General features: G+C 58.3%; 1 protein-coding gene and 1 non-coding gene across 5 annotated transcripts; one reads left to right on the plus strand and one right to left on the minus strand.

The window, feature by feature from the left end:
* Positions 1-19,279: 19,279 nt before the first annotated feature.
* Positions 19,280-50,445, minus strand: TPCN2 (two pore segment channel 2). 4 transcript variants are annotated; one of them, XM_055580583.1, is made up of 25 exons: positions 50,288-50,445; positions 45,903-45,967; positions 45,082-45,158; positions 44,531-44,708; positions 43,191-43,307; positions 39,505-39,611; positions 38,671-38,743; positions 36,539-36,638; positions 35,563-35,628; positions 35,190-35,254; positions 34,561-34,661; positions 33,914-33,995; positions 33,659-33,745; positions 29,435-29,554; positions 29,289-29,348; positions 28,083-28,211; positions 27,277-27,326; positions 25,999-26,098; positions 23,891-23,962; positions 22,684-22,757; positions 22,116-22,197; positions 21,948-22,030; positions 21,525-21,606; positions 21,113-21,207; positions 19,280-20,069 (listed from the first exon to the last, which is right to left on the minus strand). In XM_055580583.1, exons 1-25 carry the CDS (start codon positions 50,397-50,399, stop codon positions 19,991-19,993), a joined length of 2,256 nt encoding a protein of 751 aa, XP_055436558.1. In that variant the 5' UTR covers positions 50,400-50,445; the 3' UTR covers positions 19,280-19,990. The 4 variants fall into 4 exon arrangements, 2 of the variants coding, with proteins under 2 accessions (XP_055436558.1, XP_055436559.1); XR_008714495.1 differs by lacking the exon at positions 19,280-20,069 and adding an exon at positions 46,720-46,800 and having other exon boundaries at positions 21,153-21,207; positions 21,904-22,030; XR_008714496.1 differs by lacking the exons at positions 19,280-20,069; positions 21,113-21,207; positions 21,525-21,606; positions 27,277-27,326 and adding an exon at positions 46,720-46,800 and having other exon boundaries at positions 21,977-22,030.
* An 11,010-nt stretch (positions 50,446-61,455) lies between these two features.
* On the plus strand, positions 61,456-61,528 carry TRNAG-CCC (transfer RNA glycine (anticodon CCC)). The gene has a single exon. It is a non-coding gene; the product is annotated as a tRNA-Gly (tRNA).
* Positions 61,529-70,112: the final 8,584 nt, after the last annotated feature.

The following is a 70,112-nucleotide window of genomic DNA, read 5'->3' on the forward strand; positions in this document are numbered from 1 at the left end:
ACTGATCTCAGCTTCCCCAACTCCAGAGGTCCGAGACAGAGGCTCCCGAAGCCCGTTCCTGCTTCAAGTCCTCCAGTTCCAAGGACATGTGGGGCTTGCCTTGCCTAGACACCCACTCGCTCGAGACGTTGCCCACCGGCTCATGGAACAGAAAGCTCATGCTCTGGGCGTGAGCCTCCAGGCGTCCCGGGGGCCCTGCCGCCCTCCTCCCCCTGAACCCACCGTTTCAACCGTCCATAGCGTCCTGGTCCTGCTGCTGCAGGCTGTGATCCTTGAAAGCCCCGTCACCACGGGCCCCTGTCCCCCCTGCCTGTCTGAGGCCGGGCTCCCCGTGGCCAGACGCTGTCTCTGTTGCCTTCTGGATCGTCCATGGGCAAGGGCTGGCCGGGGAGCTGGCCTCTGAGCAGCCCAAGGCTGGACAGTGGTGAGAAGGAGGCCTGAGTCCCCGGGCGGAGGTGGGGCGGGAGGCCGGAGCAGGCTGCGAGAATCGCCTGGAGGCGGCTTCCCACAGAAGCCTCCCCGAGTGGCTGGGCCAGCGGGCCCCGGGGGATCGGCCAGTTCGGTTTGGCTTCGTGGATCCGGATGGACTGGAAATGCGCAGCTCCGCACAGGGTGTTCCAAGCCGGGCCTGGAAACGCTTCAAAGGCCCGGGAGCAGGGTCAGGCAGCCGGGTCACACGGGAGCGGTCACTCCCGCCGTCCGCCAGCCAGCGGTCCCCAGGCCCTGCCCTCAGAATGGGGGCCTCCGAATGCCAGCCAGGCACAGGCCCCTCTCCATGTCGGATATTAATCAAATGCATCCTGATCATGATCAATGGAGGCGGCTTGGCAGCGTGGGCCTGGCCGGGCTCCAGGCCCACCTCCAGCCACAGGAAAGCCGAGCATGGCAGAAGTGATCTTTGGCAAGGCCACCACATTGTCCTGGGCTGTGGGAAAGCGCTCCCTGCTCAAATGCTTCCTTAAAGCCAGCCACAAGGAAATGTTCGCGATGGCCTTGGCGACGACTATTCTCTGGGCCAAATGCGACGCAAGTAAATTAAGGCCCTGTCCACAGCTCGGATGCCCAGAGCTCACAAGTTACCAGGTGGAGCCTCGCGGCCCCCAGAGCAGGTGGCCAGGCGTTCTTCGGTCTTTTTTACTTGAGCGTGTTTCCAAATTGCCACCTCTCGAGGAAACCTGGCCCCCTCCCACCCCAAGGGCCCTGAAGCCCCTGAGGGCTCCCCAGCTGGCAGGGCTGGGCAGGGGCTGCGGGCGGTGGCGGGGTTGTAGGGGTGGGGGGGTCTTGGGGTCGCCACACAGGAATGTGGAGCCTGACGCACGTCTGAACTCGCCAGATGGTCCTGCATCCAGGGACCCAAGGCGGGGAGCCAAGGAGGAGCCCTGGGGCGGGGCCCGCCCTCCCAGCCGCCCGCACAAAGCCATTTGTCAAAGGTGTTTCCCAAATGTTTCTGGAAGGGGCTGCCCTCCGAGAGGCTGGCTTGGGCCTGAGCCAGGCGGGGCCGTTGGGGGCTCTTGGCAAGAGCGCCAGCCTTCTTGAGATCAAAAGCCCCCCTCTCGTTCGTTCCGTTCCTCTAGGCCAGGTGAGCACGCTGCAAGGCACCAGGGGCCGGGTGAGGCCAGGGATGTCTGACTCAGATGACCACACGGGGGTCCCACGAAACCCCCCGTCACGCAAGACCCACGGAGGGGGTCCCTACAAACAAGAGCTCCCCTGGAACTGCTCCACTGGGATCATTAGCTGTTGACAGAGAGCCCCAGAGTGAGGCGCTGGAACATCAGCGAGAAGGGAGGCTCTGCCAGCTGACGAGGCATAGACACCAGAAGGAAAGAGTCATGTGAATGCGAAGGGGTCCCGGGAACCCGACACAACGTGAGCTCCACTCCATGGAGCCCCGTTTCTGAACAAGGAGGCTGGGTGCAGCCAGATGCCTGCGTCTCGTCATGCAGTGGGGGCAGCCTGGCAGTGCCAGGGCCCACGTTCGCCTTCTGCTGGTTACTCCGAGGGTGTGGGCACCACACGGCCCAGCGTTCCTGCAGCCCAATGTCCAAGGAAAGACTCTGCGATGTCGTTGATGCCAGAAACCCTGCCTTTCCCCCTCCCCTCATCTCCCGAGCCACCCGTCCAGGACAGCCCATCTCCAGAAGTGCTGAGCATTACCATAGTCGCCCAGGTTCAAGCTGTTGGCACTCACCACTCATAATGCCCACAAAACCCATGTTGGACCAAGACGTTCAGGAGTCCCGGGGGACAAGCGCCAGGCACCAGCAACGGGGCTCCTCCTGCTGGTCTCTGCTCTGTTGTCCCTGCAGGCTGACCAAGAGGGTACAGCTGTTATCCCATCTCGCAGGTAAGATGGGCTTTGCGCGGCCACCAACAGCAGGACTGGGCCCCTCAGCCATTCCTGAGGACACCATTCCTGATCTGACATGATTTCTTCTCTGTCTTCTCTGTTTCCTTCAGAGGGTCAAGCCCGACGTCGATGGAGGAGGGACCAGCAGACCCGCTATACAGACAAAGACACTAAGGCCAAGGGAGCTCAATAACGCACCAACCTAATGGCAGGGCCGGCGCTGGAACCCACATCAGGCACCGAACTCCAGCCCTGATTCCAGCAGCCCCCCTAGGCTGTGACGTCTCGTGACCAACACGCGGCCACCAGATCATCCGCGTCCCCCCGACTCTCAGAATATGACTGTATCTGAAAACAAGGATAAGATGGGGTCCCTGGGTCGGGTGAGTCCTGAAGCTGACGACTAGCATCCTTATAAGAAAAGAGGACACGGACAGACAGACGGCCATGTGAAGATGAAGCAGAGTTTAGCAGGATGCAGCTACGAGCCAAGGATTGTGGGGGGAGTTCGGGGCGGAAGCTGGAAGAGGCAGGAAGGACCCTCCCCTTGAACATCCAGAGGGAGTGTGGCCTTGATCTAGGACTTCGGGCTCCAGGCTGCAGGGGGATAAACCTCTGTCGTTTACAGCCACCCTCTTGTGGCTCTGTTACAGCTTCCCCCACCGCAGGAAGTTAGTGCAGCACGCCAGCGTCCCATGTTCCAGGCAGAGGAACCAGGCAGGTCAGATCCCACCCTACACATGACCCTTGACGGGGGACGTGGGTGGGGTTTGTTCTGGAAAAAGAGGAGCAGGTGTCAGAACTCTGCACTGAAGAGCATGGGTCCCAGTTCCCCCCTTTGGGGTGGGGGGTGTGACCACCCAGCCCAGGCAGGATCGGGGTCAGGCGGGGTCAGCAGGGGGAAGGGTCCTGGTCATCGGCCAGGGCTGTATGTCTGGTGCTCAGGTCTGGGGTCTCCTCATCCTCTTAACTGAGAGGCTTGCTGTCCCCTGGGCCGTCTCACCTGGTTGGTGGAGGGACTCAAGTCTGGCTATTCTGAGCCCAGAGGTGCCAGGCTACACAGGCGGTCCAGAGATCCTTGGGGAGGGAGCTGACCGTCTCTGGCTCAACTCTTGTTCCTGCCCCTGGAGCGAGAGAGGGGGCTCTGTAGGACGGAGGCCTGGCTCAGCGGTGCCCAGAAGGCACCCAGGATGCGGCCAGGGACCCCTGCTCCTCCCACCAGAGGCCCGAAGGGGCCCTTTGCCAGCCTGCGCCAGCCTCCCGCCCTCCTCGGGGTCCAGCCTGGAGCACCCCCATCCCCGGCTGCAGTCCCCTGACGGGCCGGGGCAGAGCTCCAGTCCTGCGTAGCTTCACGGCCCGTGGTCCCAAGGTCTCTGCCCTTTGGTCATGTGGCAGAACTATGTGCCAGGTGGAAAGAAAGACCATCCAGGCCCAAGCGCCCCCAAACACATTCCTCGCATCTCAAAACACTGCCGAAGGCCTCTGATGAGTGAGTCTGCCCCCAGAGCGGGACACCCTGCCCTCTGAAACCTTCCTCGAGGCCCCAGCGTTGGCCAGTCCCCTACCCGCTGCCAGCCCCTCGGGCCTGGAAGGGAACAGGCCCGTTTTCCCCAAGCCCATTGCCCCACGACACCCTCACACGCTTCTGATAGTGACAATGTCCGCCTCATCCTGAGCCAAAATCAGCCTCACTGGGGTGACCTTTAACCCTGGACAATCCCCGAAGTAAGTGGCCAACACTTTGCTTTCTGGAAGCAGCTGGCCAGGCATGCACAGGAGGTGGGGGTGTTAAGGCTGGGGGTAGGGAGGGGTAGGTCTGGAATGTTCTCAGCCCCTGTTTCTTCCTCTATAAGACAGAAATGAGAACACATAAGCACATGAGGGCAAAAAGACACCCCCAGCAAGCGCCGGTCTGTGCTGCTGCCGGCCCAACCTCCAGGGGTTTATTTCACAGTTTCTCCACAGACATGAGCTAGGACCCTGTAACTGGCCCCCTTGTGCATGTCCCTGGAGCCAGAACCTCGCCCGCACTTGGGGGGCTGGCCCTGCACGAAGAACAGGCGGGATGGTCCCCTCGCTTCCTTGTGGCCAGTTGTCCTGGCTGCATCCCGGATGCCTTCTGGGCACCTCTGAGCCAGGCCCCCGCCCCACAGAGCCCCCTCCCCCGCTCCAGCGTCAGGAACAAGAGTTGAGCCAGAGACGCTCAGCTCTCCCCGACCGAAGTTTCTGGCCCGCCTGTGGCCCGGCACCTCCGGGCCCAGAGTAGTCAGACTGGAATCCCTCTTCCAACCGGGTGTGACCGGACCCAGGGAACAGCCAGCCTCTCCAGTAAGAAGATGAGCAGACCCCAGGCCCAAGCACCGGGCACGCAGCTCTGGTGCACAGCCAGGGACCCTTCCCCTCCCGGCGCCCCCCGACCCTGCCTGGGCTGGGTGGCCACCCCACCCACACAACAGAGGGGCACCAGGACGAACAGCCAGTGCAAAGAGGGAGCTTCATCCTCTCATCTCACCTCACCGCCCACCCCCCACCCCAGCTCAGGAGCTGGACTGGGCAGCCCCGGGCGTGGGGCGCAGGGTCAGGCGTCCATCCATCCATTCTCTGTCCATTCTGTCGACAAAGGCTTACTTATGGAGTACCCACTCTGCGCCGAGCAGTGTTCTGGGGACTCGGCTGTGGATACAATAACGTCCTTGCCCTCACAAAGTTTACATTCCAGTAAGGAAGACAAGCAATAGACAGACACCCCCAAAGATATGCCAGAGGGAGAGAAATGCCACAGAGAGAGTCAGAGTCGGGGAGGGGTGGGGAGCGACGGTGTGTGCAAAGGCCCCAAGACACACTCAAGGCTCCGTGGGGAGGGGTCACACCCAAGGCCAGGGATCACGGGGGAGGCCCAGGTTCCTGGGGAAATAGGGCCGTGTGAATCGAGCATCCTTAGAAGCGCGAGGTCTTCCCAGCCATGACGGAGGGACCCGCGCTGTCCCTGCCCCCAGCACCCAGACTCTCGCTGCAGGCGACGGAGGTGCCCCCACCAGGGAAATGGGGTTCCAGGTGCCTCCACAGGGGCTGGCAGGTGGGGCCGGCACCAGGGTCACTCCAGACCTACCCAGAGGAGTCCCTGCAGCCAGAGCGGCCTGGGCCATGTCCCAGCCCTCCGAGGATGGTCACACGTCTCCCCACTTTTAGGCCAAGTTCCCCTGCTGTGCACCCAGAGCTGGCCCCGACACATCCCTGCCACCTTGCTGGTCCTCAGACAAGTTAAAATAGTGACATGTGAGCCCTAATGGAGGCAGTGTCCGCCCCAGCAAGTTCCCAGCACAGCCCTTGGGGCCAGGAATGCTGCGAGAGGAGACCCTTTGTAGGGAAGGGACGGGGGAGGTCCAGAGCAGAGAACCTGCTTTGGGCTGAGCCCGGCCTGGGGCTGGAGTTGGGCTGGGGTTGGCAGGGGTGGTCCAGGCCTGGCCTCCAGGGACCCCTGTTGCTGGGGCTCTGCTTCCCTCTGCTGGCCAGCTCTGGTACTGCGTGTGTACGGGTACAGCCGCCTCTCCAGGTGTATCCTACCTGGCCCTCTACCTGGCCCTGCCCCAAACACCCAGGGCCTCACCTGTATGCAAATCACCGGTGGAGCCCTCAGCTCCCTGCAAGCGGGGGCAGCAGGAGGAATCTGCATTTCCTGGCACCTGAACTAGCTCAGCCTTCTGGTGGATGGATAAGGTGCCCACTCCTGGTCCACCTCACATACCAGGCAGCTGAGACCAGAGGAGGGAAGGGGCCTGGGCACAGAGTGGGCTCCTGCAGGGCTGGAGTCAAGCCCCAGCCTGTGTGACCTCCAGTCCAGACTGTCTCCTGGGCTTTACTGTGGATCGGCAGACCTCCCCCTCAATCAGTGGGCCCCCTGGGAGGCCCCCCAGCCCCCCGCGGCTTCAGGGACCACACCGGGATGGCTGGCCACCCACAGGGGGCTGGAATGCTCACCCACGCCGTGCAACAGCGTGCCTGACCCGTGGATCCGTGCCTTTGGGCCCAGGGCAGGCTGTTCAGGCTGCTCCCAGTACCTGGAAGCCCCGAAGGTCATCCACCCTGTGCATCCTCTCCCCGCTGGCATCTGCACCCAGGCTCCCCCCAGGCCACCACTTAGAGCAGGGGTCCCAACCCCTGGATCTAATACCTTATGATCTGAGGGCTGTGTGTGTGTGTGTGTGTGTTCCTTGCTCAGTTGCGGCCGAGTCTTTGTGGCCCCATGGACTGTAGCCCACCAGGCTCCTCTGTCCATGGAATTCCCCAGGCAAGAATAATGGAGTGGGGTGCCATTTGGAGCTAAGGTACTCATAATAGAAATAAAATGGACCAAAATGCAATGCGCTTGAATCATCCCCAAACCATCCCCATGCCCTAAGTCTGCAGAAAATCTGTCTTCCACAAAACTGGTCCCTGGTGCCAAAAAGGTTGGGATGGCTAACTTAGGAGTGTCTCAGACCCAGGCTGCTTGGGCCTAGAGGCGTCCCAGGGGTGGCTTTGGGTCACCTCACTACGGGCAGCGGGGAATAGGGCAGAACATCATCTGGTACTTTTTGTCCCTTGAGCCCTGGTCCCTCTGGACCAGTCTGGGCTGCCTGGAGCTTGTGATCGGAGGTCTCCACGAGCTTTGCAAAATCCAGAACCTGCAGCCACTGTGCTGGGGCTGCGTGAGCGTTCACAGGCGGTCGTGACAAGGTGCCACGGATGGACTGTTGGCTCGAAACAACAGACTGATTCCCTTCCCGTCTGGAGAGCAGAGTCCAGAATCAAGGTGAGGGCAGGGCCACGCTCCCCCCAAAGGCTCTAGGGGAGGGTCCTTCCCTCCTGCTCCAGCTTCAGGGGGCTCCAGGCATCCCTGGGCTCAGCGGCAGCACCCCTCAGCCTCCTCTGGGTGTCTCTCATTCTCTCCTGTTGTCAGACACCCCACGCTGTTCAGGGTGCACCTTGAATCCAGGGTGACCTCACCTAAAGATCCTTAGCATACTCCCTCCTGCCAAGACCCCATCTCCACACAAGCTCACCTTCACGGGCCCCAGGGGTCAGGAGTTGGACTCAGATTTTAGGGGGTCATCACTGACTCCCCTACAGTGGTGCCGGGGAAGGGAGCACCCCCAGTGGTTCTCAGAGCCAGCAGCAAGAGAAGCTCCCAGAAACTGGTGAGAAATGCAAGTTCCCAGACTGGTCTCCCCGGGACTGATGAATCAGAAACTCGGGTGGGGCCCAGCGAGCCATGCTCCGTAAGCCCTCCAGCATCCTAAGATGTGCTCAAGCTGGGGACCACCTGAAAGACCCCAGAAAGTTCCCATTCTGCCTCACAGACCTATACACACAAGAGTCTTGCCGGAGGGTCCAGTGGCTAAGACTCCGAGCTCCCAACGCAGGGGGCCCACGTTTGATCCCAGGTCAGGGAACTAGGTGCTACACGTCGCAACTAAAAGTTCACAAGCCACAATTAAAGATCCTGCGTGCAGAAACAAAGATGGAAGATCCCACAAGACGCAACCAAGACCCGGCTCAGTCAAATAAAATAAATAAATCTTTTTTAAAAAAAAGTCTCGCAGGAGTTGCACTGGGTGTCACCCAGGACCACACCCTGAGACGTGCTGAAGGCTGTGTGTGCAGCACGTGGGATCGTAATTCACCAACCAGGGATCTGGTTAGCGCGCCTCGCATTGGAGAGTGGAGTCTTACCCACCGGGCCAGCGGGGAAGTCCCCGTGGTGTTTGGGTTATGGGTTCAGCAGGTGCCCAAGGGCCCTGGCACCACGAGAGCTACAGACCGGAACCCTCCATCAAACCTAGAGCTTTCTGGTTCATTTTCAAGCAGTTTGCACCTCCATTTCCAAAACCGGGGCAGAATTAGCGGGGAAGGGTAGGCGTTCAGCCCTTTCTGTGAACAGCCCAAGGGCAGCCTCACCAGCCCAAGAATTTCCAGGTTTGCATCTCTGCAGACACACCGGCAGGGGACGCCACAAATGACGTTTCCGCCTGCACCCGAGAGCTGGGGCATCCCACGGTCTCAGCCCTTTGGACACAGAAAGGATTGACAAAGGAGTCGGATAAACCAGCTCCCCGGTTCTTACGCTCCCTTGTCCACCTGAGACTAGAAAGTGCCCAGAGCGGGAACAGTAGGGTTCACACCCCTCCCCCATCTGCCAACACCACTTCCTGTCCTGGGGCTCGGGGTCACTGGAGGGCTGTACCCCACGACCGGGGACCGTGCACTGAGGCCAAGGCAGCCTGGAGGCACCCCCAGCCTCCAGTCGGGGAGTGGGGGGGCAGGAACACCTGAGGCTTTCCGGGGCCGGGTGTGGGTGATGGGGGAAGGCATGGGGATCCTAGGGTGAAACTGCCTGAAGATCTGTCCAAAGGGACCCCTGGGAGGACAAGTGTCTCCGGCAGCGAGCGTCATATCAGAGGACAAGCAGGGCGCCTATCACAGGAGGAAGCACCCTCTCCATGATGCCATGGGGCAGGAGAAAGGAGGCCACACCATCCCATGCCACCCTGCCCTCGCTCACAAGGTCCTCTATGCACCCCCGCCTTGAATGGTGCGACACCCAGGAGGACTTCGGAACCTGACCCTCAGAACCATAGTCTTACCTTCCATCCCTTCTAAATGGGGGGCCCGTGACATCTTGGAGAGGCTCAATTGTCTGTGGGCCTGGGTGGGCCCCTCAACCCCGTCCGTGTCCAGGACTGGACCCTGTCTTTCTCCTAAGCGAGAAAAAGAGCTCATGAAAGCTCACGGGGGTGGGGGGGGGGGCGGATGAAACCTCCAAAGAGGGGAGCCCCTGGCCTCGGTGACCCAGCCCAGGAGCCTGGGGGTAGAGGAGAGGCTCCAAAGCATCCAAGTACAAGTGACGCCCCGGTAAGACCAGGTGCCCAGCACTGGGGCAGGGGGACTCCAGAGGAAAGGTTCAGCCCTTCCGGGTGGGGCACACCTGAGCCCCTCCCTGCCTCAGCCGCCCCCGAGCTCAGGGTGACAGGGTGCTTACCAAGTGGCCCATCGACAGCTGAGGACACAAGAGAAGTCAGGGATCCACTGAGACCCACAGTCTCTACGCTTGAGCCAAGGGCTGGAAACCCGGAGCCAACAACCCAGGAACCTGTGGCCGCAGCCATGATGACAGAGGACTGAGGGGACCTGGACTCCGGGCCAGCCCTGGGCCCACCCTCTGCCTTGCCACCGCTGGGTGGGCATGGGTTGCACCTCAGTTTCCCTACCTGCAAGGGACAGTGAGCCTGCCTCCAAGGAGCTCAGAGATGGAGCCGTGCCTGCAGAGTAAGTCCTGCACCAGAGTTGGCACAAGGGCTTTCTCCAGCCACCCGCCCACCTCTCTTCCCAGCGAAGGAACCAGGGCCCCAGGAAGCCCAGCCCAGCATCAAGGTCACGGCAGGCGGCTGGCAGGGGTGCACACCCAGGCCAAGACTCCGGCTGCCCCAGGCTCCTCTGAATGGCGGCCAAGACGGGAGAAAGCCACAAGCAACCCAGCCTGTGCCCCGGACCTCCCCTTGTCACCTGCGTGCCACCTCCCGCCTCCTACGGTGACACGCGGAGCCCGCCTCGGCCGTGCCGACCCTCCCGGTCCTGCAGATGGCATCTGACGCTGCAGCGTCGGCTCTCTGAACCCTCCCCGTGATGTGTGGGCTTCCCAGGTGGCTCGGACCGTAAAGACCCCACCTGCCCATGCAGGTAGACACAAGAGACACGCATTCCATCCCTGGGTCGGGAAGATCCCCTGGAGGAGGGCCTAGCAACCCATTCCAGTATTCTTGCTGGGAAAACCCCACGGACAGAGGAGCTGGGGGGCTGCAGTCCACAGGGCTGAACAGAGTCGGACACGACTGAAGCGACTTAGCAGGCACGCTGACGGATGGGGGGATGGAGACGGAGACAAGCCCAGGAGAAGAGGCAATGCCTTCACCCGCTGTGTGACCAGGAGCAAGTGACTCAGCCTCTCTGGGCCTCAGGCCCCACCCCCGCCAGGGGGGCCACAGCCAAGGCCGCCTGAGGATTAAACAGGCCAGCAGTCAAGCGCTCAGAAGAGCGCCTGCAGTGAGCAAGCCCCAGACGGTGGCTCTCCCTGTTCCTAATGATCGCTGCTACTGATTCTCGGGAGGGTCCCTTGAGGGACATGCGAGGCTTACACCTGGTGTGTGCACTGCTTCTCAGACCTGATGGGAGGCAACGGCACATCGTCACCCCTCAGGCCCCACCCCGAGCCCTGAAACTCATGGATGGCCAGACCAAGGCTGGGGAGGCTGCTGCGGGTAGGGGCTCACTTCCCAGGAGATGGGTCTGGTCTGAGGCTGGGAGTCAGTGGGTACCCAGCAGCTCCCCAACCCAGCCCAGCCCCGCCCAGCACGCCACTCCCGCACCCCCGGGCTGGTGAGGGACCCGGCTCAGCGGCAAGAAGCCCACTGCCTCCTCCAGCAGAAACCTTTTCCCTTTTCCCACGGGCTGCCAGGAGGCTCAGAGCTGGCCTGAGCATCAGCTGCACACCAAGACCACAGGCCCTGAGGGCAGGGGAGAGAGTGGAAGCACCCCACTGTGGGCAGGGGGAGCCCTAGGGGGCAGCGAGGGGATCCCAGGACTGCGGAGCTGGGGTGTAAGGCTGGAGCCCAGCTCTCTCCGCTTTGCGCCCAGGGGCCCTTGGTGGGGGTGCTGCCCACCCACCCCCACCCCACCCCACAAGACTGGGCGGGGCCCTCAGAGTCCAGCCAGCTGCCCATGGCCAGTCGTGCGGTCTGCACACGGGCCTGAGCCAAGAACGGGCAGCCTGGACCCTCCTGACCAGGACACGCATCCAGTTGAGCTGGAATCTCCCTGAACCCTCTGCCCAGAGAGGACGGATTGGGCAATTCTGACCACCCAGGAAGAGCTTCTCTCTGTAACGGCCCCCTCCCAAAAGGTTGCTTTTTAAAAATTCACGAGACCTCCCTGAGATGCTGGGAAATATTGAGGGCAGGAGGAGAAGAGAGTGACAGAGGATGAGATGGTCGGGTGGCATCACCGACTCAACCGACATGGGTTTGAGCAGACTCCAGGAAATAGCTAAGGACCAGGAAGCCTGGCATGCTGCAGTCCACGGGGTGGCCAAGAGTCAGACACGACTTAGCAACCGAACAGCAACCAGTAGTTAAGAATCTGCCTTGCAATGCAGGGGACGTGAGTTCGATCCCCGGTCAGGGAATGAAGGTCCCACATGTCTCAGAGTAACTAAGACCACACGCTACAACTAGCGAGTCCATGCTTTCCAACAAAAGATCCCACAAGACGCAACAAAGATCCTGCGTGCCTCAACTAAGACCAGACGCAGCCAAATAAATAAATAACTTTTTAATTTAAAAAGTAGAAATTGATCAACAGCAGCTCTGGGTGCTTGTTGCTAAAAGAAAGAGAACTGGAGATGGGGAGGAACGTTCTCTGTGTGTGGTCTCCGAACCAGCAGCGGCATCACCCAGCAACTGTCAGCGTGCAGGCTCCCAGGCCCCCAGACGGCATGTGGGTGGGGCCCAGGACTGGTGCTAATCAGGCCCCCTCCAGGGGATGCTGAGGCCCCAGGAGGTCAGAGCCGGTGGCCGAGACCCCTGCCCGATGCCCAGCCCTCAGCAGGTACCAGGCTTCAGAAGCGGGTGCCGCTCGGCGTGGCTGCAGGTATCCGAGGCTCCTGTCTCCCCACGCGTCTTCGTGCCCGCTAACCGCGATGGAAAAGCAGAGCTGGAGGGCGGGTCTGGCAAGTCTGGCTCACCTGGCGACAGGTGTTGCGGGGGCCCAGGCGCGGATTAGGCAACTGCTGTGGGATCCAGGGCAGCAGCCGGGGCCCGCAGGTGTGGGCCGGCTGCCGGGGTGGCTCCGATTCTCTTTCCCAGGAGAATGACTCAGCCACATGCTGGGGGGCGGCGGGGAGGAGCTGGGTGATGTGGCCTCTACCAGCCACTTTGATGTGGGGAGTGTCATGTGCCCCACGCCCCCTTCTTTGGTTTTTAAGAGCCGCGAAGTTGCCTGCCTTCCCATTTTTTTGTTTTAAGCAAGGAATTGGTCTAACGTTTTGATAAGAACCACCAATTATCAGAGAGGCAGGAAACCAAACCCTGGCCATTTTGGTGAAAGACAAGATTCAGAGCAGACCACATGAAAGACCCAAACCTGCCTGCCGGGGCTCGGCTCTGAGGTTCCAGCGACAGGTCGGGCCTGCGCTCAGACCCCATCCAGCTGCCGGGGCTGGGGCGCGGCCTGTGGGCGGGGCCCGGGAGAGGACCTCGGTGGCCGCTGTTGCTCCCACGAGGACCCTGGGCCTGCAGGGCTGGAGAACACTCACTGCTGCTGCCCAGGACCCCGGGGGCACACAGATGGCCCAGCTGGCCCCCACGCCCTCGCCGCCTCCCTCTGCCCTCATCCGGGGGGCATGCCTGTCCCTCACTCACAGCCAAGGTGGCTGCTGCTCCCGCCCTCACTCCTGTGGCGCTGGGTGCTCCCCTGCTGGCCACACAATTTCCCCACATAAGTAACTGACCTTCTCCTGATCCCACTTCAGTGCAGGTCAGTCGCTCAGTCGTAATCGACTCTTTGCGACCCCCTGGACTGCAGCACACCAGGCCTCCCTGTTCATCACCAACTCCCAGAGCTTGCTCAAACTCATGTCCATCGAGTCAGTGATGCCATCCAACCATCTCATCCTCTATCGTCTCCTTCTCCTCCTGCCCCCAATCCCTCCCAGCATCAGGGTCTTTTCCAATGAGTCAACTCTTCACATGAGGTGGCCAAAGTATTGGAGTTTCAGCTTTAGCATCAGTCCTTCCGATGAAGACCCAGGACTGATCTCCTTTAGGATAGACTGGTTGGATCTCCTTGCAGTCCAACGGACTCTCAAGAGTCTTCTCCAACACCACAGTTCAAAAGCATCAGTTCTTTGGCATTCAGCTTTCTTTATAGAAAAAAAGAAAGCTGACCACACTGCCCTCCAATGTCTCCCCCTTCTCTGCTCCCCTGGGCAGCCAAGCTCCTGGGGGGAGCCTCCCACACCCTACATCTTTCATGCCCCTCTTCTTTCCATCTTTCTTCATTATATTTTAATATGACATGTGGCACATATATAAAAGAATTCTTGGGGCTTCCCTGGTTGGCCAGGGGTTAAGAATTCACCTTGCTATGCAGGGGATGTGGTTGGATCCCTGGTCAATGAACTATTAATCAGATCCCACATGCCGCAGAACTACTAAGACCACGAGCTACGATAACAAGATCCTGCATGCAGCAATTAAGACACAACACGGCCAAATAGATAAAAAAAATTATTAAAGAATATTTGTAAATGTGTGTCCATTATAAAGGGCTTCTCAGGTGTCTCAATGGTAAGAATCCACCTGCCAATGTAGAAGATGCAAGAGATGTGGATTTGATCTGTGGTCTGGGAAGATCCCCTGGAGAAGGGAATGGCCATCCACTCCAGTGTTCTTGCCTGGAGAATTCCATGGACAGAGGAGCCTGGCGGGATGCACTTAAGTTCAATTACATGCCCATGTCATCCAGATGGGCCTTCTCACCTTGCCCCTGTCTCTCCAGAGCCAACCTCCAGGGGCCTCACATTTCACTTTTAAGTCATCCTAATGCCCACGTGTACATGCCCACACTATAGTGTTTAACTGTGGTTTTGAATTTTATAAATAAAACGATGCCATGTGGAGTCTTCTCAACACTGTGCTTCTAAGACTTGGTCATGAGGTTGTTTGTGGCTGGAGTTCACTGGGTTCAGTGCTGTGTAAGATTCTATGGCATGTGCACATTCTGCTGGAGGCATCTATGTTGTGTACAGCCCTCTGCTGGACTCCCTTTGCCCTTTTGGACATTTTACCACCAGTCTCTTGTGGACAGGCTATTTGAGTGTGTTCCTAGCAAGATAATGTTGTTGTTGCTGTTGTTGTGTTAAGTCGTTCAATCATGTCCAACTCTTTGCGACCCCCTGGACTGTAGCCCACCAAGCTCCTCTGTCCATGGGATTCTCCAGGCAAGAATACTGGAGTGGGTGGCCATGGCCTTCTCCAGGGGATCTTCCTGACTCAGGGATCAAACCCAGGTCTACAGCATTGTAGGCAGATTCTATACTGTCTGAGCCACCAGGGAAGCAGGAGAATAACGTCCGTCATATTCCACTAAAACAAATAAAGCGAAATGGTTTTCGAAAGAGATGGCATCCATTTAAATTTCCTCTGAGTATATGTAAAAGTTCTAATCAATCAATCATTTCAGAGAAGGCAATGGCACCCCACTCCAGTACTCCTGCCTGGAAAATCCCATGGACAGAGGAGCCTGGTGGGCTGCCGTCTATGGGGTCGCACAGAGTCGGACACGACTGAAGTGACTTAGCAATCATTCAACTGGCTGGACTTGTTAGATTTTGACCTTGTAGTGACCGTGAAATGATGGTGCTGTGGTCTCGCTCTGCGCCTCAGTAATTGTTCGTGACATCACATTCCTGCCACGCTTGGGAGTTTGTTTTCCTGTGAAAAGCCAGTTCAAGCCCTTTTTTTTAAAATTAACTTGTTTGTATTTTCCTTGCTAACTTGTAGGGGCTCTTCACATGGTCTAGATACAAGTCCTTGTTCAGTTATATCTGTTACAAATACCTTCTTCTGGTTGTGCCCTGCCTACTTTATGGTATCTTTTAAAGAAAGATGCTCTTGATATGAATGTGTTCATTTAATCAATATTTCCTTTTCTGTATTGTCTTCTAAATGTTTAAAAGTTTACCCTTTATACCTAATGCCTTAATCCAGGTGGGATGTACTTTTTAAGTGTGAGACCAGGACATAATCTCACTCTTTTTCCACAGGGACTGGAATTTCCAGCGTTTCCTGGGTAACCTATCCTGTCCCCGTGATTTTCTGCTGTGCACTGAGTTTCTCTGAGTGTGCAAGGCTGTTTGTGGTTCTGCACTCCATCCCATCTGTCCATCTGTCCGTCTGTCCCGCACCAGCATCACACTGCCCTGGCTACCTTATCTGTGTATACTGAAGTGCATGCATGCTAAGTAGCTTCAGTCATGTCCAGCTCTTTGCGACCCCATGGACTGCAGCCCACCAGGCTCCTCTGTCCACGGGATTCTCCAGGCAAGAATACTGGAGGGGGATGCCATTTCCTCCTCCAGGGGATCTTCTCAACCCAGGGATCAATCCCAGGTCTCTTTTGTTTCCTGCATGGGCAGGCGAGTTCTTTACCACTAGCGCCACCCGGGAAGCCCCAGGAGTAACATACAGAAGGGACTTAGGTGTTCTTGCATGTAAGTTTCATGTCATTTTTCAATCAGTTCTTCCCTCAATTAGATTCACAGCAAAAGAAAACCAGCACATTCCCTGTTCAAGCCTACAATCGTGGATTTTAAAGAAATGGCATAGTTTTCCTATACAGGCCTTGAGCATCTCTTGTTCAATTTAAGGACCTTGAAGATTTCACTCTGATTCAAGTAGCACTTTTTATGGCATCTTTTAAAATAAACGTAGGACAGTTTGTTGCCAGTGTTTAGGAAAGCAGTGGACTTCAGTGTGTTAATCTTATGACAAACCATCGTGCTGAATTCTTACCACGTTTGATAATTTTAGATTTTCTAGGTACACAATCACCTTATTTGTGAATAAAGTTGCATTTCTTGTAGTTCTGTTTATTTATTTCTTTAACCATCTGGAAAGCTCTTTCCTGCAGATTTCTGATCCGGGTGTCCACAGAGCACTAGGTGGGGTAAGGAGGACATCTCTGTGGGGGCAGGGTGGCGGTGGTGATGGAGACTGGTTATTTACAGGGAAACTGATCGAGTGAGTGCACAGATTAAGGGAAATGGGAATCATTCCGAGAAAAATGCTTAATAGCTGTGGAAGGGGAGAAAGCGGGGATACTGGTTGAAATCAGAGGGATTGGTGTAGTTTAGTGGTCAGTACAACAGAGAGATGGTTAGATAGAAATAGATTAGAGAAACAGACAGATACAGAGAGACAGACAGGCAGACAGACAGATGAGTGCATCGATTCCCTAGCTCTGTCCCCTGAGGGAGTCTGGGTGCAGCAACACCTCAACAGCAGTGAGCACACCTCAGAACCACACCTTGGTTCCTAAAGCTTTTCTCACTTAAAGGAACAGGGGTCTTTAGAGAAATGGCTCGTACCAAGGCTGGGAGACAGAAGGTACAAAATAGGCCTGAAATACCTTTTCATGTCAGAAAGCAAAGAAATGTTCAAAGGATAGTAGCTACATAGCTAACGGACACAAAAGCTAGGGTGAAGGCCTCTCCCCCGGCCAAAATGATGATTTGAGCTTGAAATAAAATCCAGTGACAGACTATAACCCACTGAATAAAAGAAACCACGATCCACACAGATGGAAGCAGGGCAGGAGAAGAAAGCTGAGTGAGAAACAGGATATTCACACGGGGTTAAAGCTCCTCCCCACTCATTCATCACAAACGGAGAACAAGTTACTTTATACGAAGCAGCCTAGCATCCACCACCCCAAGTAGGAAGACTGGCCATCAGCTGTGGAAAACAAACACTGCACACGACCTGCCAGAAAGCACTCCTGCGATGTTCCTGCAAAGACCGCAGAACCTGCAGCGCGTAAGGAAACCTCACAAAAACCCAGTTTGGGAGCCATGCTATTATCACCAGCTGCTGTTCAAAACTTTTGAGGTTGGGACTTCCCCGGTGGTCCAGTGAATAAGACCCTGCGCTCCCAATGCAGGCGGCCCGGGTTTGATCCCTGGTCAGGAACCCAAGATGCCACATGCCACAACTAAGACCGGCACAGCCAAATAAATATTTTAAAGTGTTGACGCCGTCTGTCCTGGGAGATCGTAGACATGGCCTCAGCACCTCCAGCGGGAAGCTGGGGTCACAGGAAGTTCTTCAGCGAGATGCCCAGGTGTGAACCTGCTCCTGCCAACCCCAGCCCTCCCCTGCAGATCAGGAAACCAGCTCACAGCTGAGGCTCCAGGCAGCTGGTGGTACGAAGCTGGGTGGGGCGAGAAGTGAGACACCCCGCCCCCAGCACATGGGGGCTGCACACGCCAGCTGGACAAGACTCCGGCCCCAGATCAGCCTTCACTTCAGCCCTAGCTCTTTCAGACGAAGGTTCTGAGGCTGACACCATTTGACGTAGGGAAACGATATTGCACAGGTGCCCCAGCCAGTAGTCACCAGGCACCAGCACAGTGGGACCAGCGCCAGCTTTAATCACTCCCTCCCTGAGCAGAGCCAGCCTCTCTGAAGGGCTGTCCCCGAGCCCAGCGTGGGTTGTCTGGAGTTATCTACTGAGTGACAGCCTAACTACAGGGGGCTTCTTTGCACACAGGCCATGGAATGGGGAGGTGGTGGACCCTCAGGGCTGGGACCAGCCTCAGGACAGGGCAGCGGGCACACTGCCCACTAGAATCAGGCCTGGGTGGACAGGCTTACAACCCGGTGAGGCCGGGCTCCCAGCCTTGTGCCATGAGAGGGCCAAAGAGGAAGCAGGTCTCCAGGGGTCTGGGGAAAACAATGAGCTATCCCCTGGGGATCACGTGTGTGTGCATGTCAAGTGAGTTTAGTCATGTCTGACTCTAGCCTGACTCTAGCCTGCCAGACCTCTGTCCGTGGGATTCTCCAGGCAAGAATACTGGAGTGGGTTGCCATTCCCTCCTCCAGGGGATCTTCCCAGCCCAGGAATCCAACCCGGCATTGGCAGGTGGATTCTTTACCGCTGTGCCACCTGGTTAAGCCAGGGATCACAGCGTCAAGCTGACAGGCAACAGAACCTGAATCCACCACTAGATGGCGCTCACACCTTGAGGTGGGGCGGAAACACCAGCAAACAGGGCCGCCAACCAAGCTGGGTATGACTTCTAAACCACTGTTCCGCAAAGGTCTCCCCACCCCAAAACCAGCCTTCCAGGAAGGCAGACTGCACGAGGAGCAAGCCTGGGAGAGACCTCACTACCCCCAAAGGTCCCCCAAACCTGAGGAGCATCACGTGAATATCCAAAATTTCAGATAAACTCTGGGGCCAGGAGCCACAATGCAGTTGAATACACAGAACACTACCAGGGGTTAGAACACCTCAAGCACTGGGGTTTGTGGACATTTTAGAAGTTCCTTTTTTTTAGCTGAACTTTCCTCTCATCCCGTTTCCCAAACAAGCTGGGGAGACTGGGATCACTTCCTGCAGTGGGGTCAGCATCCATGCCCTGGTTTCCTCTCTGGGCTCATGGCAGACATCACTAATAAATCCTAGCACTCCTTCCCACGAAGATTCCAATCCTTCTCAACAGACCTTCTGGGGGCTACCACCCACCAACCACTCGAGGTGGCCCTTGAAATAAAAATCCCATTTATCAATCTGGATCTACGATGGACCAAGTGGCAACGTGGCCTGCCACACACTGCTCACTTTCCCTTCCTCCCCACCCCAGTCCCCGGTCACACACAAAGTAGGGCCATCCCTGACTTATATGTGTCTTTATGCAAATTAGAGAGAGGGTCCCTCTTATGGGGCAGACAGCCAATGCCAGGACACACCTCTGCAGCTGGGTACTCTTGTGCAGCGCATAACCTGTACAGCCATACCTGGAGTAGCAGAGGCCCTGGCAATAGTTTTCTTAAGCTTGGATTGCAGAGGCATCCGCTTCAGAGTATCTCAAACACACTGCCCACCTTTCTGCTCTGAGATTTGTTTTAGAAATCTTTGATTTTGATAACTGACCATTTGGGCCACTTTTTTTCTTCCTTCACTTTAAATTCCTGCTCTTATGTTTTAAATCCACCAACCAAGAGTGAGTCCTCTGAAACCCTCAATTGCAATAAAAGCAGAACCCCAGGCCCAAGGTCTCTCTACCTGTGACCTCACTGTATGGGCCCAGGTGCAGTAGATAATTTCCAGGTCTTGTAGGTAATAAATCTTTATTTTTTTCAAAGTTTCCTGACAGCTGTTGCTGCAAGGCTTCTTGCAAACACAGTAAGAACCGCGAGGGCTGGTCTGGCCACAGCACTGGTTTCCGACTGGCTGAGCCCTGGGAGCCCCGCTCCACAGAAGCAGTCCTGTTCCAGTAGGCAACAACCTCGCGCTTCCTGAGGCCTACTGATAAAGATGACTGGCGTTCTCACCCAGGAAGAAACACACTCAATCACACTCACACGAACCATAAAATAATAAAACAACAGTCCAGTTTCTAGTTTAAAACCAGGATCCCAAGCTTAATGCCCCGGAAAGCTGCCAGTCGGCCAGTGTGGGCCTTGTGCGGGCCCCTGGTCCCTGAAGGCCACCAGCAGCGAAGGCACCACGGAAACAGCAGGGCGCGAGGCAAAGGCCGCTGCGTCTCCTCTCACACATCAGTGGTCCCTGTGGAGTCACCCACTGTATTTAGAAAAGGAAGTCCCTCGGAAGCAGCTTATAAAGAAAAGTGGCATGAACAGCGCCGGAGGGGCTGCAGAGTGGTCCTGCTCAGCTGCGAATCAGGGCCTGCGCCTGTCCAGCCTCGGTCCACACAGCGGGTCTGCCCAAGGGGAAGGCCCCTCCTCTGGGTCGCGGCTACCTCCTCCCCGGCCTGAGAGCCTCCCGAGGCCGCCTGGCCGCCGCAACCGGGAAGGTGTCCGGACGTCACCTGCACAGCTGCAGGTGCGGGTGGCGGCTCAGCTTCTCCACCAGCTCCTCCTCCGTGGGCTCCTCCAGGACGTCCCTGCGGAACGGGGGAGACAATGGACCGGGCGCCCTGGGCGCCTGTAGGGAAGTAGGTGCGCAGGGATGATGGAGAGGCCTCGTCAGGGCTTCTCGGGACCAGGAGCTGCGCGGAACCACCCACAGGGGGCTTGGGTCCACCTCTAGGATGTTTACGGGGAGTCCCTCAAAGGCCTGGAGAAGCCCACTCTGTGCGGTTGGGACACACACAGACGTTCAGGGAGGGTGGTGCGGCCGTCGCCTCTGAGCCACCAGAGGAACAAGCTCCAGGTCACCATGGGAAAGAGGGGCCGAGGTTTCACTTCACCCACCAACAGGGTCACCTGAGGACTAACGGCAGAAGCAAAAGCAGCCCCGGAGGTCCCAAGAGGAGCACCTGCCCACTGCCTCCCTCCCGCCTCCCTCCCTCTCAGCCCGGCCTTCCGCCCACGCCTCGCCCTCCCTCTTGGCCCCGCCCCCACCCCATGCCCCGGCCCGGCCCGCCTCTCGGCCCCGCCCCCAGTCGCCCCGCCTCCCGCCCCACCCTCCCCCTTGGCCCCGCCTCCCGACCTGCCCTCCTTGTCAACCCCGCTTCTCGTCCCACGCCCCATCCTCTCGCCCCACCTCCTGGTCCTGCCCCGCCCCCTCTCAGCCCAGCCTCTTGCCCCACGCCCCGCCCTCCCTCACCCCGCCTCCTGCCCCAGGCCCCGCCCTCCCTCTCACCCCGCCTCATGCCCCAGGCCCCGCCCTCCCTCTAGCCCAGCCTCCTGCCCCAGGCCCCGCCCTCCCTCTCACCCCGCCTCCGGCCCCATGCCCCGCCCTCCCTCTCGCCCCGCCTCCTGCCCCAGGCCCCGCCCTCCCTCTCGCCCCGCCTCCTGCCCAGGCCCCGCCCTCCCTCTCGCCCCGCCTCCTGCCCCAGGCCCCGCCCTCCCTCTCACCCCGCCTCCGGCCCCATGCCCCGCCCTCCCTCTAGCCCAGCCTCTTGCTCCACGCCCCGCCCTCCCTCTCGCCCCGCCTCCTGCCCCAGGCCCCACCCTCCGTCTCGTCCCGCCCGCCCCCACGCACCTGAACGGGAGCTCCTGGGTCATCTCAGAGGTGTCCTCCAGCTCCTCCGTGAGGGACTGCAAGTGGCTGCGGCGGTCCCACTTGTGAAGGAAGTTCTGGCAGGAGGGAGGGAGGGACAGGTGGTGGGTAGGCCCGGGCCCTGCGTGAACCCCTCCCATGGCGGCCTGGCTGAGAAGCTCCCCCTGGACACCGGGACCCGAGGCCCGACAAGGCCCCCGGCCCCTACAGAAGCGGTTCCCTGAGGGCCCTCCTCCAGCCCCACCCCACAGGTCAAAGGTCAGGAGCCTTCAGGACGAGCCGCACCCCAGAGCTGTGCGAACCCAGCACAGGCTCTTCGACCAAGTTCCAAGTGGACCCCACCTCATCAAGTTAGAAACTCCAACTGAGAGTCTGGGCCGGGCGTGTCCACTACCTCCAAAATCAGAGCCAGAAACAGGTTGACCCAGATGACCGACGACACCAGCCACCACAGCACAAAATACACCTCTGACCACCTGTGGAAAATGAGGGGGAGGCCGGGGGGCGCCTGTGAGTCCAGCGCAACCCTCTTCTGGACCCACCGCTCCCTGCTCCATGTCGCTGTTTCCACCCAAACCCCCAGGCTGGCCCAGCCTGGCCTTCAGGGGGCTGGAAGGAGCGGGGCTGGGGCTCAGACCTGGCCCAGCGCCGGGGCCATCTGAGCTCTCCAAGCTCCGGGCTGAGCCCCTTCACCCCAGGTCACAGGCCCCCCCAGAAGCCACCTGCTGCCCCGTACACCCTGCAGCCCCGGGAGGTTAGACCAAGACGCGCACCCCGCGCAGAGCCGCGGTCAGGGCGGCCAGGCCGGGTCACTCACGGGCCCGCGTAGCGCCGGAAGGCGTCCAGGAACACCTGCCAGTTGTTCACAATCATCACGTCCCACAGAGTGACCAGCGCGGCCTGCGGGGGCACACAGGGCTTCTAGGGGGCCGCAGGGAACAGGGGCAGCAGGTGGGGTACCGAGGGGCAGGGGCGCGGGACTCACCGCGAAGTCGTCGAAGTTGTTGGGCCAGTACTCCAGCTGCTCGAAGCTCCCGCAGGGCGCGGAACCATTGACAGAGGCTAGGCTGCGGGGAGGGATGGGAGGGCACAACCCGGTCAGTGTGGGGGCCGCAGTGGGACACACGCCCGCGTTCCCAGCCCCGCCTGAGCCCCTACTCTGCATGGGCCCAGCGGGCCCTTGAGAAAGGGGGACAAAGACGATGTGCCCCCTAACCGAGGAGGTGCCAAGGGCAGCGAGACCAGTGCTGTGGACACATGGGCAGAGGCGGGCCAGGGAGGGTCGCAGTTTAGGCCGAGCCCTGGACACCCCTTATGCAGCAAGCAGCCTGGGCTGCAGTTCCAGAAAGGGGCCTGGGGTCAGGGGTCACCCTCAGTGCAGATTCTAGAGAGGGCTGCTAGAGGGAAGGTGGGGGAGAAGAGCAGGGACACCATGGAAGAAAGGGGACCCAGGAGGTCCCTCCTGGGGAGCTGACCCCACACCACCTCCGAGGCCTCACCCCGGCTCCAGCGTCCCCGGAGACACCCCCCTACACCCCCAGGACCCAGCTCACCTGCTGTTTCTAGGAGCCACGATGACGCCCTGGAACAGGCTGATGCCGATGATGGCGAAGATGTAGTAGATCACCTGGGGAGGCAGGCGGCCGTCGGCATCGCACGCCTGCGGGGGCCCCCACACAGCCAGGCAGGGCCTGCTAGGGGCTGCATGCCAGCAGGGGTTTCTCCCCGGGGACACGGGGACTCTGCCCCCAGGCACCCCTCCTGGCCACCAACCTGTCCCAGAGGGAAGCCCTGGGGATACATGGGGGCCTGGGGGGAGAACTGGGGCTGTGAGCCCTCCTCCAGGGCAGGTGCAGCAGGAGGCAGGCCCCATGGAGAACTGGGCAGCAGGGGCTGCAGAAGGCATCCTGGGAAGAGGGCTTGGAGTGGCCACATCCCTCTGGGAGAAGCCCACTGCCCTCCCCACGTCCATCAGCAGGCGTCCGAGACACACCCCTGGGTAGCTGTGTGCCAGTCAGAGAAGGGGCTGCTGGCCGCCCCTGACCCATCGCTAATGTGTCTGGGGGGCGGAGGACGAGGAGCACCCCCAGGCTAGCCCAGCCCCTCTCTGGGCCTGTTTCCTCCACGAGGCAGACTGGGGCCTGTGGGCAGTGCCTGAAGCAGGTCCCCTGAGCATCCCTGACAGCCCTGGGCACCACGGAGCCCCCTGATGTCCACAACAGCAGGGTTTCATCACCCTCTCTCCTTCCTGCCAGGCCTCGTGCCTAGAGCATCACCAGGCCCCTTTTTTAAGGCCCAGCTCCGGCAGGACCACAGTGGAGGAGGCAGGGTTGGGGGGCCCTGGCCCAGGCTAGGGGACATCAAGATTCTCTCAGCAAAAGCAGCTTTGAGTTCCCCAAATCCTCAAGCAAGGATGGCTGACCACTCTGGGGCCTCTGTGAGCCCTGGGGGGCCCCTGGTGCCTCTAAGGTTTTTCATCTCCTCACTGTGGCCCAGGGCCCAGGACATACGAGGGATTCGGAAGTGACCAAGAGGCTCTCTGGGAAGGCGGTGTGGTCAGGCTGTCCCTTCAGCCAAACCACCCCAGCTCCTCTCTCCAGCGTCCCGCCCTGCCCTGGGATCCCCGGGCCTCGGTCACCTGCTCCACCCGAACGCAGGGACCCTCCTTCTGAAGGCTGCCACTTCCCGCAGAGCTCCGGCTGCCCACCCAGTGGCCCGGCCTTGCTCCCCCGAGAGGCCAGCACGGGCGGCCAGACTCACCACCAGGATCCCGCCGAAGGCCCGCATGTTCTTGATCAAGTCCAGGATGGTGCTGGCCACCAGGGACATCAGCTGAGATGGCAAGAGAGCGGGTGACCCGCCTCACCTGTACACACACCTGCATGCACACCCACACATCACCTGCACACATGCACACCCACACCTCACCTGTACACACACCCACACACCTCACCTGTACACACACCTACACAGACACATACCTATACAGACATCACCTGTACACACACGTGCACACAGACACGTGTACACACAGCCACACATCACCTGTACACACACCTGCACACAAACACCTGTACACACACCTGCACACACACCCATGCATCACCTGCACACATGCACAGCCACACATCACCTGTACACACACCTGCACACAAACACCTGTACACACACCTGCACACACACCCACACATCACCTGCACACATGCACAGCCACACATCACCTGTACACACACCCACACACCTCACTTGTACACATACCTACACAGACACACATCACATGTACACACACCTGCACACACAAACACCTGTACACACACCTGCACACACACCCAAACATCACCTGTACATGCACCTGTACACGTACCCACACACACCTAACCTGTACACACATGCACTCACCTCAACTTTACACACACCTGCACACACACACCTCACTTGTACACGCACCTGTACACACACCCACACCTCACCTGTACACATGCACACCCGCCTCACCTGTACATACACCCATGCCAACCCCCACACTCTCACGACTATACACACCTGCCCACCCCAACACAGAAACCCCTACATGTGCAGACACCTCCAAGACCACTGGTGAAGCCACAATGTGCAGGGCCTTGGCCCACACTGCCCACCGGCCCATGAAAGCTGGTCTGGAGGCTCCTGAGAAAGGCTGACCTGGAGATGGCCCGTCAGCCCTGGGTGACGGGGTTTGAGGTGTGGGGCCTCAGAGACCCAGCCGGGGACCCTGGTACATGTCAATCTAAGCCCCAGAGACCAGCTTTCCAAGCAGCCAGTTTCCCCACTTGGTAAGTCAGGAGAAACAGCACCAGACGCCAGCAGGCGGGAACTCTGCTGTACGTGTGCACACACGTGATTATATGCACATGTGTACACGCGTGTGTATAGATGATTGTGTGTGTGAGCACACACACGTGTATACATACAGTTGTGCTTATATTGCGCCCGACTGCATGATTATATGTATGTGTGTGGTTACACACATGTGTAATTGTGTAGTTACATGCAAATCCATCTGTTGGTGTATGCATGCATGCGTGTGTGTGTGAGATGACGTGTGTGATTATATGAGGGTGTGATTACGTGTACACGTGTATGATTTTGTGTGTGCTCTGGGTGTGTGTGATCATGTGCTGTGTGCATTGCACGTGTCGGTCACACAGGTGTGTACATGTATGGAGGGCTCAGGGGACCAGTCCTCTGCACCCAGGAGCCCCTTCAGATGGGAAATACCGCTGGGTGGCGACGGGTCACCAGCTGCACAGGCCAGGTGCACAGCTTGGCACGACGCACACAGGGGAAAGACCTGTACAGTCAGAAAGGGGGCAGGTAGGTGTCCTCGGGTTCTTTTCTCCTGAGAAGTGCTCAGGAAAGCAGACAGGAACGACACCCCCACCCCGTGCTGGGTGGGGGCTGGGCTTGCACACCCAGACTGCCCCGCCTCCAAAGTTGGAGCTACTCCTGGCAGGAACGTTATGAGAAACCGGGGCTCAGAGACAGTCACAAGCCACTCCACTCCTGCACTGGGGGTCCTTGGAGGTGGCACCAGTAGCCGCCAGCAGCCCATGCCAAGGCCGTTGGGAAACTCAGGATGCCTGGGGGCTGCCCACCAAGGCCAGGGACCCCGAGGAGCACATGACCTCCCCTAGGCCCCACCGACACCCCCGTGCTGTCTGGGCTAGGTGCCCTTACACTCCCAACCACCTCCAGCGTCACCCAGCCAAGACACAAGGCTGGGGCGCATGCAGAGGGACCCCAGGTACTTGGGGGAGGGTGCTCAGCACTGGTCCCTGCCCGCCAGGCACGCCCACCCCCAGAGCGAGGCCCGCAGGCGCCGGCGGTACCTGCATGCTGGGGATGATGCGCAGGAAGCGGAAGACGATGAGCACGTTCACGAGCCGCGTCATGTCCCACAGTGACAGCAGGCCCAGCGTCGCCGGCCTCCTGCAGACGCAGAGACGGGTTAGCCGGCAAAGGGACGCAGGGGACGCGCGGTCCAGAGACAGACGCAGAGAGGGCCACCGGGGTGCCAGGAAGCCGCCCCACAGGCGCCACCCACCGGAAAAACTCCGTCGAGACGGGAGGGCAGAGCCTGAGCCCGCGGCCCAGGGCGCTCATGGCAGCACCTCCCAGGGCACAGCCCCATGTGGTGCAGGGCAACGTGACGGGAGAACCCGGGGGCGCCAGATGCCCAGCTCCGGCCCCAGCAGAGCTGGCAGAGACGTGGCCCCGGACCCGTCTCCTATCCTCGGACCTTGCCCCTGGCTGTGACCCCGTCCCCTGGGTGCCCCTCACGGGCCTTACTGTGCTCTCGTTTCTATTTAAATTTCACCCATTCTCACCTAGGACACACCCCTCACCACCTCCCACCAGAAGCGCCCTGTGGGTTTTCAGTGCACGTAAGAAACATGGAGAGCTGGCCCCACAGCCGCCGGGCGGCCCGAGGCTTCACTGCTCCTGCCCCCGTCCCCCTTGACACAGACCCCTCCCGAGACCCCAAGGGGCAGGACTCATCCAGCCCATCCTCATCAGACGACTCACAAGCGCACCACTAAGACGAAGGCAGCCCAGCCGATGGACCAGGCCCCCTGAGGGCGTGAGGTCAGCACGCGAGTTCACCAGGACAGCTGTGCTCTGGGCAGCGAGACCCCCAAGGCTGCCACACGCCACGCCGCAAGGCACCCTGGGACCCCTGGCCAAACGTCCATACCTCCGCGTGGCCAGAACCGGGGGCAGCATGAGTTCAGCGAGCCCTGAGCCACCCTGACGTCCATGGGGAGGTGCACTGACACCCAGGGTGGGAAGTGCTGGCGGGGGCCTCCCTGCTTCCGGCCCCTGGCACACCTGGGCCCCAGGTCCCATCGCAGGGGCACCTCCAGAGCCTCCCACCCCAGCTCTGGGAACACAATCATCCTGAAGGCGGCCACAAGGCCTTTAAGGCAGAGTCCCCAAGAGCGGAGAAGGCACCTGACCCCACAGGCCGTGGCGGGGCAGGAGCTGTGGCCACTCGCCTGCGAGTCAGGCCTTCGGCCCTAGAGCGGCCTGCACCAGCGGCTAGAGGCCAGACACACACCCTTCCCCGGGGCGCTAGCCAGGCCTCCCGGGTTCTCCGTGACACATACCAGCCCCGGTGTGGGAAGCCGTACTCAGCCAGAGTGGAGATCTCCAAAACCTTTAATCACAAAAGAGAAGAAGGCTCGCTACGGCAGGCCACCGGTGGCTCTAACACGCGGGCCCTGAGGGCATCTGGGGAGAAGCCACAGCCGGTCCTACCCCCTCAGCTGGTGCCACGTGGGGACGTCCCGCTGCTGAGGCTGCCCTGGCCTCAGGAGTTAGGCTGCACGTGCAGAGGGCAGGGCTGGGACAGGGCCTTGGAGTTCCGGGCTTGGGAGAAACTGCGGTCAAGGATGGACTGGAAGGCCCTCCTCTCAGCTGCCTCCCTGCTGCTGCCGGGGGCCCACGGCTCCGATCCGTCAAACACGAATCCGTATTGCGCTAATAGCGCTGCCGTGACGTGCACACCAGGAGCGGCCCTCACTCCCCCAGGACCTGGGCAAACACTTCCCAAGACTCCCAGTGCCTGACACCCTGCCCATCCCTCCGCACGCCGAGGCCCCACTGTCCTTGGTGGGGCTGTGCTGGCTGGCGGGGTCTGCAGGGTCCTTGCAGGCGTCCCTGGGGTGTCAGGAGAGGCAGCCTGCCCTCACCCTGCCCCAGCCCCGACGACCCACAGAGGCAGCAGAAATGAGCCTCCTGTAGCCCCACGCCAGGCAGCCGAACCCGGGGGAGCCAGCCCCTTTGTCACCAGAGGCGGGAGGCCCAGGCCCTACGGCCCCCTGGGGTCCAGGGGCAGCTGAGAGACCCTGTACACAGGCTGAGTGCACACCGCCCGCCCAAGAGGCTGCGCCTCAGCCGTCTCAGACTTTACCAGCAGGATGATGGTGAGGAGCCCGTCGAACACATTGCTGGAGTAGGACAGGTAGCCCTGCAGGCCCAGAGAGAACACCTTGAGCAGCATCTCCAGCAAGTAGTACAGAATAAAGATGCAGTTGAGAATCTGAAAGGGAGAAGCATGCCCAGCGTTCGGTCCTGGTGCCACCAGTGGGTCCCCCCCAGCTCCCCAACATCCCCCACCCACAGTGGGGCCAATGAGATCCTCGCGGCTCTGTCCACAGGGCCCCGTGGGTCCTGCCCAGCTCCCCAACCTCCCCCAATGTCCCCACCCACAGTGGGGCCAATGAGATCCTCGCGGCTCTGTCCACAGGGCCCCGTGGGTCCCGCCCAGCTCCCCAACGTCCCCCACCCACAGTGGGGCCAATGAGATCCTCACGGCTCTGTCCACAGGGCCCCATGGGTCCCGCCCAGCTCCCCAACGTCCCCCACCCACAGTGGGGCCAATGAGATCCTCACGACTCTGTCCACAGGGCCCCGTGGGTCCCGCCCGGCTCCCTGGCCTCCCCCAAGATCCCCCACCCACAGTGGGGCCAATGAGACCCTTACGGCTCTGTCCACAGGGGCCCGTGGGTCCCGCCCGGCTCCCCAGCCTCCCCAACGTCCCCACCCACAGTGGGGCCAATGAGACCCTTGCGGCTCTGTCCACAGGGCCCCGTGGGTCCTGCCCTGCTCCCCGACCTCCCCCAACGTCCCCACCCACAGTGGGGCCAATGAGACCCTTGCGGCTCTGTCCACAGGGTCCCGTGGGTCCCGCCCGGCTGCACATGGTGAAATGCGTGGTGCACAGGCACCCCCTCCCACGCTGGGGCCACGTGACCCTCCCCTCCCACTTCTTTGCTGCTCCTCACACCCTTCTAGGCGGCTCTTCCCGAGCCCCCTACCTCCAAATGCAGGCATCTCAGCACCCCCTTCTTGGTCCACATCCTCTCCTCGGGGGACCTGTACCCCAGCCACAGCTTCAACCACAACTGGCACACCTGTACCCCCCAATCCAGGCTCCCCAGCCATCAGACAGGCCCTCGAACCCCACGCCCTACGTCTCCCTACTCCACAGACTCCACGGTGAAGCACCAGGATGGCCCTGCCTCCCAGAGACCCGGGCCTGAGGTGGGGAGGCTGTGCCCTCTGCCCCCTCATGCCCTATCACCCTGGATGACAGCCCCGTGGCTGCAGAGCTCACCCCCAGCACGAAGTCGTCGCGGTCCTTGGGCAGCACGTGCGCGTCCAACACCAGGAACACCTGCAGAGCCAAAGCGGTCGGCGGCTCAGCCCGGGGGCCGGTGAGAGAGCCGGCAGGCAGCGATGCCAGGGCAAACCCGCACTCACACAGATGGTCACAAGGTTTCCGAGGGCCATGAGGTTGCCCAGGTAGTCAAAGTAGTGATGGCCGAAGAGGAACTGGGTGCTCCGCAGAAACGGAGACTGGTACTCGGGCCGCGGCGGGTGCTGGGGGGACACGCACACTCAGAAACATGATGGAGCCGGCCTCGGCCACGGGGGACCGAGATGCCCAACCCCCTTCTCCTGGGACTCAGTCATCCCACCCTGCCTCCCAACCCAGACTCTCCAGCCTCAGGAAAACCTCTCCAACGGTGTCAGTTTTATGCACAAAGATGATCGTCACAATCGTCTAACACCGAGAGACATGGAAATAACCCAGAAGGGCGCTGATGCTGCAAGCAGCCCGAGACGGACAAGCATTCAGTCGTCTTAAACATATGCCAAGTGTCACGTGAAAATATACATATAAATTAGTTGCTATTAACTATGAAAACTTAGCACATAATGGAGGTAACTCACACACCGTCACCAGGCTGGAGTGGAGCCTGATCAGAGGAGGGCAGCTGGGCAACAAATACACCATGAAGATGCCTGTGAGACCCTGCACTCCCATGCCACCCTGCTCCCCCCACCAGAGACCCACGCCAACCTGCCCCCCCGCCCCCAGAGACCCACGCCAACCTGCTCCCCGTCAGAGAGGCCCCCGCCTGTGCACCAGGACAGAGGTGCAGAGCGGTCACTGCAGCGCGAGATGGACCATCCCACAGGGCGGCTACTCGCTGGCCGTGGCCACTTGATTCAAATTTAAATTTGATCAAACTGAACACTTGGCTCCTCTGTCACACTAACCATACCTCAAGTCAGGGAAAGACACCTGTGGAGCTCTGACCCAGCCCCACACTCAGACGCACGGTTCCCTGGTGACCTGCAGCACAGCCTGATCCCGTAAGAACGTCTTCCACGTGGGTACTGGTGCCCAGAGGCCGCCAGCCGGCCCCGGTGCCCAATTCCCTCTGCACTCCACATGCTCTGCTCATGGCCAGTGCCTGCTGCACCCTAGACGGTGGCATCCTGCTTGCCTAGTGACTGCAGACCAGCTCCAGCCCAGGTAAACCAGCAAACATCTCTGTCCCCCTGGGGTCTGGACCACAACTTCTCCAAAGCTGTCCAGACCCTGGCCTTGGGGAAGGGGTCCCCTCCCAGGTCTGTTCTTCCCCAGGCATCTTCCTCCACCCTCAGGGACCACAGAGTTTCCCCATATGTTACAGTGACTCTCTTATCACAGTTAATACTTTTCGATGTTAAATTTCTACGTGATTTCTGTCTCCTGCCTGAACCCAGACTGATATATTGGCCAAAAGAGACTTCAGCATTATCCGTTATGTTAAATTATTACAAGAAGAATGAATTCATATATCACGTCATTATTAAGAAATAACAAACCTTGAAATGATTTCCGTGAAATGATTTCTTGGAAGGTGGACAGTTGGGTGGTTTTTCTATTTCTTGCTACTATTCTTGGAAGGTGGACAGTTGGGTGGGTATTTCTATTTCTTGCTACTATCTATAATGAATGCCTGCTATGTTTTTAACCTCAAAAGCATCTTATTAAAACAAAAACAGGGACTTCCCTGGTGGTCCAGTTGTTAGGACTCCAGGCTTCCACTGCAGGGGTCACGGGTTCAATCCCTGGTCAGGGAACTAAGATCCCACATGCCGTGTGACGCAGCCAAAAAAGTAAAAGAGAAACAGGCTTTCAGAAGCTGGCATGGTACCTTTTCTACACCCAATTAGCATGAACTGACGAGCACTGGACCAAGGCCTGGGTGATGGACAGAAGGTGACCATACATGGGAGGACTCTCATGAAGGCTCATGATGTCCTGCTATCAGCCACCTAGTAAACGCCTCTCTTCAGAAGTGATTCCAAAATCACAGCCTGTCAGGGCACCTGGGACAAGCCCTCACATGCTAACAATCCTTGAGGCACCTGCCTGCCCGCTGGCAATCAGCACTGGGGAGGAAGGAGGATGTCATAAAACCACGACAAGGACATCACAGCTCCCCAAACTTCTAGGACCCAAACTCCAGCCTCAAATCATAGTTCTGGAGTTTAAATCTAGGGCATATGGGAAGAGAGAGCATCTCATGAACCACAGTAGGAAAGGCGTGGCCAGAGGATGGCCGTGGCCAGCGGACGGTGTGGCCAGAGAGGGGTGTGGCCAGAGAGGGTGTATTCCGTGGAGGGGCAAGGCCAGCGGAGGGTGTGGTGAGAGGAGGGGTGTGACCAGTGGAGGGTGTGGTCCGTGGAGGGGCGTGGCCAGAGGGGGTGTGGCCAGAGGAGGGGCGTGGCCACAGGAGGGTGTGGTCAGATGAGGGGCATGGCCTGCACGTGCGACCAGTCACCAGCCACCACCACAACCACGCACCTCCTTTTGATATCAGATCCTGGCTCAAGGCAAAGGGGGAGTTGGTCTTGGACGACCTGGACCCAGCAGCATCCTACAGGCCAGTTGGCAAGTGCCCAGGGAGGGTCTGGCTGGCCCAGCGAACCCTGAGAAAGGAGCCCACCTTCCCAACATTTTCTCACCCAGGTCAGGCTGCACCCAGAAACGGGCTGGACCACAGCAAATCAAAACAACAACGGCTGCCAAGAGCTGCCTCCTGGGCCCAGCAAACCTCCGCAAACCTCCTGCCCCAGGACCGTCATCTAGAAAGGTGCTTCCAGAATTACTATCCTTTGAAAACCATCATCATGGTTTCTATAAAGCCTGCACCCAATGGCACGTACTTACTATTCCCTTCAAGTCACCTGGACACAGACGGTGTCATGTATGTTAACATACCAAGTGTCCGCCTGTCTGTCCCTATAACCATCTCCTGTACCCCATGGGTCCTGCAATGAGGATGCTGCTGACCACACAGGGGCCGAGGGTACAGCACCCATAGCTCCAGGCCAAACAGGACTTCCTCTGGGGAACCTGGAAAGGCTTCATGTTCTCAGGGAAAACCACCTCTGACTGGGGCCTGAGGCCTCAGAGGTTGACCACAGACCTGGAGAAGAAACTTGTGGGCTAAGGTGCATCCCCCAAAATTTATATTTTGAGAGCCTAACCCCAGGACCTCAAATGTGACTGTATTTGGAAACTGGGTCTTTCAAGAGGCAACTAAGTTAAAATAAGGTCACTGGGGTGGGTCCTAATCCCATAGGACTGCTGACCTTATAAGAAGGGGAGATGAGGAGACAGACACACAACAGAGGGAAACCCACATGAAGACACAGCGAGCAGACGGCGTCCACACGCCGGCCCTGCCCACGCCTCGGCCTCCGATTCCAGTCTCCATCCACACATCAGCCCTGCCCACGCCTGGGCCTCCAATTCCAGCTTCCGTCCACACGCCGGCCCTGCCCATGCCTGGGCCTCCAATTCCAGCCTCTGTCCACATGCCACCCCTGCCCACACCTGGGCCTCCGATTCCAGCCTCCATCCACACGCCGGCCCTGCCCACGCCTGGACCTCAGATTCCAGCCTCCAGACCTGGAGACAATAAGCCCTGGTATTTAAGTACCTCCAGAATTCGCACACACGCACAGGCTGCGGTAGCTGCTACAGCAGCTGAGCTGATTGACTCAACGGTGACACTGAGTGCGAGGAATCCAATCAACAGGAGACGACTGACTCCACCTCTTCAACCCCCATTCAAGCCCAGCTCGGCCCTGTCAAGGCCCGGTGGCTGGAGTGGCTGGAGCGGCAGCCCCCTCCGCTGCCCCAAAGTCTGCCTGGGAACAGCTCGGCTGTCTCCTGCACCTCCTCCCCTGCTGCCTCCCAGACACCTGCCACATAAAATGCAGGCAGGCCAGGGTCTTAACACTGTGGACACAGTGTTAAGCTGGATGCTTAAGCCCACCTGCTAACTTTAAAAATCAGTGTCAAGGACAACGGACAAAGGTTTTGGACAAACTCAGGAACCTCCCGGGTTAGGATGTATGAGAAGAGAAGAAAAGTCTATTATGAAGAATGCAGAAAACTGGGAAGTTCCTCTGGGTCAGGACTACAGTCCCTGTGGTCTGGGAATTTCATGAGGTCACAAAATCTCCCCAGTTCCCAAGAGCCACACCAGCTCTGCTCCCACGAACACCCTAGGGGCCAGAATCCCTGGGAAGGTGAGTCCCAGCGTCGGTCACTAAAAGTGACTCAGGCAATCAATGCCAAGAGACACCAAGGACTTCCCTGCTAACCTCAGGTGCCCCTGGCCCGGCCACAGTTACCTCTTTAATCACCCTCTTATCAAACTCGTAGAAGAGTTTCTGAAACTCGTCAGTTGACAGCAGGCCATCAGCACGGGAATGCAGCTTCTGCAAAGCAGGAACGCACGGGGGTGCTGGGCAGCCAGCCCAAGGGCAGGAAGGGCACCGCCCCCAGGCCCACCAGGACCAGGCCAGCCCGGCCGATCTGAAATGACACCCGCGTGACCTAGGGAGCCCAGAGGCACAGGCGGGGTAGAGGGGAGGGGGGACCAGTACCTCTGTGATGGCCTGTTTGTGGTCACTGTCCAGCTGGACTTTCTGGAGTACTTGCAAGAAATCCTCAGGCTTCACCCCAAGTCTGTGGGGAAGATGCCCTCAGTGAGCCCAGCCAACTCAGCACCCTTAGGCGCCCTGACCGCTGGCCCAAGCAGCCTGGGCAGTGACAAGTTCTCCAGGAAGGAGCGCTTGACGGTCTTCCTGTCTCCAAAATCCTGAGACCCCGTGGTCCTGCCTTAGAGAGGAGCAGCTGAGGATGCTAGAGCATGCGACCCACGGGCCCCGGGGCCAGTGAGCGGTGGGGACCAGAGCAGCTCTGTGACACTGCCTCAAAGCTGTCACAGAGTGGGGGGCAGAGTGGACGTGCATCCCAGGCCTTTCTCGTCCTGGACCCCAAGTCACAGCTCGGGTGTGGGAAGGGCGCCAGGGGGACAGGCCAGAGTGCACGGCCCCCCTCAGACCGGGATCTCAAGCAGGTCACGAGGACACGAGTTAACTCGGACACCAGGACCATGAAACCCACCCAGGGATGCTTGACTCCAAAGGAGCCTTGCGACCCACTGCCAGCAGGGATCTCGGGAAACATCCCCCCATGAACAGCCCTCCCAGAGCAGCCTCGGGGGAGGGGCGGGAGCCCCCAGTCTCACCGCTTGGGGTGGGCTTCTCCCTCTGCAGTCACGGACGAGAGGACCTCATAGGCAGCCCGGGTCCCCAACCGTCTCCGCAACAGTGAGGTCTGGAGAGACATCTGAAAAGGGGATGGGGCTGAGGGGCTTGACCCAGCCCTGTCCATGGCCATCCTGCCCCTCGCCCCAGACAGCCCCTGCTCACTCGCAGCCCAGGGAGCAGCCCCTCGCCCTGTGGGCATCGGGGGGCAGTCAGAGACAACAAGGGCCAGGTCTTGCTGGCAGCCACCACTGTGAAATTCACTAAGGTATGCATCCCTTCTCAGTGGACTCGGGGTCCTTGGCCCACCTACATGGGGGGTAGGGGGTGTGGTCACTGCCCCGGGAGCTTCAGTCTCCTTGCGGTTCCCCCTAGAGGAAGTGGGGCAGAGAAGGGGCCAGTGGTGGCTGTGGGGCCAGCACCCCTGGGGAGCAGAGAGGGAGGTCACCCACGGCAGGGAGGTGGAGGCCGTGCCGAGACCACCACAGGCCCCGCCCTCCCACCCACGTCCACACCCACACAGCCCTGGGGCCACCCTGCCGGCCAGCTCCCTGCCAGGCCTCCAGGGGCAGTTCCAGGCACAGCTGGCCAGGGGGGCAGCTCCGCTCACCATCAGGTAGCCCCGGAACTGGTTGTAGATGATGGCCGTCATCAGGTTCATCAGAAACAAGCTCCCTTGGGAGAGAAAAGGCCATGGTCAGCAGAGATCAAACGGTCAGCGAGGACCATGTGGGCAGGGTCTGGAGGAGCGGCAGCATCGGGGGGCCAGCCCGTCAGCAGCAAGCCGGCTGAGTGAGCAGGGCAGGGACCCGAGGCCCTCGTGTACGGATGGGGGCGGCACCTGGCCTGCCCAGCAGGCACTGAGGCACTGGTGGTCACACAGAGTGAAAACCACACAGGTCACGTGGAGGGGAGGTCACAGGGCTGGGGAACACACCCAGAACCTTGCCCCAGGTGACCCCTGCAGACCCGCCCCGACTCACCGATCAGGGTGAAGGCTATGAAGAAGATGGCGTAGGCTCGGTTCCTGGAATACACAGGAATCATCACTGAAAGAAATCAGAGACAATAAAACACTCATAATCCCAACGTCCAGCTGATCCCTTTCATTGTCTTATACCACTGTCTTTTCAACAGAAAGGAGGGCCCTGTGTTGGTGGACCTGGAGGGCCTTCTTGCCCAAACTCTGCCCCTCACACCTCTGCTTGCACACCTGTGGGGACGGGGAACCCACGAGCTTTGGAGGCTGCTCATCCTGTACACATCCCTGTGAGCACTCCGTGCAGACAAGGCCCAGCCCTCCCTCAGTGACTGGAGGACTCGCAGGACATGTGGGGGCAGTGCTCAGGGTCCCGGGCACAGCTCTCACCAGGTATGGAAGCCAGTGGCTGAGCTCTTGGGAGGGTCTCTATGGTTGGTGATCACCCCCAGCCCAAGACGAAAGGCCCCAGCCAGGCTGGCCAGGCCACAGCTGAGCCCAAGGACCACAACACCCTCACCTCCTGGCCACACACCTGGCCTGAGCAGACAGAGGCCCCATCAACAACCCTGACACAGTCCATGTCACAACCACCAGAGACCCCAGGGCCTCACACGTGGTGGGGCTGAGCCTCAAAGAGGAGGCGGCCACCAGGGGCCCGCTGAGCCCAGGTCGGTCCATCACCACAAAGAAGAGTGTCCACCTCTAGCTTCTCAGGACTCAGAAAATGAGCGGAAGAGGAAAAGGAACAGAAACAGAAAACTAGAAAGAAAGGGGAAGAAGAGGGTGGAGAGTAGGAGAGAGAAGGACACTCGAAAAAGGGGGGAAAGAAAACCAGCAAAGAGGCGGCTGGGGCTCCACCTTTAATCCCCAGCTCTCGACAAAGAGGCTTCGGGGGCCCCCACGCCCAGTGCCAGGCTCAGCTATAGCCCCATGCCCCTGCCCACCCCCGCGTCCTGCCCTGCCCCCAGCCCCCGCACCATCAGGATTGTTGGCGGTGGTCAGCAGCACCAGGAGGGTGGTCAGTGCCTCAGGCAGGTTGAAGAAGTAGGTCAGCCGCTCCCGGTCCTGCCCAGCGTCCTGCGGAAGCAGACACAGCAGCACTGAGGAGTCACCGGGCCTCGGGCCACAAAGCCCAGGCCCCACACCCAACAAGCCCAGCCCTCCCACTACGGCTGCGCAGCCTCAGAGCCCATCTCTCCATCTCCTCCCAGTGGGCTCCAAGCCCCAGGCTGGGCAGACTGCACTCAGGACCTCTGGGCCCGAGAGCCAGTGTCCAGGGATGCCCCACACGGACACCGGCCACTGGGGCAGGCCTGCTTGGAGCCACAGTGAACAGCTCTTACCAGCCTGGCGGGCAGCATCACAGCCTGGGCCGAGAGGGCCCAGCGGGGGCCAGCCCGCCCGCTCCCAGCCAGACTTCACAGGCCGTGTGTGTGCCCTGGATACAGTGTGGGTGGGAGGTGCTCGCCCAGGCACAGAAAACCACCTCATCACTCAGGGAGCCTCGCAAGGCCACTCTCCTAGCTGCCACCTGAGGGCCAGCCCTCCATGGGCAACTCGGGACCCTCCATGTTCCCAGGTCAGAGGCCCACCCCTCCCCTACTCCCAGGGGGGCACCCTCACCCACCCCACCCATCCTGTGCTCCATAAACAGCAGTGACACTGGACAGACACGTGGGTCCTGAGATACTGTGACTGCTCCCACCTCCCAGCCGAGCTGCCCCTGCCACCCAGGCTCACACACACATACACACAGACACCCCCATGCATGCACACAAAGAGATAGAAACACACACAGAGCACACACAGTTACACACACAGACACCCCCATGCGTGTACACACAGAGATAGAAACACACACCACACACACAGAGTCTCACACACACACAGACACCCCCATGCGTGTACACACAGAGATAGAAACACACACACACAGAGACACACCCATGCATGCACACACAGAGATAGAAACACACACCACACACACAGAGTCTCACACACACACAGACACCCCCATGCGTGTACACACAGAGATAGAAACACACACACACAGAGACACACCCATGCATGCACACACAGAGATAGAAACACACACCACACACACAGAGTCTCACACACACACAAACACCCCCATGCATGCACACGCAGAGACAGAAACACATACACAGCACACACAGTTACACACACACAGACACCCCCATGCATGCACACAAAGAGATAGAAACACACACAGCACACACAGTTACACACACAGACACCCCATGCATGTACACACAGAGATAGAAACACACACACAGACACCCCCATGCATGCACACACAGAGATAGAAACACACACACAGACACCGCCATGCATGCACACACAGAGATAGAAACACACACCACACACACAGAGTCTCACACACACACAGACACCCCCATGCATGTACACACAGAGATAGAAACACATACACAGCACACATAGTTACACACACACAGACACCCCCATGCATGTACATACAAAGATAGAAACACACACACAGACATACACAGTTACACACACACACACACACACAAGACACCCCCTTGTGTGTACACACAGAGATAAAAACACACATACACAGCATACACACAGTTACTTAAGACACACACACAGACACAGACACCCCCTGTGTGTACACGTAGAGATAGAAACACACACACACACACAGAGTTACACAGACACACACACACAGACACCCCCATGCATGCACTCGCACAGATAAAACACACACACAGCACACACAGTTACACAGACACACACACAGATACCCCCATGCGTGTACACACAAAGACAGAAACACACACACAGCATGCTCACAGTTACACAGACAACATCCCCACACAGCAAGAAGCTGGGGGCTGGGAAGCAGTGAGGGGCTGAGAGGGGAGGGGTCCAGGCAGGAAGGGGTCCCCTCTGGAGAAACAGGCAGGGGCTGAGAGGAGCTGCCCTGACGGCCGGTCTGAGAGGCCTCCATCTAAGAGGGGTGCAGAGAAGGAGGGCCAGTGAACGGCCGGTGGACCGACGGGGGCGGCACTGCGGGGCGCCTGGCAGGCTGCTGCCTGGCAGAGCAGGGCAGAGGGCGCCGTACCTTCTCGCCGGTGAAGAGCAGCATCCCAAACACAGTGAAGAGACACAGGTGTACAGCCAGCAGCAGCCCGACGCTGGGGGGAGCGGGGAGCGGCACTCAGCGCCCGGCGGACGCACCCCGGCTCCACTGACCCGGCCCAGCCCAGCGGGGAGCTCCCTGCCCCGAGCCGGCCCTGCTCAGCCGCTCAGTGCACCCTGGCAGAAGTGCAACTCGAGCAACCTGTCCCAGGAGAGACAGTTCCAAGGACCCCCGGGACTCGCAGAGGAGAAAGACCGCTGCCATCAACCTGGGCCAGCGCTGAGGGGTCAGCCACGTGAGTCATGGGGGTGGGGGTGCGGGGAGAGGGTAGGGGGCCAGGGATGGAGAGAAGTGAGTGGTCACGGGCAAGGCAGGAAGCGTATGCAGGATGGAGCAGGGGGCAGAGGTCAAGGCAAGGCCGTTAAGAGGGCTGCCTTAGGTGCGAGACAGAGACCCCCAAATGCCTGCCTGCCCACAAGCCCCCCTGGCCAGAAGAAGGGAGCCCCACGCCCCCAGCAGAGAGCAGAAACCCCGCCCCGCCCTGCCAGCCCACTTGACCCAGCGCCCACCTGACCCCAGCGCCCACCTGTCCCAGAGCCCATCTGACCCCAGCGCCCACCTGTCCCAGCGCCCACCTATCCCAGAGCCCATCTGACCCCAGGGCCCACCTGTTTCAGCGCCCACCTGACCCCAGCCCCCACCTGGCCCAGTGCCCACCTGACCCCACGGCCCACCTGACCCCAGCGCCCACCTGGCCCAGCTCCCACCTGACCCCACGGCCCACCTGGCCCAGCGCCCACCTGGCCCAGCGCCCACCTGGCCATCTCCGGCAGCGAGCGCCTGATGCACTTGAGTGTCTTCTTCATCATGGAGGAATTCTGCATCAGGAAGAAGGGGCGCAGCAGCCGGCGCACTCGCAGGGGCTGTGAGAGACCCACACCAGGGACCCTGAGCGCGGCCCCCAGGATGGAGCCAGAGACCCGACGCCTGGTGAGGACGGCCACGGCCTCGGCTGTCCCCAGGCTGCCCACTCGGCCGACCTTGACTTCCACGTCCCTCTGAGCCCAGGTCGAACCCAGGGCCCCCAGGGCCCCAGACGCGCCAGCACCAGGCCGGTGGGTGACCAGCTTGTCTCCCCAGCCCTCTACCCCACTCTCACAGAGGGCAGGAGCCCCTGGACCTGTCTGGGAAGCCGCTGTCCTACCTTCCGGGGGCTGTCCCAGGCCTCCTCAATCTGTGGCCCCCAGCCCGTCATACGCTCTGGGTCACAGCCTCCCACACAGACCAGACCGGCAGAAACTGAGCAGGAACCCCACAACGCCACGCTCACACATGCACGCACACACACACACCTCCACGCTCACACACACCCACACCTCCACGCTCACACACCCCCACACCTCCACGCTCACACACACACCCACACCTCCACGCTCACACACACCCACACCTCCACGCTCACACACACCCACACCTCCACACTCACACACACACCCACACCTCCATGCTCACACACACACACACACCTCCACGCTCACACACCCCCGCACCTCCACGCTCACACACCCCCGCACCTCCACGCTCACACACACCCGCCTCCACGCTCACACACACCCGCACCTCCATGCTCACACACACACCCGCACCTCCACGCTCACACACACACACACACATCCACGCTCACACACATCCACACCTCCATGCTCACACACACACCCACACCTCCACGCTCACACACACACCTGCACCTCCATGCTCACACACACTCCTCCACACTCACACACATGCACACACACACACACACACACCCCTCCAGACTCACACACACACCTCTATGCTCACACACACACTCTGGACCTCCATGCTCACACACACACATCCTATACCTCCATGCTCACACACACACTCTGGACCTCCATGCTCACACACACACATCCTATACCTCCATGCTCACACACACACACACACACACACACACACACACACCCCTCCATGCTCACACACACACTCTGGACCTCCATGCTCACACAAGTGCATATACACACCCTATACCTCCACGCTCACACATACACACACCCCTCCACACTCACACACGTGCACACACACACCCACACCTCCATGCTCACACACACACACCTTCACGCTCACACACACACACCTGCACCTCCACACTCACACACACACCACCCCCACCCCTCCACGTGCTCTCACACACCTGCACCTCCATACGCACACACACACACACACACATCAACACACACCCCTTCCTCTCCCCCTCCTGTCACACCCGAGGGCCCTCCTCCCTGTGCTCAGGACCCTGGCCCCTCAGAGGCCCCCCAGGGCTCTTACCCCGTCCCCACATGCACACACACACCACGTGCTTCAATACCTTCCACTCACAACAAAAACGCCACACTCCCCTTTGCTCATCTGTTCCTTGTCCCTGTTCCAGACGATCCACCCACCTGCCCGAGACACTGGACCGGCCCGCGGTGACCGCCAAGTCTCTGAGCCCAAGATCACCTCCTGTCTTCCAGCCTCGCCGGCAGGCGCCTCCCCCTACCTGACACCTAGGTCACCCGCTCTGTGCCCGACCACGTGCTGGACCCCGAGTCCCTCCTCCCCTCTCGCTGGCCTCACGGCCCAGGAACTGGTCTGTCCTTAGAGTATCGAGGGCCCCTCCACATTCAATCTACAGCCCAAACCGTCAACTCCAGACATGTCCTAGCGGGCATCTTCTTGTCTCACAAACACAAGGCTGATGGCCTCCCCTCCCTGCCCAAGCCCTCCATGGCCACCTGGAAGCCCAGGGCACCCTCCCCTCACCTCCGGCCGGCAGCCGCACTGGGCACCCTCACCCCCACCTCTGCTCAGCTGGCCACCTGCCCCCTGCAGCTTGGGGCGACCGGGATGGGGGTCATGCCCGGGGCCAACAGTATGGACCTCCCCACCCTGGCCTCTGGCACAGCCCAGTGCCGGCCCCACTGTGGCCCCCGGGGGGACTCGCCAGCCCCTCCCCAAGCAAGTCAGCTGTCCTCAGCAGACAGGCGGGCAGGTGGGTGTGGACTCTGCCCTCCGCCCCCCCTACCTCTCCCAGGACCACCCCCAAGGAGGGTGTTTCTGAACCACAGCTGTCCGTGAAAAGGACTGGCCGCCGGTAGGCAGGGCGCAGAGCTCCAGGGAGGTCTGTCTGGGCTCCTGAGGGACGTCCAGGACAAACAACTATCACAAAACTCCAGGAATAAAGAGGCAGGACCACCATGGACTTGAGCCCCTCAGGAGTGAAGGTCTCTGTGTACAGAGACCCAGGGATGTGGGGCTGGGGCAGGGAGACTGCAAGTGTGAGTTCGGGTCCCCAGCCTCTCAGCACACAAGCCACGCAGTGCTTCCTGCTGGTTACACGGACAGTGTCTGTGCACAGTAAGGGCCCTCATGCCTCTCTCTTCCCTAATTTCACGGAGGACCCTCACCCAGAATGTTCGGTGACACTTGATGGACACAGTGACCATCGCTCAGAAATGGAGCCGGCGGTGGGTGGGCTGGCCTCTGCCTCGTCTGGGGAGGAGACGAGCCTTCTCCTTGGTGGGGATGGGACGGCAGCTCCTCAGGGAGGAGGTCCTCAAGCAGGGATGTGGAGGAGGCACGGGGGTGGGGGGGCTGCAGGGGGCACCACCCCTCAGCCCCGCAGCCCTGCTGTGTGCTGGGAACCCACCCCTGACACCTGCATCGGCTGCCCCGCTGGGCGGGAGGGCAGCAGGAGGGGGCGGGGGTGCCCGCTGGCCTCTGTCCATATGCCGTTCCCGCTGGTAGCACCCGGGGTGTGCCCCCTCCCCAGCGTCCAGCATCCCCAGAACTAAGCCACCGCCGTGCCTCTTGGAAGCACCAGCACCCCCCGGAGGGCCAGAGCCCCTCCCCTGAGTTCCACAGCCCCAGTCTCTCCTTTACTCCCCCAGCCCCAGGGCACGGGCTTTCCCCTCTCTCTTTCTTATTCAAGCCCTGTCTGAGCTCCTACAGTAAATTCTCTCGAAAGCACCTGACGGGGCTTCTGTGCCCCAACCGGCCCTCAGGGCTACAGACGCCCCCAAACCCACATCTGCAAGCTCGGATCTATTGAATCACAGGGCGGTGCCTCTGGGTGTTCTGGGCAGGCAGCATGCCTGGGGGTGGGATTGCAGATGGCAGGCAGGACCGGACCCTGGAACTCGCCCCCAGGGCCTCGCGCCTTCCCTGGGCCTGAAGGTGGGGACAAGGCTCTGGCTTGTGGGTGACTGAGCAGGATGGCGCAGAGCTGGGCCAGAGGGACACTGGGCCCCAGGGCTCTCCCCCACACCCCACACCGTTCATGGGCGCCCCCATCCCCAAAAACTCCCTGCTGCCTTCAAAGCGCCTGGCCACCCCCTCTGCAGGGCCCCAGGGCTCTCCCCCGCACCCCACACCATTCATCTGCGCCCCCACCCCCCTCTAGAGCGCCCCCTCCCCCTCGGAGCCGCCTGACCACCCACCTCCTGGCAGACGAGACTCAGCGACACGGTCCAGTCCAGGAGAGACGCAACCAGCACCACAAGGTAGGCCAGCAGCCAGGGGTTCCTCCGGAACTGGGCCCACCCGATCAGGTAGCTCTGCAAGACAGACGGCGGCTGAGCGGGGGCAGCCAGTGCGAGGCCTGCGCCGTGTGGACGCTGGGGCGCTGGGCGGCCCCAGGCAGCCGCGTGGTCCCCGCGTGACTCGGAGCAGGAACTGGGCGCTGGGCGGGCAGGAGGCCACGCACCTCACCCAGCCTGCCCATGACCACGGGCGCGGCACTGACCCGCTCCAGCCTGTCCTCACAGCCGTCCTGCCAGTCCGGTCACCACTGTGGCTTGTGCGTGGGGACAGTTCCGGAAAAACCAGGAACCAGCGCAGTGGCCCAGGGGCCAGCCTTGGGAGGGTGGGTTTGTCATCTGGGTGGCCGGCGCCTAACTTTCTATCACTGACACCCCCAGAGGTCACTATTGGCAGATAAAACCCACGCTCTCTCCCACCTTCTGAGACTTCCCCAACGGACCGGCCGTTCAAAAAAGGCCAATGAAAACTCACCACTTTCAGTTCCAGGTTAAAACCCCCAGACCTCCTAACCACATCATAGGCTAAAAAAGGAGAAATAAGACACTGCCCGGGGCTCTTGGTCACACACGCACTGAGGCTCACCCATGCCCCTCGGGGTCAGACCACAGAGGCTGAACTGCCCCCTGAAGGGACCGCAGGCAGGTGCAGCTCCTCAGCCCTGGACGTGCCCGTGAGGCTGACGCGGTGGCGTCACCGCTGTTTATCAGAAGTGGTGGGAGCCGTGGCCAGCAGCGGGGTCTCACTGGTGGGTCCCTATGGCTCTGACGCCCTGACACAGCCCAGCTCGTGCCCCGCCCTGGCTTCTGGAAGGATCCGGGTCACGGAAGCCAGGCTGGCACACTGGCAAGGCATCTGTCCCGCCCCCAACACCGGCCCCCCCCTCACCAGCCCCTCCCCTTGGGCTTCTCCCTGGACAGCGGGGGCAGTGGACGGCGGGGGCAGTGAGGGCTGTGAAGAGACCCCTCCAGGGCCCACTTGATCAGCAGGGGTCTCTCCCCAGGGTGGCACTGTGGACCCTCAGCCACGCCCTCCCCGGGTCCCGCGAGTCTGCACACCCCCGTGGCTCGGCCGACCCCCATCAATGGTCTTGGAGGGGGAGGGCGATCCAAGAGGCAGGTCTGTGCCCCGCGGGTCAAAGTGCACGGTTGGGACAAGCGGCTGGCTCCAGGAGAGGGAAGGATGAACCCAGGAAGCCGCGGCCGGAAGGGAGGGCAAGGTGGCCGAGGTGGCCCCTCACCTTCACGGAGACGTCGGCCGCAAAGACCAGCAGGCAGAGCGCCTCGATGCCCTCGGTCAGGCCGCAGGGCGGCTCCCAGGGGGCCGGGCGGTAGCGCACGTCCGAGGTACGCGTGAGTGAGGAAGGGGTCTCAACGAAGGCCAAAGCCAGGATCAAGAAAATGGTGAAGCTCAGAATCCTGGAAAAGGAACCGAAACTGGTCAGAAGGCACGAACCAGCCATGCTCGGGGGCCCAGAGAGCAGCCCAGCAGGCGGGATGCCTGGAAAGCGGCAGGGAAGACTCCACGGGTCCAAAGGCCGGGGCCCACACTTCCTGCTCCGGGGCCACCCGCGTGTAGTCAGACCACACACACGGGGTCCAAATTCAGGTGCCACGGCTGGCCGGAAGATTCTGGAAAGGAGCCCTCACCACAGAGGGGCCCTTTCTGCCTCTGCTCCGGTAAGAAGGGAAGACAGCGGCTCCTCGTCCACCCCAGGGAGGGGAGCCTGCCTGCCCCCCGAAACCCCCCAGACCCGGCCGCAGGAGCTCCGTGGGGCGCGTGCCCGCTCACCACTGGCTGCTGCTGGAGTAGTACCACCTGTAGAGCCACAGAGACCGGGCGTCCATGCGGTGGTTGATGGAGCGATACTGGAAGTGGAGGTCACACAGGGCGGTGAGGGTCCCCTCGGTGCCACACCGCACAGCCAGCCCGTGCAGGGCAGCCCCTCACCCCACGACACATCCAGGGCGGGGACACGGCCCGGGGATCACAGAGTCCACTCCACAGGGACTGTGGGCTCGTGGCCACCGAGCAAGGTCGGACCCTCCCAAGCTGCAAGGTTTCCTGGCAGAGGGAGAACGCCCAAGGGCCGGACCCCGGGGCCAGCCGGTGGACGGACCCCGGCCTGGTGGATGCACAGCTGTGCACACAGCTGTGTCTGCCCGTGAGGCTCTCCTCACTTCTGTGCAAGGCCAACCCCGCCCCGCCTCAGCCGGGTCACCCTCCAGGATGCTGCCAGCCTCACCCCCCACAGAGGGTACTGCCAGCTCCCACAGTCTATCTCCCTGATTAACCCGGGGTGTCATCTGCAGGCAAAGGAAGGTCATGCCACCTCTGGGTATCTTTCAAAGAACCCAGAGCAGTACGGCACACGACAGGCCTGGGCAGATGGTGAATCGGCAAAATGAGTGACCAGGGACCCAGAAGGGCACCTGGCGCACGTCTCCTAAGGAGGGTTGCAGGGGACCAAGCCCTAAATCCCGGTCAGCACGGGGGCAATGACCGTACGGCCCAGCAACCACAGCTTGGCCCCAGGACGGCGGGGTGAAGGGGCCGGTGGAGCAGCGCCCGCCCACCCCCACAAGCCCCAGGGCAAGCACAGGCCCACCCACCTGGATGGCGTCTTCGATGAGGACCACAGCCTGGTCCAAGCACAGATCCCGCCTGGCCACGGCACCTGTGGGCAGAGGGGACGCGGCGGGTGAGGAGTGGGATCGGGAGATGCTCGCCCAGCCCAGGACTCCTGGGGAGAGCAAGGTGAGGACCCAGCTGCGACCTTTCGGAGGCTCTGGAATGAGATGCCTGCGCCCTGGGCGGGGCAGGGTCTGAACGACAGGCTCCGGGCCCAGGACAGGAGCGGCCCCCACAGTGCCCATCGCCCCGTCCAATGGGTGTGTTAACATCCGCCCAGCTGGGCCCCCAAGGCGAGTGCAGGACCCCCAGGGCCGGCCTGGCGCATGGACTGCGTTCATGGTCCCCCTCCCCACGCCGTCCCACCACGGGCCTCTGGGCGGCCTTTGTCAGGACACCGCGGCCCGGCTGCCTTGACTGTGAGATGGGGTGGTGCTCCCAGCCAGCCCTCTGCCAAACAAGGGCACGGGTCTCACACTGACACATCAGCGTCATGTCTAGAAGCCTGAGGTGCTGCGTGACCCTCCACCAGATACGGAGACCTAAGAAGGGCCTTCTGGGGTCATCGTGTCCCCCTAATTCCCCCCCACCCCAGCTCATGTCATGAGCCCACAGGGCCAGGTGGCCGCAGCCAAGTCACCCCAAGGGCAGGAGCCGAGGGAGCCTTTGCCAACCAGACAGGGGCCATCAGGGGCCAGGGAGGACTGACTACGAGGGGCCTTCGGGCAGGACGAGTTGAGGGCTCCCACCTCAGCCCGGTACCCCAGTCCCCCCATCAGGGAGCTTCAGGCTGCGCACCTGGTCGGTCCCCTTGGCCGGGCGTGCTGCCTGCCGCCTGGTGAGCATGGGCGCCACTCCAACTCTGCACGGGACCACTCCCTGACACAGGGGTGTGAGAAAGGCATGAGGAGCTGTAGCCCAGGGAGACGCGGAACCCCCCAGAGAGGCCGTGGGGGGCGGGTGGGGCGCAGCCCAGGTACCCAGGACACAGAGCCGGCACGCAGCCCACAGCGGCTCGCAGGGCTTTGAGATGAGCTGAACTAATCAGTCACCATTCCTGTTGAAGACTCTACTCTCATGTCTGGTCCCTGGAGGTCAGCAGCTGCCAAAACCACCCTTCACGGGTACCGAGAGAAGACAGAGAGGCAGAGAGATGCCCAAGAAAGGGGACGCTGGATACCTGGGCAGGGCTCCAGACCACTGCCGCCTCTTGTCTGCCATCCCCAGGGAGGCTGTGTCACTGTCCTCCGAGCCCATGCAGCGGGGTCCAGGGACCAATGGGAGACATGGGGGACCATGGACAGAGACAGGGGGCGGGACTCTGCCATCACCCTGCTGTGTCACCGAGAACAAGCACCATGTCCGTCGGCACCTCGGGGTCCCCCCACAGAAAACCTCCACGCTCACCCCCAGGGGCCCAGGAGTTCCCCCGGGCAGGCTCTGAGGGTGGCGACCGCTGCTTCCCCGGAAAGCCTCCCGGGCACGCTGCAATCTGAGGGCGCTCGGTTTTGCTCCCTGCTGCGTCCACTGAGCCCAGGCCGCCGCGGGGCACACAGTGGCTGGGGACGCCTGTCGACCCACAGCCAAGGGGCGCCCGGGGAGGCAGAACGGTCTGAGGGCCCCCATATCATGAAAACCCAGGTGAGAGACGGAGCTCGGCCTGAGGGGACCCAAGGAGACGAGCTGCCTGCATAAGACAGGCAGCCAGAGGCCCCAGAGCTTGCTCCAGGACCCGGACTGGGGGCCGCTGAAGGGGCTCGCTCAACTCCAGCCACCCGGCCCTCGAAGCGCCAGAACCCCCGGGGCCCTCCCACCCTGTCCCCCTGTTCCCTCCGCAGCAGCCTTCCACCTGCACCTCATAGCTTCTCCCGGGTCCCCCCAACCCCAGGAGAGAGTCCACACTCTGCCTGCCTCCTCCCCTGCCGCTTCCTCCAGCCTGTGCCCTCCTTGCCACTCACCCCAAACTTGGCTCCACCAAGGCCAAGCTCTCCAAAGCCTCCACGACCTTGCCCAGGCACCATCAGCCCTGCCAGGAGCACCATGCTGCAGCTTGGCGGTCTAGGAACTCACTGCCCCAGGGTGGGGTGCAGGGGGCGGGCAATCACCTGTCCACACCCCCATTTCCCCACTGGGCACACCAGGGTAGGATGTCAGAGCACAGAGGACAAGAGGGTTCAAACACTGTGTCCCACGTCAGCCCTGCACTGGTCCCCCTGCCCCAGGCCTCCCCTTCCCAACACCCCAGAATAAATCCCCTCCCGTGCTGGCTCCAGCTCCCCTCACCCTCTGGCTGGGCCTGTGTGACCCTGGGCGAGTCCCCTCCCGCGCTGGTTCCAGCCCCCCTCACCCCCTGGCTGGGCCTGTGTGACCCTGGGCGAGTCCCCTCCTGCGCTGTGCCTCAGTTCCTGCAGGCCCTACACAACAGGACTGATGTGCAGGCTGAATGGGTTACTGTAGCTAACGTGCTATGCACAGTAATCCCTTCATCAACACTCACTATCAGTATTCTTCTCAAAGCCCCTTCTATAGCATAGCAATCCCTTGTCCTCTGACTTTACCATAACCAGTAAGAGGGTCATTCCCTGACAGGAAGGGGAAGAGAAAACGACTATCCCCACCCTGCAGTCGTGGTCCATGAGGAGGGGCTGAATCAGGACCTGACCACAGGGGCTCATTGGGGCCCGAGGGGCACCCAGCAGCAGCCTTCCCCTACCTTTGTTCCTAGGAGAGTCTGGCTGTAGGCCAGACAGACCCTGAGTTCAGGGTCCTATCCAGCAGCCCTGCATGGGAGCTGGGGGTAAACTCAGTGAGGGTCCCCAGAGCCTGGCTGGACAGCCTGGCCAGGGAAATCCAGAACACAGGGTGTCTTGTCTGTGTTCTCAGAAGCCCTCACCAAGGCCACAGGGTCTGGACAAAGAGCCCTCCCCAGAGTCCCCCCCGCACCAGCCACATTGCCTGCCCCAGTTCTTGTCTCTACAGTGAGGGTCTCATCCGCCTGGCCCTGCATTCTCCCGGGGCTGGACCTGCAATGATCACAGTTCTCTGCTTAGAATGGCTATCGGCACCAGTGAGCACCAACTCTGCCACCGGGCCAGGCACCTAGACTCTCTCTGAATCCTCACCAGGGCCCCCTCCAGGGCAGCCCCAGTGACCACCTCCGTTTTACAAAGACTCAGAAAGGTTGGCTTCATCGATTCAATGGACGTGAGTTTGAGCCAACTCCAGGAGATGGTGAAGGACAGGGAAGCCTGGTGTGCTGCAGTCCATGGGGTTGGCAAGAGCCAGACACAACTGAGAGACTGAACAACAACAGAAAGGTTAGACCTGCCAAGGTCACACAGCCAGGAAGTGGCAGCACCAGAAAGGCACCTGGACCTCCAGACACAAAGTCTGCTCCCCCTGAACACCACCATGTCCTATGTCCCTCTTCCGGGGCCCTGGGAGGCTTGGCACAGGCTGGATGGAGAACTGTCCTGGGACAGGCTCTGAGATGGGCAGGTGGGCATGTTTCCTATCTCCGGTCAGGCACCCACCCCAACAGACGGGCACACAGTACAGACCCCCCGCAAGCAGGAGCCCAGGTGGCCCCTTAAGGAGCACCCCGTGCGGGACAGCAGCAGCTGCGACAGGTCCCAGGGCTGTGATCTTGCACCAGTTGTGGACATTCTCGGGGTCTCAGTTTCCCCCTTCATAAAAGGAGGCTGAAGCCCTTCCCTCCCAAATCCAGCACCCAAAGCCCCTGGGATCTGACAGGGACAGAAGGCCTCCACCCTCCCAGGCCTCCCCAGGAATTAGCAGTCTTTCTGCCGATAAACAGGAAGGGCAGGCCAGAGCTGCAGAGGGCAAAGGCAGGAAGCCACCCCGGTTTGGGAAGCCTCACAATTCACTCCCAGCCGGACTTCACCTCGGCCACTTCCTGGCTGTGTGACCTTGGGTAGGGGAACGCCCCTCTCTGTGCCTCACTTTCCCGGATAAGAACTGGGGAAAACGGAAGTAGGTCCTCCTAGGAGTCACCAAGGCGATCTACGGAAAGTACGAAGCCCCGAGCCCACGGAGAGGACTAGGGGGTGGGGCGGGGGAACGGGGCTGGCTGCTCCCGGGCTGAGCGAGGCCTCTCTGTCCAGCCGGTCGGTGGAGCAGGGAGAGACCGCCGCCCCCCCACCCCCAGCAACCCCGCGCCCCCAGCTCCCAGGCCGGGATCGGGGTCCGCATGGCGCAGCCGCCCAGCCCTCCGCAAGGCCCGATCGGACCCCGGCCTGGGGAGAGGGGGGCGCGCCCGCAGCGACAGCAGGGACGCGACACGGGCCGCCGGGAACCTGACGCGCCGCCCCCGCTTGGCCCAGCCCCTCCCCAGGCCGCGGCTCACCAGGGCTCTCTTGGACGCTGCTGCAAGTGAGTACGCCCCTTGGGCAGTCGCGGCCGCTGCCGCCGTGGGCCCGGCTCAGAAGGGGTTCCGACTCTTCCAGGGTGTCCGCCATAGGGTCTCCGCCTGCCACCCGGACCGCGCAGAGGCGCTAAACCCGAGCTCCACCGCGCAGGCGCAGTGCCCCCGCCCCGGGGTTCGGGCGGAGGCGGGGACAGCACTGTGATGAAGGGGCGTCCCTTCCCACCAGCCAGTAAGGATGGAGAGCTTGCTCGTGGAGACGGGACTTACCCGACTCCACGCCCCCTGGTGGGCGGGGCTCAACTTCCTGGTGGGAGGGGCTATAAAAGCCTATGGGCAGGGAGAAGCGCGTTCTTAACGGGTGGTCCAGCCGGCTCAGTCCGCCCCACGTGGGCACGGATTAGGAATGCTCATTCTTGGGCCGCCTCGACCCACCTTCATTGGAAGTACTGATGCTGAAGCTGAAACTCCAATACTTTGGCCACCTGATGCCAAGAACTGACTCATTGGAAAAAACCCTGATGCTGGGAAAGATCGAAGGTGGGAGGAGAAGGGGAGGACAGAGGATGAGATGGTTGGATGGCATCACCGACTCAACAGACATAAGTTTGAGTAGGCTCTGGGAGTTGGTGATGGACAGGGAAGCCTGGCGTGCTGCAGTCCATGGGGTTGCAAGGAGCCAGACACAACTAATTAATATCCTTAATTACATCAGCAAAATCTCTTTTGCCATCTAACCCACCACAACCACAAGCATGATGGGGAGGGAGAGGTCATGGGACCCAAAATTCTGCCTTCCACAGAGTTCTGAAATAAGAAAAAGATTAAATTCCCCATAAGTGGTGGTGTTTAGTCGCTAAGTCATGTCTGATGCTTTGTGACCCCATGGACTGCAGCACACCAGGCTTCCCTGTCCTTCATTATCTAGAGTTTGCTCAAATTCCTGTCCACTGAAGTTGGTGATGCCATCCAACCATCTCATCTTCTGTCCCCCACTTTTCCTGCCCTCAATCTTTCCCAGCATCATGGTCATGGGAAAGGGGCAAAGGATAAGAACCAGAAGCTCACAAAAGAAGAAATATGAATAATGAGTGCTTGAAGCAAAGCTCCACCTGGTTAAAATAAAGATACACAAATTGCAATAACAATGAAATCAGTGAGCCCATAGCTTGGCAAGTATTTAAAAGATGATACAGCCCTGGTGGGCAAGACTGTGGTTATCCCAGGATGATAGAGAGAAATCGCAGGATGTGTTTGTGGGTTTGGTTTGGGTTTTATTTTTTTTTAATCAGTTTGTATCTTCAAACCTGGGAAAAAGTAAGATATTTTTATTCTGAAAAAGCAAATAATAGATGCACACAGCTCTGGGCTTCCGTCTTGGCTCAGACAGTAAAGAATCTGCCTATAGTGCAGGAGACCCGGGTTTGTTCCCTGGGTCAGGAAGATCCCCCGGAGAAGGGAATGGTAACACACTCCAGTATTCTTGCCTGGAGAATCCCATGGACAGAGGAGTCTCGTGGGCTACAGACCATGGAGTTGTAGAGAGTCGAACACAACTAAGCAACTAACACTTTGCAAAAATGGCCCATCCCCCAAGGACTCGTCTTTATTGCAATTAAAGAATTCCTTTGATGTTTATACAAACCCACGAGGCCAGAATGGAATGCAGTGCTGAGTAAGCATTTACGTGGACTTTTTGGTGCAAGCAAGGCTGGTTTGGATGCTGAACACAGGGTTAACAGAGGAGCTCTAGCAAAAGGGAAGACAGGAACAAGGCTTCTGAGATGCCAATGTATGTCCTTGGTAGAACCAAACTGTCCCTGGGGCACAGACAGATGGCCTCTGGGCCATGTCCATTACTAGTTAGTCGGTCAGCCTTAAACTGTGGGGAGAGTAAAGCCTGGGAGGGTCCTCTGGGTAGGCTGCTGGTAGTGCCGTGTGTGGACCTCCTGGGACTGGGGCCCTGGCTAAGAGGGGCAGGGCCAAGGGAGCAGTGCTGGCCTGTGAGTGAAACCAGAGAGACACCAGCCTGGTCTTGATGTTACTACTCCAGGCAAGTCATGGCCCTTCTGGGTGCCTCAGTTTCCCCTTCTGTGAAATAGGATCAAAACAAAACCAAGACAGCTGTGAAGCTTGAAGGGGATCGCACTGGCCCACAGGAGTCCCTGGGCACTCACAGCTCCCCGCCTCCCCACCCGTCAAAGGCAACGTAACCTTGGCTGAAGTCCAGCCCCTGGGTGAGCTGCCTCCTCCAAGTCCAGCCACTGTGAGGTTGACCAGGAGCCGTCACTCAGCCAGTCCTGCCCAGCAAGTGTACTGAGCACCTACTGTGCCGCAGACACCAGGCTGGGTGCTAGGGCACAGCAGTGAACAAAGCAGGTGCTTGGGACGCTGACATTCTGACTGCTGCTTCTGCTGCTGGACTATCTGAGGGCATGTCACACACCCCCTCTGCCTGGCTCCCCATCTATAAAGTGGGGAGAGACTTACAGCAGCCTCACGTGGCTGTTAGACTTCCCTGGTGGCTCAGACAGTAAAGAATTCGCCTCCAGTGCAGAAGACCGGAATTCAATCCCTGTGTCGGGAAGATCCCCTGGAGAAGAAAATGGCAACCCACTCCGGTATTCTTGCCTGGAGAATCCCATGGACAGAGGAGCCTGGCGGGACACAGTCCTTGGGATCACAAAGAGTTGGACACAACTGAGCGACTATCATACACACGTGACTGTTGAGAAGGCTCAAGCAAGGTGACGCGTGTCAGGCGCTGGACAAAGTGGGGCGCTCAGTGACGAGGGCCAGCAGGCCCTCTGAGCTCCCTGTCTGTCCAGTGGAGGAGGCCGACAGAAAAGGAAAAAAGGGTGCTGTGATGGCATTCCCCAAGCTTGCAGGGAGGGAGGCAGACTCAGCAGGCTCTCTCCACATGCCCCGCAAAACGCCATGGGATGGGGAATCTGAGGCCAGAGGTGACAGAGCTCGCCAGGATCTCCTGCTGTCTGTGGGTGAGGTTGTAGGAAGTCACCAGGCTTCTTACCAGCTCTGTCCATGGGTCCTTCTGGTGCCCCAGACTGGGAAGCAAGCCTGCAGGAGATCCGGGGTGTCAGCTGACACCCCATCCCCATTTTCCTCTCTCCTTCCTCTTCCTGCCACAGGCCTGCTGGCCCTCATCCACAGCCTGATGCTGAGCAGGGCCCCTTGGGTCTCCTGTGCACAAATATCCCGATTTCATGTGCTGCTTATGGGCTTTCCTGGTGGCTCAGAGGTAAAGAATCTGCCTGCAATGCAGAAGACACAGGTTTGATCCCTGGGTCAAGAAGATTCCCCTGGAGAAGGAAATGGCACCCCACTCCAGTATTCTTGCCTGGGAAATCCCAAAAGGCTCCTCAGTCCATGGGGTCACAAAGAGTCAGGCACAATTTAGTGACTAAACAACAACTAAACAATGACAAGCAATAAATGTCCCAATTTCACATGCTGCTTATGTGTTTCCTTAGACACATTCAATGCAATATGTGTAATGGCTATCTACAGCTGCGTAACAAATAACCCCGAAATGTCACATTTTAAAGCCACGTCTCTTGTCTCCCAGCTTTTCCAAGACTGGAATCTGAAGGCAGCTTAGCTGGATGCCTCCCTGCATCTCTTGCAGGCTGCGATCAACGTGCAGCAGAGGCTGCAGACATCTGCCGGGGCCTGGCCCCCTCAGTGGCTATAGGCTGAGTTCAGTTCCTCACGGGCTCATGGGCCAGGGTCTCAGTTCCCTGGCTGATGGCCTCTCCACAGGGCTGCCAATGACAGGGCAACCGGCTTCATCAGGACAAGAAAGTGAGAAAAGTCAGAGAGGACTCACAAGATGGAAATCACCATCTTCTAGAACCTAATCTCAGAAGCAACACCCATCACTCCTACTGTGCTCTGTTGGTTAGAACAAGTCACCAGATCCAGCCCACCTGAGTCCAGGAGTGCAGGACCCACTCAGGATGGAATGCAGACCGGAGAGTCAGGCCACCCAAGAGGACAGGCCACATCAGACCAGGCCTGGGGCAGGGCCCAGGTGACCCTCCAAAGCCACAGAGCAGCAGCTTCTCCCCTGCAAACACGGCCAACCCAGAGGAAGCCACAGGCAGTCACAGAATCCCTGGTTTGCAAAGCAGACGAGAAAGCGCATCCCTGTCATAAACTCCATTTCCTGCCCTGCCCCAGGCAAGAAAACAGACGTAAGAGTCAACAGGGGCCAGTGTCCTCCTGTCTCCAGCCACCCCCTCCCCACACATGCCATAAATGAATGAGGAATCCACCCACCATGCAAAGCTGCCTTTCCAGTGTGGCTCTTGTCGCCTGCGTCCTTTGGAACCTGTAGTGGAAGAAGGCGTCCTCTTGGTGGGGACGGCGACTTTGGGTCAGCCCGGGCATCCCTCATGCCGTATCAGGGCCACTGTTAGAGGCTCACACTGTCAACAGAGAACTTTCTCTCCCACAGGTCACACCAAACTTGGTTTGAATGACAGAAATGCCCCCTCGGCTTCTGTATGCATGCTTGCAGCCATGTTATTTTGGACAACAAGTTCCATGTCTCATTCCCACATTGTTTTACAGAGAAATAATGGAACCTCTGCCCTAATGAAGCTGAAGCTCCAATACTTTGGCAGCCTGATGCGAAGAGCTGACTCATTGGAAAAGACTCTGATGCTGGGAGGGATTGGGGGCAGGAGGAGAAGGGGACGACAGAGGATGAGATGGTTGGATGGCATCACTGACTCAATGGACATGAGTTTGAGCAAACTCGGGGAGATAGTGAAGGACAGGGAAGCCTGGTGTGCTGCAGTCCCTGGGGTCACAAAAAGTCGGACACGACTCAGAGACTGAACAACAACGACAAATGGAGTTGCCCTGGGGAGGCCGCCAGGACGTGGAGGAGACCTGAGAGGGGCCCAGACACCTTCCCAGCCTGGGGCTGTGACCAGCGCCCTAGGCCTGCTCCTGACACTGCTTGGCCACATCCACTTCCTTCCTGGATGTACCAGGCCAGTGCTCACCATGGGGCTGGGTCTCCCCTGTCAACTGCAGGAGCGGCAAGCAGACACCCATGGTTTGTGCATGCTTGTGTGTGTGTGTGCTCAGCCACTCGATCGTGTCCCACTCTACGATGCCATGGACTATAGCCCACCAGGCTCCTATGGCCATGGTTGATGTGCCCATAAAGCCACTGTGGCTTCATGGTTTAACTCATTCAGTCACTCATTCATCCATGCATCTATTGAGTACCTTCTGCATGCTAGGAATCATTCCTGTTGATTGAATAAGACAAAAACTGCTCTTCAGAACAGTTTCAAACGATTTCTAAAAGCACACAGAAAGGGTTTCCCTGGTGGTTCAGTGGTTAAGACTCAGCACTTCCAAAGCAAGGGACACAGGTTCAATCCCAGTTCAGGAAACTAAGATCCCATATGCAAGTAAGGCAACACCAAAACAAAAAAGCAAGTAGAAAAACATTTAAATCACCTGTCCTCAAAGGGAAAATCTTTCAGCTCTGAATTCACATCCTTGTCCACAACCGCCGTTCTAAGCTCAAGTAGCCCCACCCCCTTGCCAAGCCTCAGTCTCTATTTCCATAAAATGGAGACAATGAGAGCGGCCACTCGCATTTGCAGAGATGAAGGACATATGATGGGGCCTCAGACCCCGTTCCGGCTCCTCCCCTGCCTCCCTCCTCCACCATCTCTGGGAGAAATGTAACTCAGTGTTTTAAGATCACAAAGAATTCTCAAGGCCCTTGTCATACTTCATTCCTGAAATGACCACCAAGATTAGCAAAGCAACGATCCTACGTTTGCACTTGGGGAAACTGAGGCTCAGAGAGGTCAGGTGCTTTGTCTATAGCCACACAGTGAGTGAGGGACTCAGTGGACATCAAGCCTGCCTGAGCCTGGGAAGAGAGTATGTCAGCTGAGCATGGGGCCAAAAGCTGGGGCATTGGTGAGCAAGACATCATGTGTGCCCTGGGGACCAGCCCCTGGGAAAACCATCTGCTTCCCAGGCTGGGCATAGACTGCATGGGCTATTTTGAGTTCTCCCACACATGACACAAACAGAAGGAATCTGGGGAGACCCGGGTCGTTGGTCGCAATGGGAACCGAGAGGCCAAGGGAAGAGTTGTGGGTGATAAGGGTCAGCAAGGCAGGGGCAGGAGGGCAGAGCCCAGAAGCCTTCGCGGTTGGGGTGCCTGCAGGAGAGAAGGCCCGTGGGGAGCCCGAATGAGAGCCTGGGAGAGGGGGGGCTGTGTCAGGCTGGGAGGAATCCGAGGCCTTTCCAGGGCAGGCAAGCATACCCAGGTTCCCCTGGGCTGGGAGCCCAAGACAGGGTTTGGGAGGTGGGTTGGGACGATGATGCTTTTGAACTATGGTGTTGGAGAAGACTCTTGAGAGTCCTTTGGACTGCAAGGAGATCCAACCAGTCCATCCTAAAGGAAATCAGTCCTGAATATTCACTGGAAGGACTGATGCCGAAGCTGAAACTCCAATACTTTGGCCACCTGATGGGAAGAACTGACTCATTGGAAAAGACCCTGATGCTGGGAAAGATTGAAGGTGGGAGGAAAAGGGGACAACAGAGGATGAGATGGTTGGATGGCATCACCGACTTGATGGACATGAGTTTGAGTAGGCTCTGGGAGTTGGTGAGCATGTTATGTTCTTAGTCACTCAGTTGTGTCTGACTCTTTTGGACCACATGGACTGTAGCCCACCAGACTTCTCTGTCCACGGGGATTTTCCAGGCAAGAGTACTGGAGTGGGTTGCCATTTCTTCCTCCAGGGGATCTTCCTGACCCAGGGATCAAACCCAGGTCTCCTTCGTCTCCTGCATTGGCAAGTAGATTCTTTACCACTGCCCCACCTAGGAAGCCCCCACAAGGGCATATTATTTAGCCATAAAAAAGAACGAGGTGCTGACTCCTGACAATAATTACGCTAAGGGGAAGAATCGTATGCATAAGACCTTGGATTGTAGGATTCCATTCATATGAGATGTCCAAGAGAGGTAAACCCACAGAGATGAGACAGGCAGGTTGGTGATTGCCGGGCCTGGGGCAAGGGAGAGTAGGGAGTGACTGCTGATGGACAGGAGGTTTCTTTTGTGGGTGATGAGAGTGTTCTGAAATTAGAGGGCGATGGTGGTTGCACAACCTTGTGAACATACTAAAAACCACTGAATTGTATACTTTAAAGAGGTGAGTTTTATGGTGTGTGTGTCGGCGGGGGGTCAGTTGTGTCTGACTCTTTTCAACCCCATAAACTGTAGTCTGCCAGGCTCTTCTGTATATGGGATTTTTATGGTAAGAAAATTCATTGAATCTGAATTCTAGGGACTTCCATGGTGGTCCAGTGACCAAGACTTTATGGTCTTAGGGATTCGATGCCTGGTCAGGGAACTAGACCCCACAAGCCGCAACTGAGTTTGCATGTCACAGCTAAAAGATCCTGCGTGCCACCACGAAGACTGAAGATCCCACATACCTACACTAAGGCCCGGCTCAACTCAATAAATCAATTAATTAAAACATAATAAAGCAAAACAAACAAACAAAAATCTCAATTCTGAAAAACCTACACAGAGAGGTCATCTTTATGTGAGACAGTCTGGGAGGGCCTCTGGGAGGAGGTGACATTTTAGCTGGGGTCTGAAGGATGAGGAGGAGTTGCCCACGGGTCAGGGCAGGAGAGGGCATGGCATTTAAGGGGAGCGACAGCGGGCTGAGGACAGTATGCTGGGGGGGAGGGGCCGAGGTAGAGCGAGGCGGCAGCAGCAGACGCCACAGGGTCCGGCATCCCAGCTAAGGGGTAGCTGCTTCTGAGAGCAACAGGGTGCATCTGGAGGGTCTGAAGCTCAGGAGACAAACATGATGAGATTTATTCTTTTCAAATGTGGTGGTTGGAGGGGGTGGATTAGAGAGGGAAGGGGCAGACACCTCCCCCCCACAGGAGACCACATGGCCCATAGGAATCCCTTGGGACTGGAGGTGACCCAGTACAAATATGTCTCAACCCCATGTCTTAAAAGGTAAGGTGAGCAGGAGACTGCGGGGCAGGGACGGAGCAGACACCACAGCCTCCTGGAAGTGGCCCGGACTTTGAACTTGCTGCCAGGCCAGCTGCCCAGGCTCCTCTTGGGGCATGGGCCCAAGGGACAGAGGCCACCAGGACCAGGGAAACGGTCCCCAGACAGGGAGGGACCGGGAAGCATCCAGGCTGAGGAGGGCGGGTCCTGCCAGGGATCTAAGCCAGGCCAGTGGACCTGACAGGTCATGGTCAAGGTCTGTTCTGTGGGTGGAGGGGAAGTCCCCACACAACTCAGGAACACGTGAGCTCCTCAGAGAGCTGGCAACATCCAGGCAGCCAGAGCTGGGAAGGAAACTTCTCTGCCCTTCAGAGCTGGCTGAGGGAGCCACACTGGACCCATTCATCCCGCATCAAGCAGCTTTGGGACGTGTGCCTGTCCTCTGGCAGGGCTTCAGGGGAGGGCTTCCTGGAGGAGGTGACATTTGAACGGGGCCCTGAAGATGATGGAAGTCCTCCAGGGACCAGCAAGTAGGGGGAACTCACGAGCACAGAGGTTGGAAAAGGCCTGTATCAACTGGAGAACTGAGCAACTGGGAACCGCGCCAACTGTCTGGGGCGGAGGTTGGAAAGTTGGGGGGACTCCTCCTGGAGAGTCATCACCCTGGGGTCTCTCTGCCAAGAGGCCCCTCCAGCTGGGCTGACCTGAGATGGACCAGCGAGTCCATAACTGGCCAGATCCCTTTGACTCCTGGCTCTGCTTGTCCACCCGCCTCCGCTCCCTGAGGCCCTTCCTCACGTGAGGCTGCAGGTGCCACGGGTGACCACGGAGGTGAGGGAACCCCGAATTTCTGCTGGGAGGGATTTGGGGCAGTTCAGAGGCAGGAGGGCAAACATTCACCTGGGATGGCTCTAACCATCTCAGGGAGAGGCCCCTTTGCAGACCCCCTGGTAGGGAATCCCACCACAGAGAGAGACCTTCAAGACAGGCCGTCTCGCCCTCCCTGTGGTCAGCGAGCCCACCGGCACGGAACGGGGAAGGCTGCAGTACCAGCTCGGGGCGCAGGGCTCAGGCGGGAGCTGAATCCAGCCCCGCTCGCCCTTCTCAGTTGAGGGCACCGAGGGCTGTGATGGTGGCCCTGCCCACAGTTCTCTCCACTGGGCCTGGCAGTCTGGCAGTGGGGGCCCGGAAAGACCCAGATCCCTGTGGGTCTCACGCTCTGCTCTGTGGCACTGCTCGTTTCTACTGAAGAGCCCACTTCAAGATGCCATCGGGACTTTCAGAACAGATGTTTCTGCTACTGTTGGTTTTCACTCGCTAAGTCGTGTCCGCTTCTTTGTGACCCCATGGACTGCAGCACACCTGGATCCTCTGTTCTTCACCATCTCCCGGAGTTTGCTCGAACTCATGTCCATTGAGTCAGTGAGGCTATCCAATCATCTCACCCTCTGCCTCTCCCTTCTCCTTCTGCCTTCAATCTTTCCCAGCATCAGGATCTTTTCCAGTGAATCGGCTCTTTGCATCAGGTGGCCAAAGGACTGGAGCTTCAGCTTCAGCGTCAGTCCTTACAGTGAATATTCAAGGTTGATTTCCTTTAGCCTTGACTGGTTTGATCTCCTTGCTGTCCAAGGTCAAGCGCCTTCTCCAGCATCACAGTTTGAAAGCATCAGTTCTTCAGTACCATTTCCATTTCAAGTGGACTCAAAGGCAGTTTGGGGAAGATGGAACAGTGATGCTATCATATTTTGATCACCCCCAATTCCCTTATAAAAATGAACAGAGCACCAGGAAGAAAGACTTCAGGCTTGACTGATATGCTGGCATCGCCTGAGAGTAGACAGCAGAAACTCTGTCTACTCTGAAACTCCTGAAACACCTCTCAGGGAGGTGGTCCTGAAGGGAGCAGCGACAGCATGTCAGACATGCACCTGGTTGCTCCTTCTATTTGTAAGGAGAGAAGGTCAGAGATGTGGGTCCACACTGACTTGTCAGCAGGGCTTAATGGATGGTCAGGGACTCCGAAGGAACAAGATTGGAGGGTTGGTCACAGGAGGTCAGGAGAAGAGGCCAGAGGAAGAACCTCTCAGAGTGGGCACAAGGCAGCCAGACAGGTGTCCATGTCTCATGTAAGTGCTGACCAGAGGCCACCTTCACGGAGGAGACTCTCTGTCATCAGAGGGACAAGATGGTCTGTCTGATGGCATCAGCCAGCCTGTGTCCCCAGCCACCCTGCTTTGCCTGGGCCCAGCAACCCAAGCTTCTCTGCACTGAAGCTGACCAGCAACACCTCCGCCCCCATTGCTATGGGCCCAGCTACCCCATCGGAGGACATCATTCCCCAGGGGACTGCCAGCCCCCTGGTGGCAGGTTGATTTGACTGGACCACTTCCATCATGGAAGGGGCAGTGATTCGATTTTCCTGGAATAATCACTTGATCTGAACAGGAATTTGCCTTCCCTGCCTGCAAGTTTTCTGAGGAAACCTCCATCCATGGACATCTGGAAGCTTCTTGGCCATTATTATATGCCCACAACACACACTGCTTCTCATCAAGGAACTCACTTCTCCACAAATGAAGGGTATCATCAGGATTAAGCCACTGGCTCCTCTGTCTCACCACATTCCCCATCGTCCTAAGCATCACTGAATGAAGGGATGGCCCTTTACTGGCTGAGTGATGATGCTTTGCTGTTTCCAGAATACCATTTATGTGCCTAAAGAAGAGATGAAGTAGGGGGTTACTGTACCAGCAGGTATGACTGGTCCTGGTTCCAAGGGGGAACGCCACAGAGAGCGAGTCCAGAAGATTCTCTGGGGCATCTCTGAAAACTCTCATGTCCTGCAGTACAAACCCAGGGGAAACCTAAATGACCCATGAAGGGCCTAGATCCTTCAGGAATGAAGTATAGGTCACCTCACCAGGCAAAGAACCAGGATGAGCTCAGATGGGGAAAGGAATGGGTATAGAATGAATAGAGGAAAAAGAAGGTGTGTCGACCTAGTTGGAATTACAGGACTAAGGCTGTCTGTGTTTTCTCCCCAGATCCAGTTGATAGTCCAACGACTATAAAGTGGGTTAATGGCAGCTCAAGGGACTTCCCTGGTGGTCCAGTGGCTAAGACGCTGCACTCCCAATGCAGGGGGCCCAGGTTCAGTCCCTGGTCGGGGAACTAAATCCCATATGTCAAAACTGAAGGTCCTGTGTACAGCAAGTAAGACCCAGAAAAACTGAGTAATTAAATAAATTTTTTTAATTTAAAAAAATACACTGGTTCAACCAATATCTAGTATTTTAAGTCACTAAAAAAGGGGATTGCAGCTCAGCGGAAAACACTGCCTAGAGGTGGAACTTTGCATCTCCTTTTTTGGAAGGAGAATTAGTGTATCTTTGATTGTACAGGGGACAATGGGGTTCTGTTAGGTAGAAAGATATTATTTTCTGTATGCAAAAGTTAAATTAAGGGATCCCCTCACACCCATTAGAATAGCTATCGTGAAAAAAAAGTATAGAAAATAGCTGGTGTTGGTGAGGATGCAGAATAATTGGAAGCTTTGTGCAGTGTTGGTGGGAATGTAAAACAGGGAGCGAAATGGTGCCCCCCAAAAATTAGAAAGATCATGTGATCCAGCAATTCTGATTCTGGGTATTTCCCCAAGAGAATGGAAAGCAAGCTCTCGAACAGGTATTGGCAACCCAAATATGGAAGCAATCCAAGTGTCCAAGGACAGATGAATGGATAAACAGAATGTGGTCCATCCATACAGCGGAATGTGGTTCTGCCTTAAAGAGGAGAGACGTTCTGCCATTTGCTACCATGTGGATGAACCTCAAGCATGTGATGCTAAGTGAGATAAGCCAGTCACGAAAGGACAGATGCTGCACGACTCCACTCGTGTGAGGTCCCTAGAGTCGTCACATTCATGGTGGGGGCCAGGGGCTGGGGAAGGGGACGGGGAGTTCGTGTTTAATGGGCACAGAGTTCCAGTTTTACTAGATAAAGAGTTTTGGAGATGATGGAGGAGATGGCTGCTCAGCACCATGAATGTACTTAAGGCCACAGAGCTGTATGCTTAAAAATGGGGACTTCCCTGGTGGCCCAGGAGATAAGAATCTACCTGCCAAGTCAGGGGACATGGACAGGTTCAATCCCAGGTGCAGGACGATTCCACGTGCCACAACCACCGAGCCCACGCGCTGCAACTTCTGAAGCCCGCGTGCCTAACGCTTGGCGGCGACGAGAGGAGCAGCCACAAGGAGAAGCCTGCACACCATGACTGGAGCAAGCCCACGCAAAGCAGCAAAGACCCAGAACAGCCAAAGCTTTAAAAATTTACTTTAAAAAGCAATTAAAAATGGCAAGTTTTCTGTTAGATGCATTTTACCGTCATTTATTTAAAAAGATACTGGAATTTTATTTTTTTTTAATTTTTAATGACTTGAAATACACACACATACCAATCAGCATAATCTGTTCAGCTGGCTCAGGCCTCAGGGGGGAAATTCCAGATCAAACAGCTGTACAAGGAGCTATACAATTCTGAGTGTTATCTGGAAAACAGCTACTTCTGCCAGAAAGTTTCAGAAACATGGCCTCCCCCAAAGAGGAGACAACAGGGCACTCAGACTGGAGAACAACTCCCCGATTCTGCACTAGACCCACGGAAACTGTGACTAATTCCATGTGGGGATCAAGGCATATTTTTGTCTTGGGTGTCCACATGCACCAATAGCGGGCCCAGCGGAAATGCAGAAAGTGACCCCAGTGCTTAGTGCAATGCCATTCCTCGCCTGCCTCCCTCCTGGCCCCCCCAACTCAAGAGTGGGTTTACACCAGCACCCCACCACCACCCCGACTGCCAGCCTGTCCCCTCCCCTCAAATCACCCTCTCTGGGGCACCTGCAAACATCTTGCTATTGTCATGGTAACCCAAAGATGGAGGCTGCGGGCTGGTGAGCAGAGGACCAGATGGCTCAAAGCCAGGCAGAAGAGAATTCTGAAGAGTCTTTTCCTTCCTGTCCCACTTCCCCATCTCTGGGTAGTGCTTTCTGGGACCACCTCTGTGCTCCCCCCCCCTCAAGAAGTTAAACATAGTTAAAGGGGAGGGGTGGGCTGTGCTGGGCTGTCTGCCCCGCCCCACTGGGTCCTCCCTAGGGGACGCTGGACCAAGTGCTTCCCCAGTGTCTGCAACCACACCGGTGGGTGAGTGTCCAGGGTCCAGACCAGTAGTGACTGCTTCTCGCATCCTGTGGTCCCAGCCTTCCAGGTGTCCATGGTCCAGCCCCACCCACTTTCCTGTATGAAACCCCTCATTTCCCTGATCATGTGATGCCTGTTTCCTGATCCAACTCAGAGACAGAGAAACAGAGAGAGAAATGCTGCAGGGGACTGTTGATGTTCAGTCACTCAGTCATGTCTGACTCTTTGTGACCCCATGGACTGCAGCCCGCCAGGCTCCTCAGTCCATGGAATTTCCCAGGCAAGCATACTGGAGTGGGTTGCTATTTCCTTCTCTGGGGGATCTTCCCAATCCAGGTATCGAACTCACGTTTCCTGCATTGGCAGGTGGATTCTTTACCACTGCACCAACAGGGAAGTCGCAGCAAGGGACCTATAACTTAAAATAGGAAAAAGAAGCAGATCAACCCATGCACCTAGTTGGGTTCTGATTCACACACACAATCCTGTCAATAAATCAATAAATGCGGACACTGGATATTTGTTGATTTTAAGAAATTATCCTTCATGACTTTTAGAAATGATCATGATAGACTTTTAAAATGAAAATGGGGTCTTCTAAAGGTTTCCTTATTTTTCAATCCTGTGCTGAGGCCACAGATCAAATGACGTGATGACTGGGGTTTGTTCCCAGGATACAGGTGTGGAGGGAAGGGAGCAGGGCAATAGATGAGCAGAGGGGGACCAGAGCTGGTGTCAAGACTGGCCAAGGAGTTTGAGGCAGGCAAGCATGACGATGCTGAGGGTCCCCACAGGCTAGCCCACATTAAGGAGTCTGATGAGTGAGCAGAACGCACACTGGGACGGTGCAGAGGCTGTGGTACCAGCAAGGAGTCCGAGTGGGACACAGCACGGGCCTGCCCCAGGATAGTGGCCACACAAAGGGAGAGAAGTGGACACAGGTAGGAAATGTCTGGGCAGCAGGAAAGTGAGGAACTGGGCAGAGAGCCTCAAACTAGGAGGACAGGAGACAGCCAAGGCCCCACTCCCGGAACACCCCATCTCAGGTCCCAGGAGGGTGTTCTGCCCTGGGCTTGCGGGGGTCTGGAGGCCCCACTCAGCTCCCCAGCCTCATCATACACCCCTCCCCCTCCTGCCCTCCCACTTCCGTTTCCATTCTTCCACCACAGCAAATTCTTTCCAGCCTCAGGGCCTTTGCACCTGCTGTTCTTGATCCCACACTGTTCCTGTGAACTCCAGTGAGTAACTAGCTCCTCTCCTTCCCCTCCTCCAGCCTTGGCTAGAGCAGAAAGAGCCTCCAGCCTGGCCTTGATGAAAAGGCCTTTCTACCATTCTGCCCTAGCTTCCTATAGCTTTGTAACCAGTGGGTGGCTGTAACCACAAACTGGGTGCCCTAAGACAACACACACTTATTCTCTGTCTTTTTTTTTTGGCTACCATGGGGCCTATGGGATTGAACCCATGTCCAGTGCAGTGGGAGCACCAGGGACATCTCCACACATTTGTTCTCTTGTAGTTCTAGAGATCAGAAGCCTAAAATCAAAGTGTGGGCAGAGCTGGAGACCCTAGGGGACAATCCATTTCCCTGCCTCTTTCAGCCTCTAGAGGATAATGCATCCTTGCCCCGTGGCCACTTTTTCACACCCTTCAAACCTCGTTCTTTGCTCATCACGTCTCCTGCCTGATCTCATGTCTCCTGTCATCACATCTCACGCTGACCCTCCTGCCTCCCTCCTATGAGGACCCTTGAGATTACACAGGGCCCACCCAGATAACCCTGGGTGAGCGCCCCATGTCAGTATCCTTAGCTTCATCATATCTGCAAAGTCTCTTTTGCCACATAAGTTCCTCCAGTCTCAGGATCTGGGGATTAGGACATATGTCAGCATCTTCAGGGGGGCATTATCCAGACTACATCACACCTTGTCTTCTCCGCCCACATCATTTTCTACCACCACACCTGGTCACTATCCTACCTGCACTGGCTCCGGTCAGAATTCTTGGGCTCACGTGTTTCTGTTTATCACCTGCTCTTCTCTCCCTTCATGTCTGATTTCTCCACAGTTGTTTCCCCAACACCAACATTGTTGGTGTTCAGTAAAGATGTGTTGAATGAAGGTAAGAATGGATGGATGGAGGATGGATGGATAGATGATGGATGTATGGATGGATGGATGGATGGATGGTGGATGCATATATGGATAAATGATGGATGGGTGTCAGATGAATGATGGGTGGGTGGATGGATGGGTGATGGATGAATGAGTGATGGATGGGTGTCAGATGGATGATGGGTGGGTGGTTGATGGGTGATGGATGAATAAGTGATGGATGGGTGTCAGATGGATGATGGGTGGGTGGTTGATGGGTGATGGATGAATGAGTGATGGATGGGTGTCAGATGGATGATGGGTGGGTGGTTGATGGGTGATAGATGAATGAGTGATGGATGGGTGTCAGATGAATGATGGGTGGGTGGATGGATGGGTGATGGATGAATGAGTGATGGATGGGTGTCAGATGGATGATGGGTGGGTGGTTGATGGGTGATGGATGAATGAGTGATGGATGGGTGTCAGATGGATGATGGGTGGGTGGTTGATGGGTGATGGATGAATGAGTGATGGATGGGTGTCAGATGGATGATGGGTGGGTGGTTGATGGGTGATGGATGAATGAGTGATGGATGGGTGTCAGATGGATGATGGGTGGGTGGTTGATGGGTGATGGATGAATGAGTGATGGATGGGTGTCAGATGGATGATGGGTGGGTGGTTGATGGGTGATGGATGAATGAGTGATGGATGGATGTCAGATGGATGATGGGTGGGTGGTTGATGGGTGATGGATGAATGAGTGATGGATGGATGTCAGATGGATGATGGGTGGGTGGATGGGTGATGGATGAATGAGTGATGGATGGGTGTCAGATGGATGATGGGTGGGTGGCTGATGGGTGATGGATGAATGAGTGATGGATGGGTGTCAGATGGATGATGGGTGGGTGGTTGATGGGTGATGGATGAATGAGTGATGGATGGGTGTCAGATGGATGATGGGTGGGTGGATGGATGGGTGTCAGATGGATGATGGGTGGGTGGTTGATGGGTGATGGATGAATGAGTGATGGATGGGTGTCAGATGGATGATGGGTGGGTGGTTGATGGGTGATGGATGGGTGTCAGATGGATGATGGGTGGGTGGTTGATGGGTGATGGATGAATGAGTGATGGATGGGTGTCAGATGGATGATGGGTGGGTGGATGGGTGATGGATGAATGAGTGATGGATGGGTGTCAGATGGATGATGGGTGGGTGGTTGATGGGTGATGGATGAATGAGTGATGGATGGGTGTCAGATGGATGATGGGTGGGTGGATGGATGGGTGATGGATGAATGAGTGATGGATGGGTGTCAGATGGATGATGGGTGGGTGGTTGATGGGTGATGGATGAATGAGTGATGGATGGGTGTCAGATGGATGATGGGTGGGTGGTTGATGGGTGATGGATGAATGAGTGATGGATGGGTGTCAGATGGATGATGGGTGGGTGGATGGGTGATGGATGAATGAGTGATGGATGGATGTCAGATGGATGATGGGTGGGTGGCTGATGGGTGATGGATGAATGAGTGATGGATGGGTGTCAGATGGATGATGGGTGGGTGGCTGATGGGTGATGGATGAATGAGTGATGGATGGGTGTCAGATGGATGATGGGTGGGTGGATGGGTGATGGATGAATGAGTGATGGATGGATGTCAGATGGATGATGGGTGGGTGGCTGATGGGTGATGAATGGATGAACAGATAGGATGATGAATGCATGAGTGAACAAATGATTAGTCTTCCACATGTAGGACACAGGAGAATGCAGGTTTCTACAGAGATTCCCCACATGCACATTCCATCACAGTTGCTCCAGCTGGAGAAGGGGAGAGAGGCAGGAGGAAGTGTCCTCCTCTCTCTTCCCCATCAGGAAAACCAGCTAGATCTTGGAGAGACTTTTTCAATCTTGAGGGTTGAAACCAAAGGGCCTCAGGAACCAACCTGGGAGACCCAGCTCATGCACACATTTGCCTCATCTCCTAGAGGAGCTTAAAGAGAAGGGGGGGGGCCTGGACCCTAAAGAGCCAGCCTGTCACCACCAAGAGGGATGAGCACTGATACGTGAGTTCACAACATGTAAAAACCTTGAGAACTTTATACCACGTGAAAGAATCAAGACACAAAAGACCTGTGTGACTCTATTTCTACAAAATGTCCAGAATGGGTAAATTTACAGAGATTAGATGAGTGGTGACCAGGGCCTGGGGTGTGGGCGGCTGCGGAGACTGCTAACGAGTATGAGGTTCTTCTGTTCTTCTGAACATTGACAACAACCTTCTGTAATTAGACTGTGGTCACGGTTCACGACTCTGTGAATCCACTGAATCATCGACTTTAAAGAGGTGAACTGTCCGGTGACTGCAGCCATTAACTAAAAGACGCTTGCTCTTTGGAAAGAAAGTTATGACAAACCTAGACAGCATATTAAAAAGCACCGACATCACTTGGTCAACAAAGGTCCATACAGTCAAAGCTTTGGTTTTTCCAGTAGTCATGTACGGATGTAAGAGGTGGAACATAAAGAAGGCCGAATGACAAAGAATTATGCTTTCAAATTGTGGTGCTGGAGAAGACTCTTAAGAGTCCCTTGGCCTGCAAGGAGATCAAACCAGTCAATCCTAAAGGAAATCAACCCTGAACATTCATTGGAAGGACTGATGCTGAAGCCGAAGCTCCAATACTTGGGCTACCTGATGCCAAGAGCTGATTCATTGGAAAAGACCCTGATGCTGGGAAAGACTGAAGGCAAAAGAAGAGGGCAGCAGAGGATGAGATGGTTAGATGGCCTCATCGACTCAATGAACATGAATTTGAGCAAACCCTGGGAGACAGTGGAGGACAGAGGAGGCTGGCGTGCTGCAGTCCATGGGTCACAAAGAGTCAGACACGACTGAGCGACTGCACAACAACACTGGTGTGTGAAGTGTATCTGAAAAGACCTGTTGAGAAAAGAGAAGCACCAGCCTATCAGAGCTGGAGTGGAAGGTGGGGACAGGGCGTCTCAAATCCTACCGCCTTCCTCCACGGTACAACTGGGAAAGAGGCTCAGTTTCTCTTGGTTCATCAGAGGCAGGGCAGGACCAGAACGTGGGCCTCTGGAGCTCCCCTCCCAGCTGGACACCTCAGTGCCCAGCGCTGGAGTTGTAAATACAGAGAGCTACCGGGGTCCTAGCTCGGGCCCTGCCACTGCATGGGGGAGGGGTCCAGGAGCTACGCAGAGATGCTCCCTGGGTCTGCGTTTCCTCAGTTCTGGAATCTGGGCACCTTGCACACAGGGGTCTTTATCTGTTCCTTCCTCGGTGGATCCCCAGGTTTTAGAACAGTCCAGGCACATAGTAGCTGCTCAGTGAACGTGTGCTGCCCGAGCACGTCGAAAGGGCGGTGCTGTGAGGATGATATCATTCCACCCGGCTCAGAGGGCCATCATCATCACTGCCTTTGTCCCCTGAGTAGATGGGACAAAGGGCAGCAGAAAGGTGAGAACAGGACATGGAGGGCGAGATCCTGGGCCAGGAAGGGCCATTCAGAGCTGCCTGGCCTGGGGGCCTCATCCATGCCTCTGCCCTCCCTTCCTCCCCCTGGCCTCACCAGCCCCTGTTTACTCGGGCAGCTCGCGTCCTGCCCCAGGGCCTTTGCTCTTGCAGTTTCCTCTGCCGGAGACGCCTTCCTCCCCTTCTCACCTGAGTCACTCCTTCCCAACTTTCCCCGTGGGCTCCATCATCACCTCCTCCGAGAAGCCATCCTGATTTCGCTGGCGTGCCCAGCCCCAGTGCCCTCTGTCCGGCTGTGGTTTTACACGGGCCTGGGCCCTCTGATTCTGGTCTGCCTCCCAGCTTGACGGAAGCTCCCTCCAGCTCATCATCTCACAGCACAGTGCCTGGTGCCCGGCCAGTGCTCTGATGGGTGTGTGGACCTGCCTGGGGTCTCTGCACCTTCCCGGTGGACCCAGAGGGGCTGACCCCCTCATCCAAGGAGCATCTGGCAGTGAGGGACCACAGGAGGGCCCAGCAGAGGAGGTCTGCCTGCACCCTTGTAGGGGGCTAGGGCAGGCGTTAAACCTGAGGCCCACGGCACAGGACCACTAAAATGAAGTCCTGTTCTCCTGGGAGGGGCGGAGAACACTGGATGGCAGGGTGGTGGCTTGTTCGGAGTGTGAGGACAGAAGAGGAGGGTTGGAAGCGTCGGGACCATGTCTCAGTCTCCACGTGCCCAGCACTGGGCCAGTCATCTCCAAGTCACCCTAAGCCTCGCTGAAGGGGGAGGGGGATGAATGACACATGTTTCTGGGGTCACGGGCACCCTGATTCCCTCCTCATTGCAACTCCAGGAGTCATTATTTTTCCCAGGAGGCCCAGGGTCACCCAAGACTGGAGGCAGCCCGGGGAGCCCCACGTGCGGCCGGGGTTCCCTCCAGGCCCCTGGGGAGCCCAGCCTCCAGGCCGGAG

The sequence above is a fragment of the Bubalus kerabau genome, chromosome 5 (assembly GCF_029407905.1).
Source record: "Bubalus kerabau isolate K-KA32 ecotype Philippines breed swamp buffalo chromosome 5, PCC_UOA_SB_1v2, whole genome shotgun sequence".
Lineage (NCBI taxonomy): Eukaryota > Metazoa > Chordata > Mammalia > Artiodactyla > Bovidae > Bubalus > Bubalus kerabau.

Coding starts and splice junctions, on each gene's coding strand:
- TPCN2 (XM_055580583.1), bottom strand. CDS start 50,399: ATGGCGGACACCCTGGAAGAGTCGGAACCCCTTCTGAGCCGGGCCCAC. Junction 27,327..28,082: donor TCCTCACCATCATCCTGCTG/GTAAAGTCTGAG, acceptor TTGTGATTAAAG/GTTTTGGAGATCTCCACTCT. Junction 23,963..25,998: donor GCATCATCCCCAGCATGCAG/GTACCGCCGGCG, acceptor TTGCCATCTCAG/CTGATGTCCCTGGTGGCCAG.